Source organism: Zootoca vivipara, chromosome 1 (assembly GCF_965207765.1).
Source record: "Zootoca vivipara chromosome 1, rZooViv2.hap1.1, whole genome shotgun sequence".
NCBI classification, from domain to species: Eukaryota; Metazoa; Chordata; class Lepidosauria; order Squamata; family Lacertidae; genus Zootoca; species Zootoca vivipara.
The window spans coordinates 54,749,671-54,819,770 of record NC_142582.1 but is presented as its reverse complement, the minus strand read 5'-3'; the positions used below and the strand labels follow the sequence as shown (position 1 = coordinate 54,819,770).

The window sequence follows — 70,100 nt, the reverse complement described above, 5'->3', positions numbered from 1 at the left end:
GACTTCCGGAACCAATTGTGTACTTAAACCGAGGTACCACTGTACTTATCTGAAACACTTTTATGCTGCCTTTCTGTTTCCCAAGACTGCTCACGGAACTCAGCAGAAATAATAATTAGTGCAGCAACACATCTAAGCACGGTGTTCAACCATCATCCAAGTGGAAGAGCAGCTAACAGAGCATAAAAGTTGAGCATATAAAAAAGTCCTAGATGAACGAATGAAAGGCCTTTTTACCTGGCTCCTAAAAGTAGTTTCATGGGGCACCAGGAGAGCCTCACTGAGAGGGAGCATTCCATAAATGGGGCACTGTAGCCGAAGTGGAACCTTACTAATACTCTTTTCCAGTAGATCTGCCAGAGAATCACTGACAGACTCTTGTCTTCCTTTGTAGCTGAGTGCCATTTCCGCGGCCAGACATACCCAGAGGGGGCTGAGTTCAGCCTGGATGGCGATGACTGTACCACCTGTGTGTGCAGGGTAGGTGTTGGCCTAGGCCTCCCTCCATGCTCCTGATCTGAGAGGACTTGCTAGCCATGTCACTCACTATTAGGTGTGTTTGTTGTTTTCTGGAGTACTGGTGATTCTCAGTCATGGAGTCTCCTGACTCCTTGTAAAATCTCCCTACCTGTTAGAAAGAAGACAAAACGTTTCCCTCTGCTGCACTGACTTTACATGTCAATTCAGCTGGGAACATGGGAATCTGCCTGAGTTCGAACCTTGCTCCATCCAGCTCTATACTGCCTGCTCTGACTGACAGCGGCTCTCCAGGGCTTCAGGGAGGACCTTTTCCCAGCCCTACCTGGGGACAGCAGGAATTGAACTGGGCGCCCTCTGCTTGCAAGGGAGATGCTCTGCTACCGAGCTACAGACTTTCTTGAAGATCTTTGCACGTTTTATGTTGCCCATTGCTTAGCACAGGCCAAGGCTTGGAGTAGCTATCAGTACGACGAGTCATTTTAAACTGTCTCTGTTGCAAACCTTAGTAACACTAGGCAGGGATATTTCTGCTGATGGCCCTTGGGCCCTCTATAAGAAAGGTCTGCAGGGGCATAGTAGAAGGTGGTGGTGGGCTTTGTGAAGCCCTGGCATTGTGGGACCCGATTCCCTTGTTTTGCAAAATTCAGTAAGGAAGAGTTTGTGAACCTCCTATCTTTATCTTTGTAATTACTGTGCGTAACGTGTGCCCTCATGCCCTTCCCCAGCAAGGTGAAGTTGAGTGCTCCTTCACTCCTTGTCCCACTCTGGACTGTCCCCGAGATGATTGGCTGTTGGCCCCAGGGCAGTGCTGCTTCACCTGCCGAAAGGCTGCACCCATGACAGGTAAGGAGATCTCAACGGCTTCTGGTGAGCTAAGCATCTTTGTGCTGTACTGCCCCACCATCACACACACCTTGTTTTCCTCTCGCCGAGGTCCCCACTCTGTGCTCACAGCTGCTTCCTTCCATTGTTCCCCCTTTCTTGGCCAGGTTGCTTTGTGGATGACAATGGAGTTGAATTTCCAATTGGACAGATCTGGTCACCGGGTGATCCCTGTGAGTTATGCATCTGCCAGGTGAATGATAACCTGCTCTACTTCATTCAGTTTCAACCCCACAATCTCCTATTGCAAAAACCATGGTAGCCTTTTGCTTTTGCTGCTGCCCCCACCTTAGCTGAGGCAGGACTAGGAGAATCCAATCGACACTTGGAACAACGTGCTGTAGTTCTAACCTCAGTCTCTGTTTGCCTGTGTATGCTGGGATCCTAAGGGGTATAGTTGTGTTATTTTTGTATGTCACAAAAATTATGAAAGTTAGGCTTTGATCTCTCCTGACTGCTTAGGAGCCCAGAAGTGCCTTTTATTTATTAAATAAGTATGTTCACAGTCCATAGACAATAAGTGTCGCTGAACCCACTGACTTATATAAGCTGCCTTGTGGACCCCTTTTTTTGGGGGGGGGAGTAGTGGCAGAGAAATGTTTTAAATGAATTAACCTCCACCAGTGATCCTATGCCTTCCTTCTTGCCATCGCCTCAACCTGTGATCTCTCTGCCTGCCCTATATTCCTTAGTGCCACTTGCTGACCTGCTGTGATGTCAGAGAGGATCTAGGCAGGCAGAGGTGTTATCATGGCTTCTGTGATTACCATTTAATTAGCCAAAGTGATGTCAGAGCAGTTAGCCTACTGTGTTTCTCCAAAAATAAGACACTGTCTTATATTTATTTTTCCTCAAAAAAACACACGGTGGCTTATTTTCAGGGGATGTCTTTTTTATTATTATTAAGTATGGTACAGTTTAACTGCCTATCACTATGGCTTATTTTCGGGGTATGGCTTATTTTCGGAGTATGGCATATTTTCGGGGTATGGCTTATTTTCGGAGAAGCACGGTATTGAGTGTTAACGGGACTTCAGGCAGTGAATTCTAGGATTATAAATAACCTTTGTAGAATGTAACTGTAAAATTATTGCTTACATACCATGGACTTTCGGTGTCAAAAGCAGTTGAACAATTCTGGAACCTTTTATGAAAACTGATGCAGGGACAGAAAATATTTGTTGCTTTGAAGACAGATACCTCTAAGAAATTCAAGTCTCTTCTGGGGTGATATCGATCTATCTGCCTGCAACAGTCCAGCTGTTTGTGCTGTGGGTTTCTGTGAAGTTCTTTTCTGTTGCAGGCAGATGGCTCAGTGAGCTGTAAGAGGACAGAGTGTTTGGAGACATGTCCTCACCCAATCCGGATCCCTGGGCAGTGCTGTCCAGATTGTTCAGCAGGTAAATTCCATCTTCTCAGACAGCTATTCTCTTCTCGGGAAAATCAGAACACCAGAATCCACAGCCAGAAAACTCAACTTTTGCTGTTGTTGCTAACTTGCCTCCTTTCCCCCATATTACATTCCTTATTCTAATTGCAGAATTAATGTACACACCAGTGCAGAGAGCAACTGCATAACAGCGGGGTCAAAATGTAAGAAGTACAGCCTGTGACAAGTATCTTGTCATATACTATGCCTCTTACAGTGCATGTTCCTTTGACCCCAAATGTTTTCATATAGAAAAAGAACTGAAAACAGCAGTGCAACGATCTGGAGCGGGGGGGGGGGGTTGTATCTGAAGGCTCCTTGCTTGTTTTGGAACCCTGATTTCCCAGGCCTATTAAAAGTATGGCGAGTCACCAAAGGAAGAACATAAGACAAGTTCTGCTGGATGAGGCCAAAGACCCATCTAATCCAGCATCCTGTTCTAACAGCGGCTAACTGGATATCTGTGGGAACCCCACAAGGGTACTATGCTCCATGAATTGACTTCCATGATTTGGCCGGGAATGGGAATGCAAAGATTGTGTTCTTGTTCCCACTGACCCTCATGTGTTTACCTAACCATAAATCTAATGTCTGAAGAAGACTGCTGCTGTTTGTTGCTGTTTGGATATGGAAGGCCCCATCCACACCATGCATTTAAAGCATCACCACACCACTTTAAAAATGCATGGCTTTATGTCAAGAATCCCAGGAAATGTGGTTTGTTAAGGGTGCTGGGAGGAGTTAGAAGACACCCTATTCCCTTCACAGATCCACACTTCCCAAAGTGGTTCAATCCCAATAACTCTCAACCCTCTTAACAAACGACAACTCCCAGGATTCTTTCTGTTTAAAGCTGAATAATGGTGTTTTAATGTATAGTGTAGATGGGGCCTTGGCTGAAAAAGGGTAATTGTTAAGAGTCATGACCCACATTGTCCTATTATTTTTTTTATTAGATTTATTAGATGTATAGACCACCGTTTGTCAAAAGATCTCAGGGCAGTTCACAAGATAAAAGTATGAGATAAAAGGAGGATGTTGATGTGACCCAAGTTGACAAACTAAGCGTGTTTTTCTTTTTACTTGACTGAAGGCTGCACCTATGCAGGAAGGGTCTTTTACAACAATGAGACATTCCCCTCTGTCTTGGACCCCTGCCTAAGCTGCATTTGTTTGGTAAGTGCTCTGTTCTCCTCTCCCAGCCTATAAGGAGTGTTCTGCCCTAGTAACAGGTCCTACAGAGCAAGTTTGGGAAAACCGTGACTCTGCCAATCACTGGACTACAATTCCCATCCCCCCTGATCACTGGCTATGCCGGCTGGGGCTGATGAGATCTGCAGTCCAATAACAAGGCCACAGTGTTCCCGTGCCTGCTACAGAGCAAGCAAAAATACAGCAACAAACAGCAGCCCTCTTTGAGGCATCAGCGCTCTAAAATGCAAAGGGAGGCTTCCATAGATGCAAAAGGCTCACTGCTTCAGACTGTCGCCTTCCACAAGTCAGCAGGCAAGTGAGATGGCAACAGGAGAGGTGGAGGCAATGCTCTCACCTGCACTGCCTTTGCACACAGGTTTACTTAACTGTAAATGTAAAGCCCAAAGAAGGCTAAAGTCTTATCTGGGATTGTATAAGGCAGCTTCCCCAGAAAATTAGGCTGTGTATACACTGTATTCCTCTAAAGTGCATTTGAAGCACATTATCTACCTCAAAGAATTAAGGGCGCTGTGATTTGTTAAGGGTTGCTGGTAATTTTAACTCTGTGGGCAGAATTCTCTGAAGGAAATTGTGTTTCAAATGTGCTATGAAAGTTATAGTGTGTATGCAACCCTGGGCTGCAATCCTATACCTGCTTATCTGGGAATAAAACTCAGGAGGGCTTACTTCTGAGGAGACATTTAAAGGGCTGCACTATTAATTTGGAAGGCTGTAGTGTGTTTATGATATGGAATGTTATATGATTGAAATTGCTGTTATTGGTTTTTAAAAATGTATTGGCAGTAAAGATGCTGTCTTTATTGAAATACATATGTTATTGAAAAGCTGATATTGTGTTATTGAGATAATTGGAGATGTTCACTGCATTTGTTTTTTTTTTAAAGCAGAATCTTCCTGCTCCCCCAACCCAACTGCTGCCCAGGCAAGCAACAGGGCTCCAACACTGTATTAAGTCTTGCTGCTGCTGCTGCCACCAGTGGCAGAGGAAGGGGGGTGGGCCGCCCCGGGTGTCATCACTGAGGGGTGTGTGTGACAAAATGACAAAAATATGAGCTTTAAAAAAAAATGGGCTCAGGAAACTTTTTAGTTCAGTCAACAAACACAATGAAATGCGGGTGGCACTGGGTGCCACACCGCGGGGGCCGACACTTACCGTAGGGCCTACAGCATGCCTGAGCCACGCAGCTCTCCTGGCAGTGATGTGGTGACTTGAGCGCCTGCAGGCTCAACGCTGCCTGAAACGGCAGTGTGCAGCTTGCACCTGGCCACCGCCTCTCCTTCAGCCGCCCTACAGCTGAGGGGGAAGGCGGCGGAGAGGCTCCACGCAGCGTGCCCCAGCCCCATGAACGGCTCACCCCACCCCCGGCTGCAGGATGTGTGCGCTACACCAGGCACCCAAGCTGCTGGCTGCCACAGCCAAGAAGTTGAATTGATCTCTAAAAGGACCAGATAAACAAGTAGTAAGAAATGCATAGGGTTATATAAGATGCGCTGTATCCTGAAACAGATTGGCTGGGAGGTTTGAAATGAAAGGCAAGGCTCTCTATACTCTGCCATTTAATGCAGAATCTCTCTCTCTCTCTCTCTCTCTCTCTCTCTCTCTCTCTCTCTCTCTCTCTCTCTGTGTGTGTGTGTGTGTGTGTGTTTTATTATAGCTAGGCTCTGTGGCATGTTCTCCTGTGGACTGTGTTGTCTTTTGTACATATCCTTTCCACCCAGAAGGAGAGTGCTGTCCAGTTTGTCATGGTAAGCATTATGATCTTAGGGCTTTTCCAGATAATAATTTAAAAATTGTTGCTGTTTTTTTTTAAATGAGGGCTAGTTGTGCAATATAGTACCCCACTAAAACTGAAAATGATATATCAGTCATTAGAATGGTTTTATAGTATTCAGATCAGTAGCTGATGGTTTGTTGTCCCATTGCCTTCTAAATTGCATTTATATACGGTAAGTTAACTTGTACATTGCAACTGTGCAGCATTAAGTAGCTAGAACATTCCAGATTTTTGTGATAGTCGCGGTTTAGTGCTAGAGGAAGTAACTGTCCTACTTATGTTATGTGTGTGAATACCACCATTCTAATATGTCTGGTTTCTTGTCTCTCTAGTCAGACTAGGTGCAATGTCTCTATGGCTAAAATGATATCTGTTGTGCTGTTCTCCTTTTGTAGATTGCAATTACAAAGGGAGGAAAGTGGTGAATGGACACGTCTTTGTACCAGAAGGTGACCCCTGCATTCATTGTACTTGTCAGGTGAGTTGTGAAGCTCTTGGGGGGAGGGGGGAGCCTGGGATGGCTTGCTGCTGCACTTCCACTCCCACACTGTTCTCTTGCTCTTCCCATTGCTCTGTGTTAGTGCTATTATTGTTAGCAGGCCTGGGAATAAAGTTTGGAGGTGCTGAACTGCTGGGCTCCATTAAGGAGATCAGATGGCCTTTAGCAAGACAGCAACCTAGAAAAATAATGCATGAATGCTCTTTATCTAGAACCCCAAAGCTTGAAAGTATTGTTGTTTTACCTTCTTGGGGAAAAGGTTTCTTCCTTCCTTCCTTCCTTCCTTCCTTCCTTCCTTCCTTCCTTCCTTCCTTCCTTCCTTCCTTCCTTCCTTCCTTCCTTCCTTATTTCTTTCCCTCATGTCTCCTCCTCATTCCTATGCCAGAAGCATCCACTTACTGTTTTAAACTAACCAGTTTCCTGTGACACCTGAGCTTGGAACTGTGATTTGTTTAAACCAGAAGCTGATCCTAACATATTTTCACTAACCATTGTTTAATCAACATAACACTAATCTAAGTTATGATGTCACAGGGAATTGTGGTTAGTTTAAAGCCTTCCTCTGATATGTGAAAGGGGAGGGAACCATGCAAACAGTACTCTGCGGACCCGTCTGGAATGGATTAATCCACTTTCCATTACTTTCAATGGGAAAGTTCGCTTCAGGTTAAGTACGCTTCAGGTTAAGTATACATCAGCCTGCAGCAGAGGAGGGAAACGAAAGGATGCATGAGCACTGCATCAGTGCAGTTGAGAGACCAGCAACTTTTGACTCCTCCTCCTCTTGAGCTTTTCCAACTCAGTTGGTCATCAGAAAAAAGTTGTACTTGAGTGTGTGCATCTCCTCCTTCATCCCAATCCACTTTTTTCTGGTGTGTCTTTCTGGATTGTAAGCCTGTGGGCAGGGTTTGTATATAGTGATCTGTAAGCTGCTCTGGGAGAAGGTTTCAGTGTTGAGTGGGTTAAAACCCCTTTCAATAAATAAACAGGAAGAAGCCATGGTTTCCAATTTTTGTCTGAACCAGTTCAGCCGCTCCTCTGTTGCTTTGTGTCCCTCAGCTTGGAGAGGTGAGTTGTGAGAAGAGGCCCTGTCCAAGCACCTGTGCAGAGCCCTTTGGCCCCCCTACACATTGCTGCCCCGACTGCCATGGTAATGAAGTTCCAGGTAGGGGTGTTCATCGTACCTGCATGGGGTCTGCCATGTGATTTTGTGTTGTGATATAAATTCAGCATCGTCAAATCTCACAGCAGGGAAAATTCTTTCACATTTTGGAAACAGAAAAATAAAACTGTGTGGTCAGGTAACATTACCCACTTTAAGGAAAACTCTGCAGTTTCCTTATGCACAGGAATGCCCGCAAAAAGTGCTTTTATTTGTCTATCATGAAATTTGGTGTGCTGGTAGAGGCAGAGCTACGGGGCGGGCGGGCGGGCGGGGGGTCTAACCGGGTTTTTGGCTGTGAGTGAAGCCTCCAGAGGGGCTCCATTGAGGCTCCCTCTGTGTGTGTGTGTGTGTGTATGCAGATGCAGATGGGGTGGTGGCAAACTGGGCCTTTGACCTGGGTGAAATAAAGCCTACTTCACCTCTGGTAGAGGAAGTGAGGGATAAGGAGGAGCTAATTCCCCTAATTCCTGGCTGTCTCTTATGTTAATTCCCACCAACCCCAAATTTTTAAACATGCAAATTGGCTCAAAGCTGTCAAGTTTATTGCAATGTACTTCCAAAGGAAGCAGAGTGTTAGTTGTGCCCAGGTTTTCTCAGAATCAAGAAAACTCAGAAATTTGCCACCAGTGTATGTATGTATGTGTGTGTGTTTGCATCTCATGGTGTGGTGCAGAATGTGCATTTGTGTTTATCTGCGCCTATGGCCCTTGCAGTTCAGAATTTGTGGTCTGCAACCTTGGCCAAAAGCTGGGTTTACTGGAATGATTCAGGGCATGGGCGTACCCAGGATCAAAACTAGGGGGGGGCAAGGGGAGGGGCCAAGGCACGGAAGGGGAGGGGCCACAAAGTAGGCGGGAACAGCGAACTCGCGCTCCGCCGGGCTGTGCCCCTCCCTAGAAGCAGGGCTGGTGGGCGGAGGCGGAGCCCAGCCCAGCGGAGCGCGAGTTCAGCGTTCCCGCCCGCCGCGCCGCGCTCCCTGGTTCCCCGCCGCGCTTGGCCTTGCCTGAGGGCGCGCCGGGGAGCTGGAGGGAGGGTGCGGCGCGGTGCGGCGGGAAGGGCGAACTCGCGCTCCGCCGGGCTGTGCTCCGCCTCTGCCCACCAGCCCTGCTTCTAGAGTAGGGCAGCTGCCCTAACTTGCCGAATGGTGGGTACGCCCTTGATTCAGGGTAAGCATTGCCTCAGCCTAGTCTGTGGTTGTTTCACAACAGATGATGTGGCTTCACTGGAGAAGAGCCTAGCCAATTCTCACTTGGAAGATGGAGAATCAAAGGCAGGCTTGCAAACCTTCCAGAGGCGTTCCATGGACCCAATATCTGAGAGGAACTGCAGCCTCTGCACTCCCATTCCCACACCTGCTTCACTTGGTCCAGACGTTCATCTTGTGGCAAATAATGCAAGTGCTTGGGAGATCGTTCCAATGAGGCCAACGGCACCAGAGAATGTTGGTCTCCATTATACCAGACCAGGACCCATCAAGCTGCATTTCAATTGGCCACCAAGTGCCAAACCCCCTTCTTTTCAACTAGGCCAGTCTGTGACTCCTCAGATAAGACCAGGGTCTCCTTTGCCGCTTGTAAATAGCCCAGGAAACACCAGGCCTTCTCCTACCAGGCCAAGCTCTTTTTTCACTCTGTTGACTCATCCTCGACTCCTTTTCCTCATGACAAGGACTGCTGGGACCCCTGCACCCTCCAACGCAGTTCCTGCTTCCACTCCGCTAATGGTAGCTAACCTCACAGAGTCCATCACCACCCCCTTTCAGCCTTCAGATACCCACAGCCTTCCTCTGTCACCTCCAACAGAAACACTTTCCCCTTCATCCAGCCTCAGTCCGGACTCTCATCAGGAACTTCAAGATGGCAGACCACCACACACAACAGGTTCACCCATGGACCGGCAAACTGGGGGGAGCAGCCTTACATTGCCCCCTGGTGGTGAGAAAAACCTCAGTGGCACTGCTCCATAGCTTGAAGGAAAGACCAGGCCTGCTTTTGAACATAAGAAACGTAACCACTTTTAACCTTATAGGAGGTAGAAAAGGATCTACCCCCCCCCCCCAAAAAAAGGTTGCCACTAGTGGTGTGAACTGGCCCTGCTGCTACTTACCATTGGCAGGAGCAACTTTCTCTTTTCTTGGAGAGCAGGTCTAATTCGTAGGGGTAGTTATTCAGCCCTAGCTACTGTTGAGATGACAAGGCCTGTTTCTGCTCTTACCTAAGCAATGTCTCCTTGGCTGTAGAGCAACATGGGATAATCACCCTCCTTTTTTTGCAATATCAGTATAAAGATTCCAGCACAGCCTACTGCCCCTTCAGAAGACAAGTATATATATGGAAGGACCAAGGACTTTTTCTAATTTCACCTCTTCTGCTGTGTTGCAGTACTGGCCTGCTGCCAGCAAGGGAAGGAATCCTTTGCATAGTAAAAGTTCTCACAACAGGTCTAGCACAGGTATCCTGTTGCTGTTTTTGGACTTATACGAGAACGTCAGTCTTCAGGGATGATAATTTTAAAGGAAAGTTGGCTAGTTTCCATTTCTTGCTTTGATCCCAGATCTACTATTGTGTAAGGAGTTCTGAAATTCAGATTACAGTACACAGGAGCCAGATTTATGCAAACACCAAAAACATACGTTTTGTGGTAGCTAAATGTAAACATGTCGTGTCCCCCCCCCCCTTGATAGGTAAATTTGCATTTTGAAATTTAAATTTCAACATGAATTTCATTTTCTTTGCTGAAGCATGGCACTTGCCAGCCTCCCTGAAAGTGGTTTGGTCCTTTTGGATTTGTTTTAGGCTTTGAAGGTGTTTGCAACCAACTCGTGAAACTGGTGGCAGGACAGATGTTGTTTAACTACCTCAGAGAGGTGTCTAATAAGGATGCATCTGTACTGGACATTTGAAACCAGACTAGTTGCCGTGGCTTCCCCCTACCCCTGCCCCAAACTCCAGGGATTGTAATTTTGTGAGGTTGCTAAGAGAATTCTCTCTGGGTCCCATTATGAAACAGCACTTCTTAAAACTCAATGTTTAGGAATCCTGGATGTCAATTATTTTTGGAACATAGTTTGGTAGTTTGGAAAGTAGCTTGTAGCATGTCCAGTGTAAATCTAATCTCTGCAGTCCACTCTTCAGTCTGTATTACTGGTTCTTCTACCTCCCATCAGGCAGCTGGAGATGGATGCATTTTTAACTGAGGCTGTGCATTCTGAATTGCTGGCTTCACATTATGATGAATGTTTCCAATGTGGGGGGTGGGGGTGGGAGGCGGCAGTAGCGGGGGAATAAGAGTTTGTTTTTTAAAAACCAGCGCTTGTGTCAAATAAATTTAACCTGTGTTTCTTCAAAAGTGCTGTTTTTAGCTTTTAAAATCTAAAGCATTCAAAGTAAAGAGTTTCACATTAAGAATTTCTGCAACATATAGCATGCTGTGTCAGGTGGCCTGAGTGTGTGCTGGGAATTCCAAACTAGGGCTTTGTCATGGCTCCGGAATGATGAAGGTGGTGGATCCAGTCTCTGGCCTGCCCCGTGTGGAACTCGGCTGTTAGCACTGGAGCCCATCTCTCCTCTCTTGAATCCCAAGGAGACACTTTTTGCCACCAGATTCTGATCATTGGTCCACAGACTGCTCAGAGGATAAGGAGAGCAGATATCCCTATGGCTTGAAAACACAGGCCAGAAGGAGTCAATGGCCAGATGCAGCATACAGCAGGTGAATGAATACCTAGAACAGGCTATGACATATCTGCTAGTTGCTCCAGGACACTGATGCAACTTCTATGCTGTGCCTCAGCTGCAGGGTTATTAGCTGTGGTCCTGAAATCCACATCTAGGTCTCTCTCCAAGGTGCTGATCGTGCCTTGCCTGCCTATCTGCCTGGAACATTGGGGCCACTGACTTCCCCCTTTCTTGGGCCATCATGTGTCTTTGGTATCCCCAAGTACTAGGTCTATGTTTCATATTCTGTTAACCCATTTCAAGCGAGTGGGGGAGCATTCCCTCTGTGCAACAGAACATATCAGAAGTTCAGCGGAACGAAGTTTATAAGGAATGGACAGAGCAAGTTGCTCTGACGCGTAAAAAATAGTTGAAGTTCTCACATGGAACTGGTGTTCTCACATGGAACTGATGAACAGAAATTCAGGATAGAGTGGTATTGTGTGTTGTGTTTTAAGTTGCTCAACAGATCTAGCCAGGGAAACTAGAAAAGAGGAACACAAAAAAGGAAAACCAGCTCCACTTTCTCACTGGTAATACTTACTTAGATAGCTATGTATTCAGTCTGTGAGGAATGCAAACCAAAATTCATTTGCTTTATATTCTTTTATTCTACTGTTATTAATGTTTCAGCTTGTGGGGAGGGAGCATAGTGACTAAATTTAGTCCCAGCAAGTAAAAACAACATTGAGGGAATCATTTTGCCAATAGATGTTGTCACGTTCATGCCACAGGGGCCAAGCCGACCTGGTTGTTCGCTCTGTCAAAGACACAGTAGTACTCGCGGATGAAGACATCCCCAAGGATCCACAGCTCGCCAGACTGAGTAGGAATGCTGATGGACTCAAAGCCACTTGTGCAATAGCCATTTTGGCCCTGAAACAAGGGAAAACAAGATATGCTTAGTGTTGGCTTTTGTGTCACACTTCCCGAGTAGCTTCACTGGCATGGGAGACCCTTCACAGAGCATCTATGTTGAAGTGAGGTTGGGTGGGGACTGTCCTGTCATTGATATAAGGAGGGTTTTGTGGTTTGTGTCACTCAATGGACACCAGCTATCTCCCTAGCACACCTTCCTTTCATTCAGCCATGTGTTGCTTGAATGCTTGTGCATTTTATGGAATGTGGCATTAGGAGATTCTCTCCCCCCCCCCCACACACACATACCCTGCAGGTTCACACTATACATTTAAAGCATATCCAAGGCTCATGACTTCTCTCAAAGAATCCTGAGAACTGTAGTTCCCCCCTCACAGAGCTACAATTCCCAGTACCCTTAACAAACAACACTTCCCAGGATTCTTGGGAAGGAAGTCATGTGCTTTAAATGTGCACTGGATGCACTTCAAATGTATGGTGTGGATCTTTCCTAAGGTTTATATTATTGCATTTATATTATTACCCCTTCATTAATCTGATTCCTATCAACTTTTCATAGAATCATAGAATTGTAGAGTTGGAATGGACCCAAGGGTCATCTAGTCCAACTCCCTGCAATGCAGGAATCTCAGCTAAAGCATTCATGACAGATGGCCATCCAACCTCTGCTTAGAAACCTCCAAGGAAGGAGAGTCCACCACCTTCTGGGGAAGTCTGTTCCACTGTCAAACCGCTCTTACTATCAGAAAGTTCTTCCTGATGTTTAGTCAGAATCTCCCTTCTTGTAACTTGACTCCATTGGTTCGGGTCCTAGCCAGCAGGACTGATTTAATCAGCAGGCTGATCCCTTCGCAGAAACAATTCGAGAAAATTCCAGGTTAGATGAATCATGGCCCTTACCTGGCGGATGTAGGCACTGGCAGGCACAGGGAACTCATAACCATTTATGGTGAAAACAATGTCAGGTAGGCTGTTCATGGAACTGCAGCTGACCTGATGGGGATTAGAACAAATAAAAATGGACAAGATTAGCCATTTGGCACTGTGCCTTCAAATGTTGAGAGCAAAAGGAAAAACCAACAATTAGTCCAAGTGCAAGGGCCCAGGGAAGGACATTAGTTGATACAAATAGGACCTTCAACATAATGTTGAAGTGTGGAGTTCCTACTGTTCAGGATTCCAGTCACTCGACTTTATTCCACTCCACTCCACCCCATCCCTGATTTTCTGCTCCCACCTAAACAATTCAGTGTTCTGTGGCCTTCATTGGACTGTATCTGGAGTCCCCCCCACCCTTCAGGTTTCCTAAAGATTGTTCTATTTCTGCAAATCTTAGAGGCTCCTCAGGCCTTCCTCTGGTGCATGGGTGCTGCTGTTTTGGCTGCAAAAGCAGCAGCACGCACACCCTGAACGTTGCAAATAGAGGAAATGATTGTGACAGCTCCGGGGTGGGGTGGGGAATGCAGTATAGAAAACAAATAGCACCACTCAAATCATGAGGGCAGGGCTGGAATTGGCCCACTTGCCACTACAAGCAACCACCTTCTTGCACAGCCATCCCATGATAGTGCTAGCTGGCTGGTGTTTGGATTGAAATGACCTTTTCTTGGCAATAGTCTATTTCGGATTGAAAAGGCAATGCTCCTGCAGCAGAAAATCTTTCTTAGAGAAGCTGTTTGCATCCACCATAACAATAGCACCAAAGTAACTTTTCTTCTAAAACCCCAAGCATCTCAATTTTTTTTTTAAAAAAAACCTCAGACTCACATACAGGTATATCAATATTTATCCTGCCTTCCAGCCACTAGCAGAAGGTTCTTTGTACAATGGAGAAAGGTCACAGGAAGGCTGAAGAATAACCAACTTGCCATTCCCCCTTTCTCTCTCCATAATCTGATTTTGGCCTACCACAAATGTGAGGAACTTGTGGCCATAGCTGCCAACTTATCCCTTTTTTACAGGGATTTTCCCTTATGCTGAATAGGCTTCCTCGCGAGAAAAGGGAAAACTTGGCAGCTATGCTTGTGGCCCTCTTAATGTTGCTGGCCTACATCTCCCATCATCCCTGGCCATTGGCCATGCTGGCGGGGGCTGATAGGAGTTGGTGTTCAACAACATTTGAAGAGCCACATGTTTCCCATTGCTGGCCTACATCAGTGCTTTTTTAAAAAACAGCAACCCAGGAGTTGGAATTAGCATTGAACACACACACACACACACTGTCAAAAGCCTCCCTTCTTTCCTTACCTCACCGCTGCTTGCACCAATGTAGTACTGAATGTTAGAAATGCCTTGAGGGGGACCAGCCAAGAGAGAGGTACCAGTGTCAACAATAGCTTGGCAGCCGCCGGAACAAGCAATAGCCTGGCCATTCATGGTGATGCTGAAGAGAACACAGGCAGGTCAAATGTGACAAAGAGAAAGCAACCTTCGTCTTTTTGCCCACAAGGTGCCCGTGAGGAAATGTGGGAGAAATGCTCTCATGAGATCCACCCATTGCGTGTAAGGTACAACTTCCCATGGCTGCTCTCTCTGCCTCTTTCCTGCTCACTCTCCCTCCCTCAGCTATTCTCTGAATCTCACATGTGTCTCGGTTCATCACATCATATTCTGCACCTTCTTCTTGGTGGCCTCTGATGGAAGTGATGACTGAAGTTGTTGTTACCTGTCCAGAGTGATCTGCCAGTAAGACTCGGAAGAGAGAGGCACCCAGTAGAGGTTCCCGGAATAGTAGGATGAGTCGACACCACCAAACATCACAAAGCTTCCACTCTGGTCATTGCTGCGGAAAAACAACAGAGGACTATAAGACCCTGCCCTATATGACTATTGGGAGTGGACTATTTTCCCACCTAGCTCATTATTTTTTACTTTGACTGCTTACAGCTGCCCAGAATCTCAGGCAGAGAGTCTTTCACATTGGGTGCTTTCAGATTATCTGTTTATTGAGCGTCCATCCTCATTTGCTTGCAGGGAGATTTGATGATGTTGTACATTTAATAAGCATTCGTTCCTATTTGTTTGTGGGGAGGATAGATGGCGTTGCATCAAAGCAAGTGTTATCCACGCTTTCCCCTGCATTTCCCCATCAGTTTCCTTATTGCAAATAAGGAAATTATTCTCCTTTTAATCTTTTGGGGAAATGGGCTTGTTGCACAAGAGCTCCAAATAAGCTTTCAGTATGTGATTGAATCCCACCCCAAAATGCTGGCTGAGACTGATGGGAGTCAGAGTCCAACAACATCAGAAGGGACACAGGTTTGCCATCCATGCTGTTGTAAAGACTATGCTGTCAGAGTAAGTAAAGCGCAACAATCACTTATAAAATGTGTTACATCACCACCACCACCTACTAAAGGCATGCATAGAGAGTAAAGAAAACCATAGCATTGTAATATATTTAGTTCATTGTCCTGCGGGACCCAGGTGGCGCTGTGGGTTAAACCACAGAGCCTAGAGCTTGCTGATCAGAAGGTTGGCGGTTCGAATCCCTGCGACGGGGTGAGCTCTCATTGCTCTGTCCCAGCTCCTACTAACCTAGCAGTTTGAAAGCATGTCAAAATGCAAGTAGATAAATAGGGACTACTACAGTGGGAAGGTAAACGGCGTTTCCGTGTGCTGCTCTGGTTCGCCAGAAGCGGCTTTGTCATGCTAGCCACATGACCTGGAAGCTGTACTCCGGCTCCCACGGCCAATAATGCAAAATGAGCGCCGCAACCCCAGAGTCAGTCACGACTGGACCTAATGGTCAGGGATCCCTTTACCTTTACTAGTTCATTGTCCAGCTGAGCCCTAAGTGATGCTTGATATGGTGATGGCTAGTGGGGAATAAAGTCAGCATCCCCAATACAGTATTTTAAAGAGACTATTGCATGCAGTTTTGTGTTTAGACATGAAGCTAAATTTGGTATTTGGGTCAAATTCTGGACTTAGAATCATAGAGTTGGAAGAGACCACAAGGGCCATCCAGTCCAGTCCACTTACTATCCAGCACAAGTTTCCCTGCTGCTGAGTTTCTAGAAACAACCTACTTAGTGCTCGTGTCCACTGTCCATTAGCAATGGGCCTCTGCTGCACTTCGTTGTGGGGAGATGCTCTCAGATAGCTCATACTTACGAACTCAGGTAGACGGAAAAGAGATCCTGAGACACCAGACCCTCGCTCATCATGTTGTCAAAGACAGGAGTTGCACCAGAGGAGGCAATGCTGGGATAAGCCAGACCCAAGATTCCATCAAAGGGGGAATAATAAAGGAAAGTGCCAGGCTCGGTCTCACTCAGGCCAAAGATCTGGTTGGTGACCTCAATACTTCCCACCTATGTGGGAGGGAAGCCACAGTCAGATACATTATGAAATTAAATGAAAATATTCCACTTCCTAGCTGATGTAGTGGGCAGTACTTTTTGTTAACCATGCAACATAATGAAGGCTAGGGCTGCTACACATCTAGAATTTCCTGGACATAGTTGGAATTCATCCATCAAAAATGGCGGGCAGGCGGAAATTTCAGAAATCAGTTGAAATGTCTGGGGAAACCCAGGCATATGGCAGCCCATATTGGAAGTGTTAATTTTTTTGCGAATTTCCAAAGGGGGTGGGGTGGAGAAAGCTTTAAACCCCCCTCTCTCTCTCTTGGAGATTTTGAAATAAAAGCTCAACAATTTTTGTGTCCAGATTTTCACTTTTTGAAATACAGTATAGCAATCCTAATAAAGGCTCTTTTTTTGCTTTTCAGCTGGTGTAATCTTGAGTGTGAGCTGGAATTCCCCTTCTCCAAAGCTCAGCTCATCCACAAATTGGAAAAGTAGTGTTAGGTAAGCCACTCTCGGTCTCCTTGCCCTTAACATGAGAATCATAATACAGTAGTGGTCTGTTGCAAGGACTGCTATGATATTGGCCTGGCTTGGACCTAATGCTAAACCATAGTTTTAGTAGTACATGAGCAATCCTCCTCTGACATGGAACAAAAGAAGTACTCATTTCCATTTTTAAATTAACCATGCTGTCGTTACTTTCAGACCTGGAACTGCTGATAGCTTAAACTATGGTTTATTGAAGAAGGCCAGGATCAGAAACCATAGTTTGATCTTGGATTAGTTAAATAAGCCATTGTTTAAATTAACCACATTTTGACCTTAAACACAACAACAAGTCTGAAGCAGGCTCATTTGTGTAGCACTAAACTGATTCTGAGTTCTATTCAAATGGGACCAATGTTTGTGGAGTCCTTTGAGAACCTAGGAAAAACACTCTGGGTGGAATTCAACATTGTGCTGTGGTGAATGTCTTGCAGTTTGCCAGACGGAATTATCTCCCCTCCATCTGTTTTGGGTGTTCTCCCAAATACTCCCCCCCAGAAAAAAGGAGGGTGCACTGCTGGACAAGTTGGGGAGGAGAGGGGGGGGAGCCCCATTGCACAAGCAGAAACCCTCAGGCAGATATTGCACTGCCAGGAGTCATTAGGTAAATTCTACTCTATATAAATTTCAAAAACCTTGTACTAATTGTGCAGGGAATCTAGATAACAGGGAATCTAGCATAGCTAAGTGCAAGCTGTAAAGTATAGAATATGACTTGTAATGCAGATTCTGAAAGCTGTGCTGGCTGAGGCTGATGAGGAGCATAGCCCAAAACATCTGAAGCTTACCAAGCTGGCAAAGAGTGATGTAGAGCATTTTAGTTCTATGGTTCTCAGCAGTGCTTTTCTTCTAGAAAAAGAGGTGCCAGAACTGCATATCCTTGAGAACCCCCAGAAAAAGCACTGGTTCTCGATCAGTACTGCTCCTCTTTATCCACCTATGCCCAGTGCTTAGCTTCCAAGCTGGCTGCCCATCGTTCTTTGTCCCCTAGCACTTTACCTGGACGGTGTCATAGGCTAGGAATCCAGTCATGCTCCCGGTGCCATATGTGACGGAGAGGCTCTGGCTGGTGGCCTGGTAGGTGGAGGACTGTTGGGGGTTGAAGCGGTTGTGGTTTGCTGAAAACACAAAGGAGTTAATCCGCAATGTTGTGGCATTCAGGTTTAACATGTATACAGACGTGAGCTGCCTCAGTACTACAATGTGAAAGCTCTTTCCTCCAACCTCAGCTGAATGGGAGCTGGCTGTGGTTGTAAGGGGAAGACACCTGGCCAGTGCTTGGGGGAATTCTCCTCTCCAGCCAGTCCAGTAGATGCAGAGAGAAATATCCCCTCATGTCACTCCCCCAAATATTAGGGGTGGGGAACCTCCTGAAGAAGTAGGGGCCAAATGCAACCCTTCAGGCCTCTCTGCCTGCCCCCGAGGGCTCTTCCTTCCCCATCCCAGGTCCTGAAAAGTTGCCCATGGGAGATTGTGACCCTCGGGCTGAGAACGGTTCTTTACCCCTGCCATATGTGAAGGTAGAGCTTGTGTTGTTGTTCCAGCTCGATTCCCTTTATTGCCACCTGCCATGGGCTAGTCTAGGCAACTGTCCACTTAAGCCTAGTATGAGGGCTGCATTTTGCATGACCACCATGAATACACATTAAGGAGGTGATCACTGGGCATGGGCTGAAAGGATTACCCAGTCCATTCCCACTTCTAAAGGCTACTTACAGCAGGCTGAGCTGGAGCAGTACACAGAAGGGACCCACAAGTTGGAGGAGCCGGTGTCAAAGAGGACTGTGAACTGCTGTGGTGGAGTACCGATGTAGATGGTGCCAATGTACTCAATCTGTGGGGGGAAGAAAATGGGGTGTTATCATTACTGTTGCACCACAGAAGATTCACCTGGAGGCAGAAGTTCTTCCTGATGACCCGCTTACTGAGCATCCATTCTGATTGGTTCATTGGGAGCTCATATGACAAGGGTGGAGAACTTTTGGCCTGTGGGCCAATCTTGGTCCACCAGGAGTCCAAGTTGGCCCTCAAGGCCACTTTCTCCAAACCACAGCCACCTGCCCATCAGCTGACATCACTTGTGACATCATCTGATAGGCAGGAGGGCAGGGTTAAATTCCATGTTGGCTGTGCATACCTGTTCCCTGTTGGGAACAGGGTTTGTGCAGTCCAAGCAGCAGGGTTAAATCCTGCTCAGTTTGGCAGGAGTCCATGCAAACCACTTCAGCATTCAGGAAGGGGTTTGCATGGAAACCTCTGCTAAAATGATGCCTGTTCTAAATACATTACACCTCAGATCTAAGGGTGCTTTAGGTTTGCACAATTAAAGTGGATTAAAGTGCTCCATTGACCTAGAGCAACAAATTCACTTTTTAAAAAACCTGACTTTTGACCATTAGAAAAATGATGGGGAAAGTATGGGATGAACAAATTATTAACAGGAAGACATGTAAACACCTTTCAAGCAGATCAGGAGGAATGCTCACTGTGGTATAACTGCCCCATAAATAAACAGAGCAAATGCTCAATAAAGTCCAGGCATAGTCTAACTACCACATAAACTTTGTAGAAGCAAATCAATATGAATGCTAATAGAAAGGTGATCTGGAGAAGTTCTAAGGGTAATCTCTGGCAGTGGAACACTAAGTGCTGTGATAGGAGTGCCTCAGTGAAGGATAGAAGTGGCTGAAGAACAAACCAAGGATGCTTAGCAATGGAGATTGGTGTGGGAATTTTTGGAAGGGATCGATTGGGTTGACTGGTTACCAAGATGTAGGTCCCACTCCTGATCTTCTCCTTATCAGATTTTAATTTTATACCGAGTGAACTAATTTTGCAAGCACATATTAACCCTGGTCAGTTCCTTCTCTTTACCAAAACTCAATAAGCCAGACTAGTAATTTATTTCCAATACTTTGGCCACCTCATGAGAAGAGAAGAATCCTTGGAAAAGACCCTGATGTTGGGAAAGATTGAGGGCACTAGGAGAAGGGGACGACAGAGGACAAGATGGTTGGACAGTGTTCTCGAAGCTACGAACATGAGTTTGACCAAACTGCGGGAGGCAGTGCAAGACAGGAGTGCCTGGCGTGCTCTGGTCCATGGGGTCACGAAGAGTCGGACACGACTAAACGACTAAACAACAACAAAGTAATTTATTATTTCAGTTATAACCTATGAATAAAGAATACTTACATCCATGTAATTCTCCAAAGGCTCAGCGGCATTTGCGTTGCCTTGGCTGGGGAAATACTTTGAGCCCAAGTTGTGAGGATGTTTCTCCAGGTATTTTTCCAGCAGCCCATGTTCTTTAAGATTTTGCCTCAGGGATTTCCCTTTCTTCAGAGGGACCCTAAACAGCAAAGGATGAGAAGGGGAAAAAGAAAGAAAGATGGCAAGGTGATAGGAGAAAAAAAAATTCTAGTTATCAAAGCTTGCAAAGCAAAGTTTGTTTTAGGACTTTCAGTATTTGCAATGTAGTAGACCTTGGAGATCCTAGTCAAGAATAGCTTCACCAAGTTTTTTATAGAAAGATGGCACATCCTACCCTAAGAATGTATAGGGCTTTTGTAGCTGGCTGAATAGATACCGTAGATAATTTTTTTAATGCTTTCTTTAGTTCTTGGGGGTAGAACTGAGGCATAGCAAAGGGTTTATGGCTTGCTTGGCATCAGAGACAGAAAGTTTGCTGAAAGAGCTTGTTGAACAAAGTTTAGAGCCTGGTTAGGATATGTGGCCTTCCAGATGTTGTTGGATTCCAAAACCCATCAGTCCCAGTTAGCATGGCCAATAGTGAAGACTGATGAGAGTTGTATCTAACAAAATCTGGAGGGCTATAGGTTCACCACCCCTGATTTAAAAATAAGGCTGGATGTTTCTGAAGAAGAGTGTACCTCCTTTCCTTCAAGAAAGCTGAAATCCCAGTACTTACTTGGTCACCAAGCACTGGGAGAGTGCCACCAAGCCCAGAAGCAAAAGCAACTTCATGATGTCTCCTTTATCCCCAAGCCGTTGATGAAAATGAAATGTGGGTCCCAATGTAGAGCAACACAGCAGGGTGCTTCTTCTTATATACATGGAGCTCCAAGTCTTTCATATTGTATTTGCAACTCCGATAAGAAATGCAAACCTTCCTGATAAGATTTTTTTTATGCCCTTAAAGAAAAGGCTTACAGGAACGTTCCAAGTTCATTCATTTCCATTTGCATTAGGATCTTGACCTAAAAGGGTGCTGAAACTCATGTGACATTAAAACCCATCAGAACACATTGGCAGGTGTCAAGGGCACTTATATAATGGATTGTATTCAACCAAGTCCTACTTAGAGTAGACCGATTGATATACATGGGCCTAAGTTCACAGTGTCTATCAATTCTAATGGGCCTACTCTGAGTAGGACTTAGTTTACAAAAAAAGAAAACATTTTCTTATTATAGTACTCAGGACAATAAGCACAAATATGTTTTCTTCAAAAAAAAAAACACCCCAAAAATGTAAGGAATTGTATTTTAAATATGCTGTTTAATAATATTTTATATTGTAGCACAGCAGCATAGCTAAAGATCACCTGATAGTTGAACTCCTAGAAACTGTGGTAAATGCAGTCACTCATCTTTGTTATTCTGGGTGTGTTTGGGACAGACAGCAATAAGTTGTCACTGGGAGAATGCAACCCCTTCCCCTAAACTAGCATGTTGGTTGCATTTGCAGTAGTACTACGTGAAATCTGGTTGCATTAGTGTAATGGGAGCCAGTCTTATGATGCCATTGATATCATTAATAGTAAGGCACAAAGCTAGACCCTTTTCCTGTCCATGTGCCATTTTATGAACTTTTAAAAAAATAGGAGCCAACTTTTTTTAAAAAAAAATCTAGCCTCTCTTTCAAAGCATTTTTAAAGTACATGGGTTGTCAAAACTAACTTGAGACATTTTGCTGTAACTCTCCTGTTCCATTTACAAAAGACTAGCTATTAAATCTTACTTCAGCCCTGGTGATGGACACCTGCTGTACTTGAGGGCATTGGTCTATCTTAGTTGGTGCAGGAAAGGCCGTTTGATAAACACATCCCTAGTCATTCCTTGCTTTTAATCATCTGCTGCCTCACTCTGCCTAACAGTAGGGCCAATGCTGTGCATTATTTGAGTTGTGATGGATCTAGAGTTTTGTGCATTTGTGATGGATCTAGAGTTTTGTGCATTATTTGAGTTGTGATGGATCTAGAATACTTCTGCTACTGATACTTCTGCTACTGCATCCATTGCAGAGCAGAAAACATTTTCCCACATGAAAGCTTATACCCAGAATAAACTTAGTTGGTCTCTAAGGTGCTACTGGACATTTTTTTAAATTAAAGTTAATTTATTTTCTGAGAAATAGTGATTTCCCATAAAACAACAAATTTTTAAATGTACAATAAAAGCCATTATTCTCCAGAAAGGTAGCAAACCCAGATTTGCTGTAAGGTCATATATGAAACAGTGTTACAGGCATCTATTGAAGGTGTGACAGCACAGTTACATATACTCACGTACGGTTATGATTCTGGATGGGGTAACTGCAAGTGAAGTGCTTAGAAAAGTTAGGGTTTTTCCATCAGACACTGTCATTGCAAGCATTAGATAACAAACTTTATTTACCATTAAAGCTATTGGGGTCCTGAACTGGCAGGAACAAGCAAACCCCCAGAAAATTAAGTGGATTGCAATGTGGGATAGATGTGTATGAGTTCTCGGGCGACCTTTACTAAAGTTATTGTGCTGACTGGCCTGATACTGCCATGCTGCATATCTGCTCCTTATTTATCGTAAAAGATGAAAATGGCATTGCAAATACTGTTTATCAGCTGCCTCCTGATACTCTTGTGTAGTTTGTTAATTAATGGAATTTAATTGCTTGGGGACATTTCGCAGAAAGAGTAGATTATAGAACTCAATAAATTGGTGAAACTGATAAATAGTTTCCGTTAGTTTTAATTTCTTGACCTATAATGCCTCCAATCCTGGGCATCTCAGGTCACAAACATCAGCTGACTTGGTAAACCTGTATCTAGACTGGGGGTTGGGGAGATTCTCATGATATAACACTCCTTCATTAAAAAAAAAGAGAGTAAAGGTCCTGATCAAACAATAAACACCCGAGAAAAGGCTTGTAATGTAGGCTTCTCCCTGACACGCCAGTTTTCTATGTGTGGGAATTTAATCTTGAGAGTCCCATTTGAAATGGTGCAATCCAGGAAGAGAATTATCACTTCATCTGCTGCTTGAGAAGTAGACCTTGTAATGTTCCCTAGTAATTTTACTCTTCTTCCACTTGCTTGTCTGAAAATGCCCCTGGGTAACTATGAGCCCAGTTGACAGGGCAGGTGTTATAGCTCCTAGATAAAGAATGTGCATCAGTTAGATTTTATGGCATTGCCAAAATTGTGACAATGCTAACTTGCCCAACAAGGTCTTATATGTGTATACGGCTGATGGAAAAGGTGCCACAAGCTCTATCATGTTCAATGTAGTGTTAACCCACGTTGTTTACATGTTTATTGTTGGACAGCTGTAATCTCCCACTTCTCAGGGCATCCTCAGTGTTTGCTTGCTCTCATAGTCCCTTGGTTTGCATGGCCTGGTCATGCTTTATCTCTCCCAAATTCTTCCGTTTCATTTTAAAAACTCTAACAAGAACTGCACAATTTTGCATCTGTGAGTAGCAACTGCACTTGCTTGTAAAGGCGCATCTTTTACATTTTACATTTCTTCTCATGGTAGCTCATCCAAGGCATTTACATTATTGTGCATAAAGTGTAAACAAGAGCACAGGAACAGTCAACTTCTGAACCAGAGGATGTGAGCAAGGACATAGGAGCAGGGAAAAGAGAAATATAATAAGCTGTACCCACATACAAGGGCAAATTAGTAGGATTTCTATGGTCAATTTATTTGTGTGCTGCTTCATAAACTGAACTGGGGAAATAAGTGCATTTCCTATTCTCTGCAGTAATGATAGCTGGGGAGAAGGGAGACCCGTCTCACTTATAATCTCAGCACAGTAGATTGCGGCTTACACCTCTTCACTGAATAAAACAGAGCAGGAAAGCCTACCAGCCAACCTGAAGGTGAAGGTGAGATCCTCTTTAGTAACCATAGTGTTAAGCACACTCCAGTTCTTTGAACAGTGACAAGTTCCAGCGGTTCAGACACTCACCCAGGTTTGGCTCATTTTGAAGGAAATGATGCAGGAGGCATATATTATGGCTTTGTATACTTGTTTGCATTTATTTACAAATATTTAAACTGAGCATTGTTGTTGTTGTTGAGTCGTTTAGTTGTGTCCGACTCTTTGTGACCCCATGGACCAGAGCACGCCAGGCACTATTGTCTTCCACTGCCTCCCGCAGTAGCTTTGAGAACTAAACTGAGCATAGGTAGAGGCCAACCCAGCCAAAATGAATGTGAGGGCGATCTGGCTGCAACATCTGTCACCCCATTGATCGCCAGGGTTGATTCGGCTGATCTGGCTGGCTAGGCGGGTGTCCCCTTCCTCCCTCACCGCTCCATGTGCGTCCCTCCTGAAGCTGCGCGCTCGGTGGAAGAGGACGACCTTCCCAGATAGAAGGAGTGTACCGTTCTTCAGTCAAGGGTATACGATAGCTGCGCTCCCCTGCTAGAACCTCCAAACAAGCTCAAGGCCCAGCCAAAATCTACTTCTCCCACATCGTATCTCTTAGGGGACAGCCAGGAATCTTTTTGTTTTTGTTCACTAAAACATCAAATGAGGAGGGGCAGAGATATCACTTTCAGGTATGCTAAAGCCATTATTCCATTAGGCAGAAGGAGGCACATGCCTCAGGCAGCAGGTGTTGGTGGCAAGGAGTGGTGGTTGTTGTTTAGGCATTTAGTCGTGTCCAACTCTTCGTGACCCCATGGACCAGAGCACGCCAGGCACAGGCCAGGAGTGGAAGCAAGGTGTTTGAAGACATACCGTGGCTGTGTATGCACACCTCCCTGCTGCCTTCAGGTGCTGTGGAGAATGTATCCCATAACTGATGAACTAAGACTTGTCTGGCTTTTGAATGTGAGGAAATGCACCAGTTCAGGCAGCAAAATAGGCCAGCTGTTGAGAGAAATTAGCCACTCTATTCAGTTTCGATATCAGCACATCACCTGCCTAAGGAAGGAGATACTTGGCAGAACTACTAAGGTAATCTTCAGTAGTTATTCCGGTTCATCTCCTGGCCAAACTCCAGAATCATAGAATGTCCCTGAAGGTAGCTCAGTCTAAATTAAATTCTTTACTTGGAATGCTTTAATTTGATTTCACCAGTAAGATAAGTAAATGAATACCACATTGAGCTTCATCAAATTGTGTCACTTGGAAATAAACTCTCTTGCTTTGTTTGAAGACTGGCAGTGATAAAGTGTCCGCCATTAAATTAGCAGTGTTCACCAATGATTAAAAAAACATGCATTTTCTTTCCTATTGGAATTTGGAAGCTAGTCATTGGTTATTGCCACTCCTTTCCTTCTTGATTAGAGAGCAGCACTTTTTAGTACCCAGTATTTTTCCACTGAAGGTATATGGCTATAATCAAGTGACTTCTGAACCTTTTCTCTGTTTTTGATAAACCAAATGGATTTGAGTTCCTTAAATATTTTGCTTTACATGACCCAAGGACTTGAATCGTTTTGGCTACTGTAGAAATGTCTGTTAGCATTCTTGCTTTGTTATCACAGGTGGTGCAAGGTGGTTCCCAAACAGCTCCTGGATGTTTGTCCCAATATCTTAACAGTGGTTAATGGAAAGTGTTGCCAGCTAAATGCTAACTACAGCAGGTAATTTGAGCCACATGGAAACACTATATTCGGCATCCTGTTACGGGTATGAATATCTAGGGGGTTAACTCTTCCAATGCTAAATACCGTACATAGTGTATCCAGCACCATGCAAAAGGCAGGAAACCCAGAACCAGCTCCATGCACACTTTGAAAAGTTGGCTATGTGGACTCCATAGCCCATGCTAGTCAATAACAGGTTGGTAGACTGATAGCAGATGACCAGGATGGGCTACAGCCTTCTGCTGCACATACTTTGTGAACTAGCTGTACTGACAGAGCAGATCCACAAGCCACTTTTCTTGGCTCACTTCCATTTCTGGGGGAAATGGAACTGCAGGAAGGTAAGCTATGGGAGGGGGTGGGTGGGTTCTGCTCCCCCCACTCATGTGCTCCCTCTTTTTTTTTTGAAGAAAAATGAGCTCCACCCCCTCCACTTTGTATGTGCTCACTGACTTGGGTTTAAATAAACGGGTCTGTCATAATCACATGCAATTTGAATCAATCTCCTAAATCAGCTCCCTAGATATTCTCTATGTGGGGTACGTCTTTGCATGAACTGTGTTCTGCCATGAAACAATTCTTTGCTTTCTTACAGTGCTCAGTGTAAGATGCCTAGGATGCCTATGACCTTCTCTAGCACAAACCTGACCATGTATGGAGATCATCAGTGGCCGTGCTCAAATTCATAGGTTAAGTGGGTGACTCCCAGCGACAGACTTTTTTTGATGCGGCATTCGGTAGTCGCACCTGCCCTGTGGAATGCCCTCCTGGCAGATGTCAAAGAGCTAAACAACTATATAGTTTTTTGTAGACATGGAGGATTTTCCCACCTCACCTGTCTCTTAGCACTGGCATAGCTCTAGAGGAAGTATATCAAGAAGCAGCTGGGCAGGTTAATAAGCATTTTGTTATTTGCCTTTTGCAGCTGAAATACCAAATGGCGGAAGAAGCCATTCACATTAGTATTTTTATCTTATAAAGCTAGTAGATACATGTGTAAAAGCCTCTTAGGGGAAGTCTTATTTTAACAGCTGGTGATTTTGAAAATAAAAAAAGACTGGACGCTTGTCCCAATTACCAGCTTTTTCTGTTGTGCTGGGAAGTCATAGAAATTTTCTTTTATGGAATATAAACTAAAGGCAATTAGTTTTTGCTGTGCAAGAAACCCCAACAAAACCATGTGCTCTAGTTCTTGATGTTTCATGTATGCCCTTTGCAGGTCAAAAATTTGTATTCTACAAGGTTCAAGCCTAAGATTGTCCACTCTCCTCAACAACATGGACTAGATGTTGCATTTATGGCACACCTGCGAGCTACGCCTACTCTATTTTCAACTAAGAGCCACAAAGTTTTCCTATACCCCTGAGTTCTATCCAACATTAATCATTCTCAAGAGCAGACTCACTGAAATCAGTTGACACTATTAGTTTGCGTCCAGTAAAATTAGTGGATCTACTCTGAGTAGAAATTTGTTGGACACAACTCCCCATGCCTTATGGGTTTATAACACAGCTACTGGTAAGTCATTGTTTTTTCTAAATTCAGATCAAATCTGGTTTAGGGAAACACATCAAAACACAGTTTCCTCATAAACAACAGGATGGACATGGCTTGTGGCTAATGTTCTTCCCAAACCAGCAGTGGAGCGCACTGGATGCAGAGTAAATGCAAGTTCCTACATAGCTTGTGTGTCCATTTCTGTTGTCTCAGCTTAGGGCTTCTTTCACCTTCAGGGTTGCTGTACTAATTTATTTAGAGCTGGGGCTGGCCCTTGGCTGGCCGGTCCTTTTCTTGGCTGATGCTGGTCTTGACAGAAAGGAACTGGAGAACTTTAGGTGGACCACATCTGAGCAGGACAGTCGACATGAAATAAAGTGATGGTATGTAAAGAAAGAAAGCGTTTATTTCTAGTTATCTAAAAGAAGAATCAGTTAAAAAACAAACCAAACCAAGAGGACTACACCAAAGTTGTAGAAATAATGAACCAAGCCAACAAGTGTGTAGAAGATTTGCATTTAATAGACTGTTAAGGAGTTTCCAGTATTGCAAGATGCCTCCTAAGGCGCTTTATGGGTGCCTGCACGGAGAGAAATTTAATGCACAAGGGGATCCTTTAGGTAACAGCCCCTCCTCGCACTGGCTACCGCCAAAGCCTCCCCGAGAGAGCATATGGAAATATCCGTCGCAACTCCCTGCCACGTGGCCGGGGGGAGGAGACTTCACGTCACGACTCCGCCCGCCCACCCCGCCACGTATTACCCGCCCTTTCCTCGACCACTGGGGGGGGGGTGCGAGGGCGAATAAACTCCGCCTACTCTCGCCCCGCGACGGATGCACCAGCCCGCTGCGCGGCTTCCCCCGGCCGACAAAATGGCCGCGGCGGAGGTGCCGCGCACCGTTCTCATTGGTTCTGCCTGCGGAACATACCACCTCTGCTACTTTAGGGGGGGGGGAAATGAGCTTCAAGTTAATCCCTCCCTTCTTGGTTCGGAGTAGAATGAGCGCACAGAGTTTCCGGATCTCCACCGGAAGCCGGAAGTACTTCGGCGGCAAGGGATTCCCTCTTCTGTTCTGCTTTTCACTCCCCCACCTCCGGATCATCGCAGGTAAATCGCGACCCTTACGGGAGTTTTATCACTTAACCCTTCCTCGCGCCGTCTGGAGCTGCGTGGTCTTGCTTCATTCGAGTGGAGGGTGTGTAGGTGTGTGAGAGGAGTCCAATGTGCGGGCGGCACCTTCCCCGCCACCTGCTCCTAGTGGGCAGGATCCGACTCCTCGCCCCGTGGATCTGAGCGATGGAGGGTGGTCATCGCTTGGCTTCTGAAATGGCCAGAGAGGGAACTGAGGCTTGTGCTCTTCTGGCAGCCACGCCTTCCCTGAGAGGAGAATCTCCTCCTCCTCCTCCTCCGCTTAGGTGTTAAGGGATGGTTTGACTAGGGGCAGCTTGCTACGTGCTCAAAGATGTGTCGTCCCTTTACAGCAACACTTTCTAACTTTTTGGGGGGTAGGGGTGGGGGATACTCATGGCACTGAAAACAAATCCTAGTGTGAATCTCTGGTTCAGCTTAAAAGGGGAGGGGACCATGCTCATTTTAATATAGCAAATCGGATTGAATGATTGTGTGCCCCCCCCCTTTTGGCTGCCTCTGAGGTTGTGGTTAAAGAAGGGGAAAGCCAACTGTGGTACCAGAAATGCATGTGTATAAATACAATAAATAATATTATTAACTCTGTTATATTTTACTTTTGAACTTCTTGCTTATCAGTTACCCTACCCCCAGGTATATGTTTCCTACTGGTATTCCAGTGAACAAACAGCAACTTCCTCTGTAGCTAGTATTTTCCTTGCAAATCTCATGCTGCCTCACCTGTCATTGACAACTGAGCATCTATTGTCTTCCCACTCCTCAATGCAACATAGAAATGATTCCTGCAACTTTGATAGTGCTTGTGTCCAGTATTGGCGCAAAGCAAGGATTCGTGCTAATGCTTATTCACATTCTGGACTTACTGGAATGTTCTCTGTTTTTGCCACTTGCAGAGAACAGCTTTGTAGCTGTGACAACTCATGTGGATGGCCTGTAAAGACATGTGCAAAACATACTTTCCATTCTGCTGATGTAATTGAGTCTTGCTTGCATATGTGCATACCTTTCAAGAACTGGCATACATGGGATAAACCCTATAAACATGTGCAATGATACCCTGGAAAGATGTGGAGTATCTCTTTGGTCCAGTCTGCTAACTAACAAATGCTTCCTGGCTAGCCCCCAGAGTTCACTAAGAGACCTGCTAAATAAGTGCTCACCTCTCATCTGTCATTGAGCACATTACACATTGTACAGGCAGTTTCGTACATTACAAAGAGGGGGAAATGATCTGCTACTGAGTGTATGCTCAAGGGGGTATACACTCAATAGGACCTTAGGTGTAGATGTAAAAATTGAATATGTCTAGTGGCCCCCAGCTGCTCAAATTGTGGCACTAATCTTGGCATGAAAATAGCTTTCCCTCCCACAGACGTGCTTAATTCATTCGGTTTTGGAGGCAGGTAGGCTAACACAAGGTTGACTTGAATTCTCTTGCAGATACTGATGCAGGATCCTCAGAGCCAAACCTGTGAAATGTTTTGCTTCAACAAGAGGTAGAAGAGCTACTACCAGGTAAGTAACAGCTTATGATCCTTGCCAGTTTGTTGTTTGTGCCACCTGCTGTGTGCAAATTTTGGTTTAGAAAAGGCTAAGACTATGGGTCATATGCAGTGCTTTTGGCGAAATTCAACGGGAGCAGCATGGCATCCATTTTCTCTCCTCCCCCTGTGCTCTCTACAACTTTCCAAAGCTGATTTGGGATGTGGGGAGGCGGAGGGGATAGGAGAAGAAGCTTCATTGTGCTCACAGGAGTATGTTGTGTTGTTGGAACCTGCATTGGATGCCACCCCCCCTAGCATTGAACAGAATATTTGGAAAATAAGGACCAGTGGGAAAAGAGGGGGGTTGTTTTGTTGCTGGTACATGGGTAGAAGTGCCAGATGGATTCTGCCAGTGAGCACCGCTGCATCCTCACTGCCATCATGCCTCACCCCCATTCCATCCCCAAAAGTGTTTTTTTTTTAATAGTTTTTATTATTTAAAATCAACAAAGCAGCAAATACACACTTACATATAAAAAGGAATAATAAGGTGGGGAGAATAATAGGGGAGGGGCGAGAGAATCAACGATACAATAAAGAAGATCAAAAAAGAAAAAAGAAGGGGAAAAAAAGAAAAAGAAAAAAGAGGGCAAAAGAAACCCTTATTCTTCCAATATTTCGTCAAAACTTATCCTCACAGGTTTACAGAACAAATAAGAATACAAAACAAATACACTCATCACATCTACATACAGATACTTCCTGTCCCTTTTGTTGCACACTTTTCTATATCTTATGTTTCACAGGCTTATATTAATGATATCTCTTTTTCCTCCTCCTTATTATTCTAATCCTTTCTGTTTCTCTCAAGCATCATTCAATGTCCATGAGTAGAGAGCTATTTGGGTAATATGTTTTAAGATAATTCTTATACACTCTCCACTCTTTCGCTGTCTTTTGTACGGGTATATCTCTCATTGAATCTGTCAACCATGCCATCCTGATATAGTTTAACATTTGTGTTTGCCAGTCTATTACTGTGGGCAGCGTCTCGCTCTTCCAATTTTTAGCTACCAAGATTCTAGCAGCGGTCACAGCGTATAGGCATAAAGATCTTATTTCCTTATTTATTTCTGATGGTAGGATATTTAAAAGAAACATTTCAGGCATTTTTTTAAATGTTATTTTAAACATTTTCTTTAGTTCTTCGTATATCTTGTTCCAGTATTCTTTTATATTTTTGCAGGACCACCACATGTGGTAGTATGTGCCATCTTCTTTCTTGCACCTCCAGCACCTCGGATTCATACCCCCATACATTTTAGCCAGCTTACATGGTGTTAAATGCCAACGGTATATCATTTTCATACAATTTTCTCTTAGGTTGAAACATGCTGTAAATTTTAGATCTTTATCCCACAATCTCTCCCACTGATCCATGTTGATGTTATAACCCAAGTCTTGGGCCCATTTAATCATTGGGGTTTTAGTTTGCTCCTCGATCGTCTCCCATTCTAAAAGATAGTCGTACAATAGGGAAATTTTCTTCTTCCTTATTTTTGTTATTATCTTTTCAAATCTTGACATTTCTGTTGCTAACCCTGTCTCTCTATCTACGATTAGTTTCTGATTCAGTTCAAAATATTGTAGCCAGCTCGTTAATTGATTTTTAATTTCTTCATACTTTCTCAGTACTGGTTTCCCTTCTGTTGTCTCTAGTACTGTTCTGTATGTGGGCCAGTTGTTACTCATATTTCTCCTTTTAACCGCAATGGCCTCTGTGGGAGAGGTCCAGAGTGATATTTTGGGCTCCAATATCCCTTTGTACCTAATCCACAGCCTAAAGAGGGATTTCCTTATCACATGATTAAGGAACCCTTTGTGTACTTTTATTTTCCCGTAGATCAGGTATGCGTGCCAACCGAATCGCCTATCGTGGCCTTCTAGATCTAATATGTCTGTTCTTTCTAGTTTTATCCATTCTCCTAGCCACACTAATCCCACCGCTGCGTGGTATATTTCGAGGTCGGGTAGCGCAAATCCACCTCTTGATTTTTTATCAATTAATGATAAATGCTTTATTCTGGGCTTTTTGCCGCACCAGACGAATCTTACAATTTCCCTCCTCCATTCCTTAAAGCACTTAGATCCTCCTAAGATTGGGATCGTCTGAAATAGGAACATTAATTTGGGCAGAACATTCATTTTGACAGCTGATACGCGCCCCCAAAGGGATAGATGTAACTTGTTCCAGGCCTCCATATTTCTTTTAATTTCTTTCCATACTTTTTGATAATTATCCTCAAACAAATTTAGGTTATTATTTGAAATCCAAATTCCCAAATATTTCCACTTATTTTTTATTTCCAATCCAGTTTCCCAAAAGTGTGTTTGTATGTGTTGGAAGCTGCCCAGAGTGGCTGGGGCAACCGAGCCAGATGGACGGCGTATTGCTGCCAGGCTTGCACTGACAAGGCATTCCATCAAAGTGTGATATTGAATTCCATCCCTTGACTTTAACGAGAGTAGATGTGGTGGGACAGCAAGGGGAAGAAACTATGTTTGAAGGATCTGATGAACTGTTGAAACGTCAGGTGTTAATCTGGAGCCATAGGACTACTGAGTTTGGTTAATCCTAGAATCGGCCACAATGGGCACATGCAATGGGAAACTGTGGCAGTGTGACTGAGTAATCTTTGTAGGGTTGACTGGGTGGAATTACAGTGTTTGTATAAGGTTACATTGCAGTGTAGTCGAAACAAAATTCTAAGTATGTTTGGTACTTGGCCAATAAATGATTCCTAAATTATTATTCCTAATACATCTTGGCTGACAAGATGATGAGAAAAGCACCACTTGGCAGTCAGCAGATGATGAAGGCCCAACATGACTGCTAGAGGTGCTGAGATAGCATTACTCAAGACACATATTATGTTTTCCCTTGGAAAACACTGGGTATAGAAAGGAAATGGAAAAAGTTGTTCCTACCTCTGATCAGTACAAAAAACAAAGAGTAAGGTAGACTTACTCACTTAACTGAGGAAGGAAAAGAACCACCAGATCCTTTGATATTAATAGACACTGGTAGCTATGAACTGTTGAGAAACTTGAAATGAGTTTAAATAATTTAATTTCACTCTTAATTTGACGGTGTGGAGTGACTATAGGTTGACTGGGTGGAATTCAACTTCACTCTCATCCAGCTGTTCCATCTGTGCAAGCATTGCAGTTTGCTAAGTGGAACAATCCTCCCCTTGCACAGTTTTGGGGTTCTCCCAACCAGGGCGGAGAGTAGAGGAAAGCCAGAAGTCTTTGCATCCGGGCTTCCTTCTATGGGGCTGTTTAGATGAATTCAGCTGCCTAGAGTTTTTGCGTTGAGTGACTAATAAATCAAATTAACAACAACAAGATAATGTGAAGTAAGTGTATAAAGTATTTGAGATTATAATTGCTTTATTGTTTCTTTATTCCCTGCCTTTGTATTGGGTATTGTGCCTCCACTTAATTTGTTTCTATTGCAATCTGGAGTTGGTTGCTCCCCTTCCTGATTTGGCTTTACTTAACAGGGAGTGATTACAAATCCTCATTTTCAAAAGAGATCATTTTTGTATACCCCTTATGTACCCAGTTGGCTGCTGTGCTCCACAGGAGAGGGTCTCCCGCACATATTGTCTCATCAGCAAGTCCATTCTTTATAATATTCTTTAGAGTAGTGGGAGCTGGCCTTTGGAGCTCACTTCTGTTAAATATAAGACAATTGTCTTTTTGGTGCCTTCTGAAGACCTTTTCTTTTTTGACCAGCTTTTAAATGTAGATCTTCATCCAACTCTGTATCTGTGCTGGATGTGAAATTGTTTTTAGATATGCAAGTTGCCTTGGGATATAATCTTGGTTTTGTTGTTGATGTTTTTTGTACTGTGAAATCACTTTGAGATATTTTATGGGAAGTGAATTATAAACAAAATCAAATAAATACTTTTAAGCAGATCAGAGCAGTATCTGAACCAGACCTTGTGCCAAAAATTGTGCACTGACTGTTGCTAAATGAGCAGGAAGTATGGAGAGAGAGCTTGCCTAATTCCTCATTGTTCCAAAACAAAGGCGAGCCGTTTTAGACTAGATATTCAGACAAAGGGAGAGTGAGCTACAGGACTATTGTGAGTTTCTCAGATACAAATTACATAATATTATATATACAAATAGTTTATGTTATATATACTGTATTCTGAATGGGTGGTTTCTTATGCTTGATGTTTCCTAATTTTGTATGCTTTCACACATAGAACTTTTCAGTTATTGGGCTGCCTGAGTGTAAAAAGGTAAAGGTAAAGGACCCCTGACAGCTAAGTCCAGTCGCAGACGACTAGGGTTGCGGCACTCATCTCGCTTTACAGGCCGAGGGAGCCAGCGTTTGTCTGCAGACAGTTTTTCCAGGTCATGTGGCCAGCATGACTGAGCTGCTTCTGGTGAAACCAGAGCAGCGCATGGAAACGCCATTTACCTTCCCGCCAGAGCAGTACCTATTTATCTACTTGCATTTTTGGTGTGCTTTTGAACTGCTAGGTTGGCAGGAGCTGGGACCGAGCAATGGAGCTCACCCCGTCGTGGGGATTCAAACCGCCGACCTTCTGATCAGCAAGCCCAAGAGGCTCAGTGGTTTACCTGGCACCTAAAGTGATGCAGGGACATTGCAGATTCCCATGCAGATCCTGCTACTTCAAACAGTGGGCTGGGGATTAGCAAGACGAGGATGGATTACAGAGTTTAAAAACAGGGTTATTGTGCAAAGGAACACACTATGTACAAAATGACAATGTATAACTGGCACGTGCATGCAGAAAGTGCAACATGCATAGGGACTTTCCTGCTCTACTAAATCTGGAAGAAAAATATCATGTGTTATTGGGCTAACACTCACATGTGGCAAGTATAGTCTTAAATCCAACATGCCAAAATGAAGGAGGGAGGAATGTGATGTGCCACTATGCATTGGTTCTGCCTTATGTGGAAATAGAGCTTCTATGGTTTTTCTCATTCCAACTTATGAGAAAAAACTAAAGGCTGTGAAACTTGGGGTCAAAACAGTGAAAAGGTGGACAGAGGAAGCAAAGCTTAAGCTTCAGGCCTGCTTTGATTGCACTGATTGGAGCACCTTTGAAATGGCCTCAAATAACCTGGATGAATTTACAGACACTGTGACATCATATATTAGTTTCTGTGAAGACTTATGCGTGCCTACTAAAGCCTTGCGCATATACAATAATAATAAACCCTGGTTTACAGGAAAACTAAAGCAACTCCGATATGCTAAAGAGGAGGCTCATAGGAAAGGAGATAGAATTTTGTACAACCAAGCTAGGAATGCACTGACCAAGGAAATTAAAGTGGCAAAACGAATTTATGGTGAAAAACCGCAGACTCAATTCTCAAACAGAGACTCGGCTACTTTTTGGAAGAATTTACAGAATATTACTGGGTATAAGAGAAAATCTTCTTCTGCTCCAGAGAGTCAAAAATTGGCAAATGACCTGAATCAGTTTTATAGCAGGTTCAAAAGTCAAGCATTATCAACTAGTGCCATTCAGTTGGAGCCAGAGGTATCAATAACCACCTCGACCTGTTCTGAAACCACCCCGCTGGTAATCTGGGAAAAACATGTATGGAGCCTTTTACAGAAACAGAAGGCCAGAAAAGCTCCAGGTGCAGATGGTGTGATCCTCTTTGCTTGAAAGTGTGTGCGGCACAATTGGCTCCAATTCACACACACATTGTCACAGTGGCCGGAGTGGACTACTTCAGAGTAACGACGCTACGCAGCTCTGCATTTTATTCTTTTATTGGTGCTGCGTATTTACAGTGCTCAAGTCATTGCTATTTACACGGAGCGATGTTGTCAGTCGGTTTCAGAACCTCCTAATGGCTTTTGGCGCGTCTTTCTCCAACACAAAAGCTTTGGCAGACCCATCCTCTTGCCCCTCCTCTTCCTGCGTAATTCTGGAGTTGGGGGGATGGGTCTTCCCCCCTTACTTGCCCCTTCCTGTCCCACCTGGGACCCTGGCTCCTCTACCTTGCCTGAGCCTCGGACACGACTTCCTGCTTCCCCACTGGAATCGGAACTCTCCCTGCTTTCCCCTTTGCTCGGGGACGGGCTTGAACTCAGGAGGGGAGGGACTTCGCGATATCCCCTGTCCCTCACATCCACCCCCCTCCCAAGCTCTCCTTCACCCCTCCCCAGGCCCCCCCCATGTGTCGGTGACGACTGGAAGCCTAAAAACTCGGTGCTCTCCGAGCCCGTTGGTGTGAACACCTCCCCCCAGTCCTGCGAGCCCCCCCCTTCCGCCTGGGAGGACGGGAATCCCAAAAAGTCCGTGGCGTCAGAGCTGGTGGGGGTAAAAATGTTTTGCCAATCTGCTCCTTCCTCTGACTGGGTGGATCTTGGCGACACCCATACCTCATCCTCTGGTTCCTCAAACTCCGCTTCCCAGCGCCATGGTGAGCTGTTCTCCCGTGCCTCCTCCTCCCCCTCCCTTTCCATGTGCCAGGGCTTGGGTCTGTGGGGAAAGAGGGCGTGAAATTCTTCCACCAAGAATTCCTCCTGTATCTGAGTGGCGGGAACCCATTCATTCTGGGACGGTGGAGCATCCTCCCATGCCATGAGGTACTCCAGGCCCCCCACCCCCCACCTTGAATCCAGGATGGCCGTGGCCTCATTGAGTTGCTCCCTGCTTTCCCTCTCCCCCCCTCCCTCGGGGGTTTGTTCGCTGTCTCTGAGCCTGCTGCTTTCCCTGTACGGCGACAGCAGCGATCTATGAAACACTGGATGCACCCTCATGTCCTCTGGCAGTGCCAGCCTGTATGCCACCGGGTTGACCTGTTGCGTGACCGTGAAGGGGCCCAGCCATTTGGGTGCCAGCTTTTTGCACCTCCCTCTGGTGGGAAGGCCCTCCGAGGACAACCACACCTTGTCCCCCACCCTGATGACCTCCCCTTGTCGCCTGTGGCGATCTGCCCCCTTTTTGTACGCTTCCTTGGCCCTCTCCAAGTGTTCTCTGAGCTGCTGGTGCACCGTCTCCAGTTCCTCTGCCCAATCCTCAGCCTGTGGGCCCTCCTCCTCCTCCTCCCTCTCCCTCTCTGGGAAAGATCTGAGGTCGCGCCCGTAATTGGCCTTAAAGGGCGACACCCCTGTGGAGACGTGCACTGCATTGTTGTAGGCAAATTCTGCTAGTGGCAAGCGATCCACCCAGTCCGTTTGCCGCTGGCTGACGTAGCATCTCAGGTACTGCTGCAGAATGGCGTTGACCCTCTCCGCTTGTCCGTTGGTCTGCGGGTGTCTAGCCGTCGACAAGCTGACCTCCACCTGCAGGAGGTTCATGAGCCGCCGCCAGAACCTGGAAACAAATTGGCGGCCACGATCCGAAATAACCCTTAAAGGTAATCCATGCAGTCTGAAAATGTGATCAACAAACAGTTTGGCTGTCTCTTCTGCCGAGACTGCCCTGGCACACGGTATAAAGTGACACATTTTGGACATGAGGTCCACCACCACCAACACTGCAGTCTTACCCCTGGACGAAGGCAGATCTGTGATGAAGTCCATGGACACCACTTCCCACGGCCTGTGTGGTGTGGCTAAGGGCTCCAGCAACCCTGGTGGCGCTGCTCTGACCACCTTCGCCCGCTGGCAGGTGGTACAGCCCCTTACATAGTCTCGAACATCTTCCCTCACCCCTGGCCACCAGAAGTGTCTCATGACTAGGTGAGTGGTCTTGTCCCTTCCAAAATGCCCCGCTGTAGGGTTGTCGTGCATCTGCTTGAGGACCGTACGTCGAAGCTGGGTGGTGGGTAGGTACAGCGCACCCTTGTAGAAAAGCAGCCCTCTGCGTTCTGCAAAGTCTTTTGCCTGCTCCCTCCCCCCTCTCAGTTCTCTGAAGATGCGGTTGGCAAATTCATCCGCTGCCGTCAGTGCTGTGAGTTCTGCCTCGCTCACCACTGCTGCTCCGCAGGACCATGCCGACGGGGGGAAAATGTGCCTTGGGGCTGGTGGCGCCTCCTCCTCCATGTACTCTGGCTTGCGGGAGAGGGCATCCGCCCTGACATTCTGCTCTCCTGGGATGTAGTGTATGGAGAAGTTGAAGTTCGAGAAGAACTCCGCCCACCGTATCTGCCGCTGGTTGAGCACCCTGGCAGTTCTCCAGAACTCCAGGTTCTTGTGGTCTGTGCACACCTGGATGGGGTGCTTGGCGCCCACCAGGAAGTGTCTCCAGTGCTGGAACGCCGCGTGGATCGCAAGAAGTTCCCGATCAAAAACTGTGTAGTTTCGCTCGGGCTGGGTCAACTTCCTGGAGAAGAAGGCACAGGGTCTCCACTCTCTGTTGGCGTCCAGTTGCAACAAAATGGCGCCCACAGCCTTATCAGAAGCATCTGTTTCAATGCGTAGGGGCGCGTCCTGAACCACGTGGAACAGGTTCTGGTCTGAGGCGAACACCCTCTTGAGGCTTTCGAACGCTGCTTGCGCCTCTGGTGTCCACCTGAACTTCTGCTTGCCTCTCAGGCAGTCAGTGATGGGAGCCGTAACTCGAGAGAAGTTCTTGATGAACTTCCTGTAGAAGTTGGCAAAGCCTAGTAGGCGTTGGGCATCTTTGCGCGTCCTGGGGCTGTGCCAGTCCAGGATGGTCTGCACCTTGTCCTCGTCCATTGCCAGCCCCTTGTCTGACAGCTTGTAGCCCAGGAAGTCCACCTCCTTGGTGTGAAACTTGCACTTCTCCAGCTTCACATACAGGTGGTTCTCCTTCAGGCGCTGTAACACCTCCCTGACGTCCTTCACGTGCTGCACTGGGTCGTTGGAGTAAATAAGGATGTCATCCAGAAAGACCAAGCATTTCCTGAAGAGTAGGGACCCCAGGACGTGGTGCATGAAGGCCTGGAAGCATGCTGAGCCCCCTTGCAACCCGAAGGGCATCACCAGATATTCAAAAGAGCCCAGAGGCGTGAACATCGTGGTTTTCCACTCATCGCCTTCCCGGATCCTGATCAAGTTGTACGCCCCCCTCAGGTCTAGCTTGGTGAAAATCTTGCCTCTGCGTGCCGCTGTCAGGAGATCATCCACTCTGGGCATGGGGAAAGCCACTGGCTCTGTCACCGAATTCAGCCGTCTAAAATCCACCACAAGACGGCGCTGTTGCGTGTCTTTCTTGTCCACCCAGAAGACCGGGCTGCCCCCTGCTGCCTTGCTTTCTCTGATGAACCCCCGCTTGAGGTTCTTGTCGATAAAAGCGCGCAGATCCTCCAGTTCCTGGTCTGACATGGCGTACAGCTTGGCTGGGGGTATAGTTGCCCCAGGCACCAGGTTGATCTGGCAGTCAAAAGGCCTGTGTGGGGGCAGGTGGTCGGACTCCGCTTCACTGAAGACCTCCTGCAGGTCCCAGTATGGTTTGGGTATCGCCTCACCCCCTTTGACGTGCATGGTGGCCACCGTGGCTATCGGAGGCCCCTCCCCTGGTTGGTGCTGCATGCAATGTTCCAGGCAAAAGTCCGATCCAAAAGTGATGCATCTCTGATGCCAACTTATGGAGGGGTCGTGGCGCGCCAGCCAGCTCATGCCCAAAACGATTGGGGGGTCTGAGATGGTGGTGACGTTGAATGCCAGTGTCTCTGAGTGCCTTCCAACCGTCATTCTCATGGGGGGGGTTTGATGAGTGATGGCCCCTCCCAGCAGCTCTCTGCCGTCAATGGTTGCCACGTGCAGAGGAAAATCCAGCTGCAGAAGCTGGATCTGGTGCTCTTCTGCAAAGTTTCTCGAGAAGAAGTTGGCTGAGGCACCACTGTCAATTAGGGCGAGGACCGTCAATGGATAGCCATTTGGGAGCGTGAGCGTCACTTCTAGAACCACTCCTGCTCTGGGAGGGGTGGGCTGGCTCTGCTCCTCTCTGTGCGGGTGGGTGGGCTGGGGCTGTTGTCTGCTGACTGTGCCTGGCTGCCGCCCCTTGTCTCCTGCAGCCAGGCTTTCCCGTTTCCCTGCTGTGGTGCTGCGTCAGTGGGGGAGGGCACAACCGTTCCCGCCTTTCCTTGCCACTCCCTGCGATGTGGGCAGTCTCTGACGAGATGCTGGGGGGAGTTGCAGAGAAAGCAATTCCCACCCCTTCCCTCCTTGCGTCTTGGCGCCGCTGGGGTTTGAAAAGCCCGCGCGCGCGCGCTATCAATCTGCATGGGTTCCTGGTCCTGACTGGCCCCAGGCGTGGCTTGAAAGGGTTGTTGAGGGAGTGGCTTCTCCTGCGACCGTGGGAACCAAGCCCGCTTTGCGCGCGTTGCTTGCTTGTCGCTCCATCTGGATTCCTGCCTCACCCCCACCGCCAGAGCCGCTTTGCTCAGTTGATCCATATTACTGGGCTTTGGACCTCTCGAGAGCTCATCCTTCACCTCCTCATGCAACCCCAAGTAAAACGCCGCTTGCATTGGGGCAGACTCCAGATCCCACCCCAATCTGTGCACCAGCATGGTGAATTTCGCCCAATACGCGCGAACTGTCATATTTCCTTGGCGTAAATTATGAAGTTCCTCCTTAGTCTGGTCCATATGACTATCGGACGAATACATCGTTTTCAAACCTTCTAGAAATAGTTTGACATTCTTCATGCAAGGATTCCTTGTTGCAATTAACGGTCTTAGCCACTCCCTGGCCGCCCCTGTAAGGTGCTCCACAATAAACGCTACTCTGTGCTCATCATCAGGGAACTCATCGTGGTGCAGCTCAAGAGCATACACAATCTCAGTCTCAAAGCCCTGAAACTCCTTCGGGTCTCCATTGAACTTGCTTACTAGGGTCCCGGCTCTCCTTCCTGGCAGCACTTGGACTTGGGGTGCCCCTCCCGCCTTGTTTTTCTCTGCATCCAGCTTGTTTTGGAGGTCTACCGCCACCGCCCTTAAATGCTGCTCTTTTTCCTGGAGCTCTCTCACCTGTTCCGCAAGTTGTAGCCGGTCGTCCTGGACCTTCTTAGTCTCCTCTTTAGCTGCCTTCAATTCTCCCTGCGCCTGCAGCGACAGCTGTTGCAGTTCTAGCTGGGCTTGCTCAGCGATCTGCCGCCACTTCTCCGCCTCTGACACGCTCATCCCGGCAACTCCAAAGTAGCCCAAAAAGGATTAGGAGGTTGCTGTCACAGTGGCCGGAGTGGACTACTTCAGAGTAACGACGCTACGCAGCTCTGCATTTTATTCTTTTATTGGTGCTGCGTATTTACAGTGCTCAAGTCATTGCTATTTACACGGAGCGATGTTGTCAGTCGGTTTCAGAACCTCCTAATGGCTTTTGGCGCGTCTTTCTCCAACACAAAAGCTTTGGCAGACCCATCCTCTTGCCCCTCCTCTTCCTGCGTAATTCTGGAGTTGGGGGGATGGGTCTTCCCCCCTTACTTGCCCCTTCCTGTCCCACCTGGGACCCTGGCTCCTCTACCTTGCCTGAGCCTCGGACACGACTTCCTGCTTCCCCACTGGAATCGGAACTCTCCCTGCTTTCCCCTTTGCTCGGGGACGGGCTTGAACTCAGGAGGGGAGGGACTTCGCGATATCCCCTGTCCCTCACACACATGTTTAATCGTTCTTTGGAGTTGTGTAGAGTCCCTTCATGCTTTAAACATTCCATCATCATTCCTGTACCTAAGAAACCTTCCATCAGTGTGATGAACGATTATAGACCGGTTGCTTTAACATCTGGGGTAATGGAAGTATTTGAGAGACTAGTGCTGGCCTACTTGAAAAACATTACTGATCCCTTGCTGGATCCTTTGCAATTTGCTTATCGAGCTAGTAGGTCAGTAGATGACACAATCAACATGGCATTGCACTACATCCTGCAACACCTGGATTCCTTGCAGACCTAGGTGCGAGTTCTGTTTGTGGACTTTAGCTCAGCTTTTAATACTATTGCCCCATCTAAATTGTTTTCTAAATTACTTCATCTTAATTTACCTGCCCCTGTTTGCCGATGGATATACAGCTTTTTAACGGACAGGAGGCAGCAGGTGAGGTTGGGGGAAATTATATCGAACAACAATACCATCAATACAGGTGCTTCCCAGGGGTGTGTCCTTTCCCTACTGCTTTTCTCTCTATACACAAATGACTGTAGCTCAACTGATCCATCAGTTAAGATCTTGAAATTTGCTGATGACACAACAGTTATTGGGCTTATCCAGGAGGAAGATGAATCTACATATAGGCGGGAAGTAGACCATCTTGTTTCGTGGTGCACCAGAAATAATTTGGTACTAAATGCCCAAAAGACAGTTGAAATGGTAATTGATTTCAGAAGGCACTCTTCTGTCCTGCCGCCAATTTCCATCCTTGGTAACATGGTTGCAGTAGTAGAGTCCTTTAAGTTCCTGGGTTCTATAATTTCTCAAAAGTTAAATTGGTCAAGCAACATCAATAGTATTATTAAAAAGGTCCACCAGAGGTTGTATTTTCTGCATCAACTAAGGAAATTTAATTTGCCCCAGGAAGTGTTCCAATTTTACAGAAGCATCATTGAACCTGTTCTCTGTAATTCTATTACTGCTTGGTGCGGTACAGCCTCCAAGATAGACAAGAAAAGGCTCCAATGAGCTGTAAGAAGTGCAGAAAGGGTAATTGGTGCTAGCTTGCCTACAATAGAGTCAATCTATGCTACCAGAGTTAAGAAGAGAGCAGAGAGAATGGCAGCAGATCCTTTACATCCCTGCCATCATCTGCTAGATTTACTCCCATCTGGACGTCGCTACAGGTCTTCATATACAAAATCGGCTAGGCACAGGAACAGGTTTTTCCCTTGTGCCATTAAATTGTTAAATTTGTAGGTGTGTAGCTGAAGGGGAGGTCAATTATGGGTGGGTTTCTTTGCTTATTTGTAATGTGAGTGGAACAGTGTGTGTATGTTTACATTGCAATGTAGCCGAAACAAATTCCAAGTATGTTGGAAAATGTACTTGGCCAATAATAAATTATTATTATTATTATTATTATTATTTATTATAAACTAACAATGAAAATGATAGTCACCCTGCAGTCATATAAACAGTAATAAGGGTAAAGACCTTTATTATCAACACATGTAAGGATTGGAACGCCTAGCATGGGATATAAAACCTGCTAATCACTTGTGCTTTCTCTTTTGACTATTAGTATAGGAGGTATTAATAAGCCTCCTAAATGATGATGGCATTCAGAGACAAGACTGTGGATGAGCTGAAGGAGCTTCAGGACAATTCAGAGGAGATTGAACGCTTGGCATTGGAGTCTAATGAGGTTAGAATATTTTAGAATGCATCAGAAGAACTGGACTGGAATGGGGGGAACTTAAGGGGAGCCACCTTTCCCTAACAATGGCCTGTCTTTATCAGGTTCAGGATGTCCAGTTGGAAAGGGAGATGGCTTTGGCCACAAATCGCAGTCTGGCAGAGCGGAACCTGAAGTTTCAGGAACCCCTCGAAACAGGGCGTGCAAACCTCTCGGACAAATATCACGAACTGCAGAAGCTGGTCGAACAATGCCAGGAGCAAAAGGCAAAACTGGGTAACGTTTCAGATCTCCTCAGCCCCGGGTGGGGGATCAGTAGGCTACCCCCCCCCCCCCGAACCAGATTTACTTCTTGTGATTCCTCTTCTGTGTTCGGATGTATGCAGGTGAACCCTAGGGTTAGCCACTCCTGATCTGGAAATGGCTCCTGTTTCTTGACACCTGTCCGTTGCAAATGTGGATGGTCATCAAGGAGGGAGGGTCATTTATGAGAAAATATTTTGGTTCCCTCTTTTCTGAGCCTTCTAGCAGCCTGAACAGACTGATGGTGTGCACCATAGTTTCAATGCAATTTGTGCCTGGATAACCATAGAAAGCTATGTGCTTGCATATAGGCAACAGAGACCTCTGTTCTTCTTGATCTCCCCAACCTCCCTCTCTCAGCTGTGGCTGGATTGTTGTGTGGTGGCAGCTCTGAAAGCAATGGGAGCTGTGCCTTCAGAGGTGACACTCTTCACGTATATCTGCTTCTGCAGAGCCAGGAACTGACATTGTCACTGAGATGGAGGGAAGGAGACATGCTTGTTTTGCATGGCATTTTTAACCACCCTTCTTTATTCTTTCCCCATCCCACCAGAGAAATTCTCAGCAGCGATGCAACCTGGCACCCTGTTAAATCTTCTGGAGGTAGAAGGGCAGAAAATCGAAGAAGAATCTGAGGTTAGCCTATGATTTAAACTCAAGAGGAAACAAGACTCATGCCTGATACTGTTTGTTAATACTGATGATCTATTCTGAGCTTACCTCTCTCCATGCTGACCCTCGTACACCCAGACTGTCAGCCAGGACTGTGTCACCTCTCCTTTCTCACATCCAAAATTCAAGTCAGCATAAGAATCATCTTGTAATGTAGTTCATGTGTTTTGTTTTACTGAGCTTGTTTGGGTGGCCAGTCAGCAGCATGGGCCCAATAAACCACACAAGCGTCAAGAGTTTATGGCACTCCAGTGCGGTGGCAAGGAACCTGACTGTGGCTTAGGGTCCGACATGCCCTTGTGTTTGGCTCTCTCTCGGTATTTTACCTTCCTCCTTCCCAGGATGGTAGACTAGGTGCAAAACTGAGCCAAGGAACTGAGGGCTACAAATGCACTTGAGGGACACTATTTCATAGGTGGACTTGTGGGAACCTGGTCACCATTGTTCTGGAGCAATGGACAGGTTGCCTGAGAGGATCCAGTTTCTCTCTCGCCACGCCCACCCCCTGCCCAGTCTGTTTCACTGTGAGTAGTCATTGGGAGATGGAAGGTACATGCTGCGATGAAGAACGCAGCAGAGAACCTTGTTCCTTACTACAAATGAAAGCCCTGGTTCAATTGTCTTTTTACATTGCAGATGATGGCTGAAAAGTTCCTGGAGGGCGAAGTGCCTCTGGAGACATTCCTGGAGCAGTTTTCCTCCATGAGGAAGTTGTCCCATCTACGGCGGGTGAAAGTGGAGAAGCTTCAGGAAGTGTTGAGGAAGTCTCAGTCTTCCCAAGAGCCAGCCAGAAGCTCTGCGTTCAACCACCAGCATCCTTCCCCGATGCCTTCTGGGCCTGCAAACCAGCAGCCGCAGAATAGCCTGGCTGGGGGACTGCCCTATCCTTTACCTTACAGTCTCTCCCCTTGCATGCCCACCGGCCCTTCAGCTCATGGAGCTCTCCAGCCAGCTTCTTTTGCAGGAGCACCTGTTATGGTGGGACATGTCGCCTCCTCTCAGCCAAGTAGCCAAGCCCCATATCCAAATAGATCACCTTCTGGTCCTGGGTACCCACCTGTCTCTTCTAGCAGTTCATTACCCCAGCCTCAGGTAGGAGACCCATCTGCATCCTCTGGGTACTCTTGGTCTCCCTCCAGAGCACCCCCTTCTGGACCAGGATACCCTCAGCTTCCTGTTAGGGCTCCATCTACAGGACCAGGATACCCCCAGTCTCCATTTTTTCCACCAGCGGGAAGGCCCCAGTGCCCTTATCCTACCCAGCCTTCAGTGCCTAACTACCCCATCCCTTCCCAGCCTCCATATCCCACAGGTCCAAGCCCACCGTTTGGGTATCCACCACATCCACCCCTGCCCCCTCAGGGCCCTTCTTGGCCAGGATACTAGTCCCTGTTCCCAGGCAGTATACTTTTTCATAGCAGCCTGATGAATTGATTTTTGCTAGCTGCTGAAGCCCAAGATGAAAACTTGGGTGCATCCTCTTGAGAGACATACTTCCGTAAGCATTATATTGATGGCATGTGTGGTTTGATGCTGTAAGAGTCGGAAAGGAACGGCTGTGTGGGATGGTTCCATTTCCTGAGTATCAGCAGGCAATGACTGTTGGCAGCATTCAGTGGCCAGCTGTACTGACTAAGCAGTCCGTCCAAGCCATAGTATAAAATACAAATCTAGGCCCAGACACTTAGCTGACGTATACTGGCATTGTTCCAAGTAAGCCGCTTACTGGCCGCAGCTTGGATCTGGTCCTGTGCGTGTGTGTGTCGTTTTCTACTTTACTACATTAGAGTATCTATAATACATAAATAAAATGGATTCTGCTCACTTTATATTTTCCACGAAACTCATGATGGAGAAATCAGGTCAGCATTTCTGATGTGAAGAGCATGTTTTCCAGAAGAGGAATGAATGAATGATTTCTTCTGGCACCAAGAAAATGTACTATTTACTAGACAGTAGGTAGAAAGCACAGCCCAGCTAACACAAATGGAGAATGAAAAGCTCCCTCACCTAGCCTCAGCTGCAGTCAAGTGTCCATCAGTCGGTCTGAGGTGGCTGTTCCCATAGAGGTTAGCTAGTTTGCATGTTCCTTTCCTCCAGTGTGTTTTTATTATGGCTTATTTGTCTTTATCCTCCCTTCTGAGGGTAAACAGTGGATGTATTAGTTGTACTAATAATTAGTATGTGGAAGGTGTGAGCTAGCAGATCTTGGAACGGTTCGTTGAACAATAAGACAGCAAGTTTGACTTTTATAGAAAGTCAAATCGCTCTGTGTTTTTATACGTGGGAATAATGGACAAAATGTTATTGTTCCTCTTTCCATTGTTGATTGTAGTTTGCTTCACTGAAGCATGTAGGCCTCTTTGGCTGCCCTTTTTCTTCAGTAACCTCTTGGTGTAAGAGAGGACTTTGATAATGAAAGCCTCTCCCTCTTTGTTTGTTGTCCCACTTCAGCTGACAAGAAGAAACACTGGCTACCAAGTGAGGAAACCAAGGGGATCTAATGTAGATCAAAATAGCTTTGCTAAGCACTTTATCCTTTTGCTTGCCCGTAATTTATTTTTTAAAAATAGACTACTAATAGATATGACCCGGTAGAATGTGCCTGGAATTTGATGGAAGCAATTCCATATCTGTGATTAATTATGGTAATAAAACTTGGATGAATTGCACAGAAGCTTATGATTATGACTTTTGGAAATGGAGTTGTGGTGATTGATATCTGATATTGATGCCTCTTTTTTGCTTGCTAAACATCTTCCCTTCGACTTCTAGTTTGTGTCAATAAGGCCTTTCACCTTTCATCTCACAGAGTCATATGTTTCCTTGTCGTATCTGAATGTTCCTCGTGTCTGTGCCCTACTTAAGAGATCCATTTGTGCATCTTTCTTCCCCATGGACTAATAAACTTTGCCCTTCTCAGCCTCCTTCAACACCATGTTTCCTCTGTCTTGTCCATTGCAATTTCTACCATCCATTTGCCCTTTCCTTATTGATGTATTTAGTGTTGTTCTGTTTCGGTATACTGTAATTAACCTCTCCTGTGGAAGGCAATGACTTTTTAACTCTCAGCTCCCCAACTTTGAACTATTAGCTTTATCATCTATACTAGGTTAGACTCTAACCTAACACTAGATCAGAGGTGATATACCTTCTTTGCTCCAAGGGGTGCATGGGCCACATGACAAAAGCGAGTATAGCCACCCCATACTCTCATACACACTCTCGCATGGATGAGTGCATGTCGACACATACAAGACAAGTGTGATGGGCCTTACCTTTGCCTGCATGCACATAGTTTTGCATCACAAATTAATACATTTTATGTAGGAGGAGGAGATCTTGGCAGTACTTGCAGAGAATACATTCTGAAAATAGCTGTCCTATGTGCACTAAAATTAGGTCCTGGAGGACTGCATGTGAAAAATTCTGTTTGTAGATAAATATGGACAGTACTCTGAAAACTGACTATAGAAAGTAGAATTGACCAGGGCTCTTAAGATGGTTCTTAAAGAGTCCAAAAGCCAAAGTAAGCACATTTCTTCCATTTTTCTGCTTTGTAAATAAAACTGTTTTCTTTTTCTTTTGTAATCCCATACAAATCAATGGAGTGGTTAAATTGTCTAGGACAGAACAGGTTTTTTGTCTAGTCAATTTCATTCCGAAGGGAAACCACTTTTTTGTTTTTAACTGCATTTCTAGTCTCAACTTTCTACCTTGGAACTTACAATCGTATGGTCTTTGCCTTTGTCTTTACAACAACCCTGTCAGGTAGGTCAGCTGGAGGTAACACAATGAGCATCACGGCTGAGTGCAGATATGAACAAATCTCTCTCTACTAATTCAACACACTAACCACGACACCATGTGTGTAATTACATGTATGGTAATCTTTTAACCTACTAACATCATTTTTAAAATTCCAGAAGTACCTTTATAAAAAAAGTTCTTTGGATCAGGAAGGGGGAGTATTATTATTTAGGCACAGAGCATGGCAACCTCCTAAATTATACTGAAGTTCCACAATTATTTATAGGTTTTTACTGTGAGGATCATCGTAAGGGGTAACTGCGCACTTCACAAAGAATTTCACTGGCAGCTTTCAAACTGCTGTCTCACTTTGCAACTGAAAACTATGAAATGGCTTCTGCATCATTTAAATGTCTAAAAAGTCTTTGAAATGTATGGAAGCTTGTATCAATGGGTATTGCATTGAACGGGACGAGAGGCAACTTTGTACAATATGCCAACCAGCCTTTAGTCTCTGAACTGTGGCCCACCACTTAACTGTCATTGTGCCCAGTCTCAAATACAAAATACATTAAGCTCCTGCCAGTTTGCATGTCTGGGGTGTCCCCTCCTGCTTTTATTATACTTCCAGATATTAAACATGAATATACACAATTTACAAATTCCAGATGCACTCACGTGCAAAACAAAGAGTTGACATTAAAAACCCACAGCTATACTTGCCCAATTATGACAAATCTATAAACATATAATCTAGTTTAGTCAATAAGACATTAGCTACTAGGGTAAACTGTTGTGCTTGGAAATATTCTTTAAAAAGCAGTCCTAGTTTGTTCAATAACGACAGCTTTCCCTTGTTTTGGTTTTGGTTTTAATTCATACTTTCCTGTCTTAACTCTGAATGGTTACCCAGCCAATTGCACAACATTGTCAGAAATCTTGCCCAGCTAGCGCTTGCGAGGGACCTTAGCATTTTTTGAGACAGTCCTAATTTTTGCAGTGATCGCCATTGAGAGATCTAGGTACAATCTAGCAACATTCACCAACCTTGTGTCCTCTAGCACAGGCTGGGGCTGATGGGAATCGTCCTAAACAACTGCAGGGTGCAGTATAAGGTTGGCAAAGACTGTACTACAGCTGAAGTCCAAAGGTCATTTTTATAGCCCCTCAAACAGAGAGAACCTAACATAATTCCACTATGAGGTTTGAATATAGAACAACAGTGGATGATTTGAGGTAGAGATCCTAATTCCTCTCAGTGCATTGAAAAGGAAATCCAGTGGCTTTGCTATTCCATCTCTATGAAGGTAGAGAAGGTATATATGGTTGCAAGGAGGATGCTGATGGTATTTCACACTGATTTGTGTGGGTGGAAAGCTTTTTCCAGTTTTGCTGACCCCAGCCTTCCCTTGTATTGGATTCCATCTGTATCTGCAGGGGAGATCATGAATCCCACAAAATTAATATTTCATTTCATTCAGTATTTTAAGAAGTGACAATGCAATTACTGAAGTTTGTAGGATTATATCCTACAGGTTTTGCCTGACTCACAGCTAAAGCGCCTGTCTAAACTCTCATTGTTTGCACACACAGCAAAAATCAGTTTTAATTTATGCTACAGGCCTGCCCTATTTCTGGTGTTTTCTTTCAACCTAAGGATCTGCAAACACGAACAAAAAACAAATAATCAGAGATCAGCTTGGGCGTGAAAGTTTCTTGAAATAGCCATGCATACCTTTCCGATTTTACAGCCGTTGTGCAGAACATAAGTCGTAATCACTGTCAGAAGAGTTGTCTGGGGGGTTGGAGGATCTGTTGCTTGCCCCTTCCAGAGCTGTACAAAAAGAAAAATAGAAAAATACTGTAATGTTTCAAAGGGAATTGCATATTCCAGGGAAATACTAAAATAACAGAGACTAAAGTAGCAGCAGGATATGCCGTAATGCTTTTAGTATTTCAAGGATCTCCCTTTGCATTAGTGTGGTACAAACTCAATAACTGTCTTCATCCAATCACCTTACATTTACCGTATTTTTTGCTCCATAAGAGGCACCTGACCATAGGGCACACCTACTTTTTGGAGGAGGAAAACAAGACAAAAATATTTTGCTTTCTTGAATTGTCCTAGGCATAGCAGCCAACACCTAGAGGCCTAGATGCCTTTGCCCCCCCATTAAATATTTGAGGAAGTCATCCCCCCCCATGTTGATGGGCATTGTCATCCATATAGTGTGCATGCACTTTGTCTTGAGGTCAATTGCAGCGGTTCTCAACTTGTGGGTCCCCAGATGTTGATGAACTACAACTCCCATCATCCCTGAGCTCTGGCTTTGCTAGCTAGAGGTGATGGGAGTTGTAGTTCAGCAACATCTGGGGACTCACAGGTTGAGAAAGGCTGAGACGGTATGTGAGGTGGGGCTCACCTGCCCCCCCCCAAATATTTTATTCAAGTTGGAAGAGGGAGGGAGGGAAGGAAGGCGAGAGAGAAAGAGAGAGAAGGAAGGAAGGGGTGTGTGTGTGAGAGAGAGAGGGGGGGGGAAGGAAGGCTCTGGCTCTGGCTTTCGCTCCATAGGATGCACGGACTTTCCCCTTTCCTTTTTGGGAGGGGAAAAGTGCGTCTTATGGAGCGAAAAATACGGTGTATGTTGCATTTCCTTAATAGAGGTCAAGATCTTAACAACAATTAATTCCAACAATTCATCAGCTTGCACCCCAGTATACCAGTGCATGCTATTGTTATATTTTTTCTAGATAACTGCCTACAATTATGTGGATTGCTTCCTAATACCGGTGGTGAGTGGCTGGTGTTTCCTCTTTATTTTCTGGAGATGTTTTCTTAACAGGGCACTTACCTGCATGGTAAGAGTCTAAAGTCAACACCGAGGGGGGGTGGGGGGCGGGAGGAGAGGGGAGAAGAAAGGTTTTCGGCAGTTTGAATTTGGGGGTAGACACAGTTTTTAGCTGGAGCTGGTTAAAAAAAAATACTGAGGCACACTTGTGGTGCAGATCCTCTCTGGGAATCTGATGCAGAATTAGTGATTGCGCTGAAAGAGCCCTTCTGCTGCCACTATGGTCTCTCTCACTCTCTGTGTACACACACACACACACACACACACACACACACACACACACACACACACGGATAGAATCATATTTGAGGAGGCCTTGTAGGCCACCTAGCTAAACATTCAGCTCATTGCAGGAAACCCAGAGCTAGAGCATCCCCAACAGAAGGCTGTCCAATCTGTGCTTGAATACCTCTGGTAAGGGAGAGCCTATTATCCCTGCAGATAATTGGCTCAATTGTGAAACTTCTTACTTTAAAGAAGATGTAATATTCCCTCCTGTGGATTAAGCCCAACAGATCAGGTTCTGCCCTCTGGGGCAGCAGAGAACAAGATACTGCAAAGGCATCGTATGTCTCCTGCATTCTCGTTGGAAGGAAACAAAACCTTGCAGCGCTGTCAGTGAATTTCTAATTGCTTGGAGAATTGGGGAGTGTTTAAGACTGTTACCTAAGGGCCAGAAAAGACTAAAAACCCTCCTCTTTCGGAAAATATTTTGAATGCCAAGAGAATGGTTTTAATACTGTCTTCTTGTGTTTTCATTGCTCACTGATAATGGGCTTTGATCCAGAGAATGGCATGGAGTGTTCCATGAGTGCAACAGGGCTTTCTTGACCCTTTCTGCTACAGCCACTCATTCTCCCCTGAAAAGCCACACTTAATTGGTTGGAGGTCTCTCCAGCACAGGATGTGTTTGCTACAACAGGCTACTTCTGGGGTGGGAGAAATTGTTGGAAATTGATGCTCCTGCTGCCTGCGTAAGTGGGAGTGCTTTCCATTTGCTTATGCAGATATTTGTATTCAAACCATTGGATCGCCTTGGATCAATATAATATACAATTCGCCTTGAGCAATGTAATAAACAATAAAATATGAAGAAGGGTATTGGGGAAACAGGTCCAGGATGAAGAGACTTTTCCAAGAATATGTGCCAATGGTTGTGCAAAAGGAATGGATGCAGTGCCAAACCATGTGATGATGTGTGTGAATGCAGCCTATGCAGCTAAGACTGGAGTAACATAAAGCCTCAAGGTCAGGCACAGAACTAAAAATTATCATCAGTCATAATACTCTATTGGTTCGGACGGCACATGACACTCACATTTCCCAGCATCAACAATATGAATGGTATGTAAACTCATTCAATTTAATACCAAGAATGCCAGCCTGGGCTGCAGTAGGACTGGTATCCTTTGGAACACAGTGGATTTTTAAAGAAAGGTCATGTGATACACACTATAGGACTTTAAAACCCCACCTATTGTATGTTACCTGCATAGGGTGAGAGAGAAAGGTTTTTCTTCAGGGCTGGATACTCATTTTCTTCCTGAACCTCTTGGCTTTCAGGACGTAGCTGGAACGTGACAGAACTGCTGCGATGGAATGAAACTAAATAAAAGCATAATGTGGAATCACTTTCTATCCAGAAAATATCCTAACTTTCAGTTAAATATACATCTCATTGTTTAATGAAAGGAACATAATGAATATATTGGCTTCCTAGCTTTTGGTTTGCTGCAACAAAGAAGCTATTTCTTGCCTCTAGAGGGAGTAAACGATCTTACTGTGATCTCTGAAAGATGATAACATGTACTGTAATCATCAAAAATCTAATAGCATATATGTATGGAAGTTCAGTTTTCTGCTATGATGTTTCAGACATAAATGTGGAACAATGGAACAGTGATTATTAGATTGGGTCTCTGACCCTAACAGTCCAAGGGGTAAAGAATAAGTGGAGTGTTTATTACAGTATGATAACATCGCTTCTGTATCTCTGTAATATCATGCTATAATAAAACTCCACATTTGGCTGTACATAGTAGGAAATGGAAACCCAGATTACACATAACAGTGGTACCTCTACTTACGAATTTAATGCGTGTACATCATACTTGCTAGGTAGCAAATGATAGTCTGTTACTGAGTCAAGTAACACCAGGTTGGTCTGTCTGAAACCAAACTGGCCAGAGTTGCAAGTTAGGCATGCCTGTTAAAACAGTTTATAATGCGAATGTAAAACCTGAAACACCTGGGATGCATGTTCAATAACTCTGTCTATTCCATATTAACATTACACAACCTCAAAAGAGGTTCACATGGATTTATTCATGTCTTGCATGTGTCTTGGGTTGAGAGGTAGCTGGATTTGTTCTTATCCACCACCTTGTTGATTTCATGCTGTTTATGTTTCTCCTATGCTCATGGCATAGATATTATATTGCTATTGTTTTAGCTTATTTTGATTGCATTTTGTATTTTATGGATTTTAATTTTTGTAAAACACCATGGAGACTTGCTTGAAGGACAGAATAAAAATGCCATACATGCGTACATACATACCATTTTGATTCATTCCATTTGGGCCAATCCACTGGTGCTCTCTGTTTTTTGAATCTGCAGTGGGGTAGAGGGAAGGGACGTTTGATAGGTCATTAAGCAAGATAGAGCATAGGCAAAAATAAATACTCTGTGCCAAACTGCATGGCTCTAAAAATGATGTAGTTAAGGCACATTAGCTGTTATGGCCTATATACTAGGAGTGTGGAACCTCCAGACCTTGGGACTCTCACTAGGACATGCTCCCTCTGCTGCTCTTCTGAATGTTTTTGCCTGGCTGAAATATGCCACTGAACTGTGATAATGCCTCTTGCTTTCCTAGACAGAGGATGGAGAAAAGTGGGTATGTGTACTGTAAACACTAAGGTAAGGGTGGGCAAATCTGCCTACTTCAGTTCTTACAAGTTTCTCACTTTCCCAATATTAAATTCAGCGCTCCACATTTCTGCAACAATTTGAGAGTTTTTTTTTTAAATGCTCATGAATTTTTTTTAGAACTTTAGTGTGAGTTTCTCCTACCGGTAGCATCTCAGTCCATCAGTGAGTAGCCTTAAGTAAGCCACTCCCTTATGGCCTCAGCGCCCCCCCCCCATATGCTTCAGTGCTAAAAGTCACATGGTCATGTTAGCACCAGACCCTGAGGGCTCCCCTATGATGGTATGAATAGGTCCTTAGACTGGGAGCATTGTTCTACAAAACAGAAGAGCTTCTAGTTTGCCACAACAAAAGAATGCCACTTACATTTCTTCAACAGCTTTTTATAGGTTGGGGAAACACAGAAAAACAGGAGGGCAGCTGTGAGGACAAGACCCAGCAGGATTCCCAAGACGGTCTCAGCATTGGACACCCTGGGCTTGGAAACTTGGTCTGGAGACAGAAGTTGAGATTACATATTATTTCATCCCTAGAGGAAGCTCGCCCTCAGATAAATGTTAGTGCCTCTGACACTTAACAGCAAAACCGGCTGCTCCCTTCCATTCACCGGATTGTGCTCATCTTTTTATCTCATCGTCCGTACTAAACCTGCAAATCTATCTTCCAAAATTCATTCCTACTATGCTACAGAAAACTCATACATAGGCTGTGTCTACACCACATGATTAAAGCACAGCCCCTTGTCTCAAGAATCCTGGGAACTGTAGTTTGTTAATGATGCTGGGAATTGCAGCTCTGTAAATTCCCAGGATTCTTTTTGTGTGCGAGGGCCTGTGTGTGTGTGCGTGTGTGCAGGCTAAGTCAAGCTTCAGCTTTCAACCTTCACTGCAAACAGCATTCAAATACTATTTACCAACCTCGGTGTTCACGATAGCAACAGAGTTGTAAAGAAAATGACTGGTATACTTCAAATCTTACTTTCGGAGAGCCCAGGAAATTACAAGCCATTCCACATTTAATCAATCAACCAACCACATGAAATAAGGCGGCAAAATGTGGTAGTGGAATTCTGGACTGCACCCATTCAGACTACAGTGGGGGCTGGGGCCATATTTGAGAATGTCCCCCTATGTAAAAACATGTAAAAAGTTAATAAACAGATATTAAACTAATGCATCATAGCAAAAGGCTTAGCCCTGGTGTTCAAGTTTACTATATTTATTTTATCTCATTAAAAAAATATTCATATACCACTTGATTACATTAAAACCATTATGTGATTTATTTACCCCCCCCCAAAAAAATGGATGGAGCTTATTATTATTAATTGTAAAATGAGGGAATTTGGTATTCTAAAAAAATACTATCCTATACCTGCAGTCTGATCGAATCCAGAATTCTACAACTTCAGCTGATTACAGTTGTGTATCAAATGTATACAACCGCCTCTCACCCCGCAATGCTAAGATGGAATTCCATATAATCCAAATGAGGAAAGCAGAGCATAGGTGTGCTCTTCTAGTCAGCCTTGCCCACCTGAACATTTAACCAAGGTTATCAAGCACCCTTGTGTCTTGTCGAGACAGCCCAAGCTAAGGTTCCTTTGCTCACACTGCACCGTCGACCAGTGGGCAGGCAACGGATTCCTCCACGCCAGGTCCTTAAGTCCTACTGAAGCTTCACACTTTGCTCCTTGGCAATCCCTGGGTGCTAACCCATCCCACCAGCTTTGCAAAGCCAGGCAAACCATTTCCCAGCGACCTCCAAACTTCAGCTCCGTAGTCCCAGAGCATAAAGAGGTCCCATCTTCTAGCCTTATCCTTGGAGCAACTGTAAGAGAAAGACAGCAGGGAAGTGAGTGTAAGGCACTGTCAAAGTTGTGTGGCAGTACAGTGGTCAACAGCATGAGCTGCAAGTGTCTGGCTTGGATGTGAATTTTATCCCTGAACTCAGTGGTGCCTGGTGCCATTGGGACTGCTAGGGTAGAAGGCAGGGAGGTCAACCGCAGGCGAAGCCAGAGCCAGTGACAGGCAGAGTCCATTCTAGTTTTGTCCCCATCCATCTCCCTGCTAAGACTTAAAGAGGAGGAAGCTGACAGGCAGTATAAGACTTACTTCACCGTTGGCTGTATTGCTTTAGTTGCCCGAAATAAGACCCAGAAGGATGTCTCCAAACAGGGTGGATGGGTAAGGAAAATGGCATATAACCCCCTGCATGGCATCATCTCTGATGATGCCCATGGTAGGGGAAACATGATTTCACATACTTTCACGGGCTCTACTAGCTTTACAAGAAAGATCTTGCGATCAGGTCATGGTTGATAAGCGATAACTAGGAAAGCGATACGAAATAACAGTCAGCATGATGGTAACTTTATATAAGCAGATAGCAAGGCTACAGTTGGGGTGTTGAATAAAGGACATTGCAAAAGTGCAGCAAAAGACAACCAAAATGATGAATGGTGGGAGCATTCACCTTACAAGAGGGAGCTAAAGTGTCACTGCTTTCGCGTTTGGAGGGGGAAATTACACAGGCTGCAAACTTTTATATACGGTACATTTAGCTGGAACAAAGCCGCATTGAAAGTGGGATTGTCTCATGAGTAGACATGTATACGATAATGACAATGAGAACATTTAGGATATTGATATTATAAGTATGCATAACGGGGAGAAATTGGACGGAGAAGGGTTTTTCTTAAGATACTCAAACTTTGGGTCATCCAATTAAACTGACTGGCAGCTAGTTCAGGACAGATAAAAGAAAGCAGTCCTTCACACAACACATCATTAATGTATGGAATCTACCGCTACAGAATACGGCTATGCTATCTAGTTTAGATGGTTTTAAAGGGGATTAAACAAAGGCATGGAAGAGAGGCCTATTGACAATTATTAGATGGGAAAACAAATTTTTAAAATCACAATTATGATTTCTGTAGCTTTGATCACTTGCAGCAGAATCAATAAAGAGTTGGGGGATTTGTGCTTCTTAGTTTTCTTACCAGTGGGTTTTAAGGAGGTCACGAAAGGTGCTGTTGTTGGCTGTGATACTGTTGAGGTTTCCATGGGATCTGAAATGATCAATGCAACCAAAGGGATGAGCTCAACCCAAAGAAGAAAAAGAGCTATAGCTTTTAAGAGGGGTCGCACAGGGGGAACCGGGGAGTGAGTTTATCAGTATTGCTATAGGCAAGAGCCAAGAGCAGCCTTCTATAGATAGGTTTCCCCTTTGGTTCAAACTGAACCACACATGAAAACGTGCAGAGTGAGTTTTTCAGAGCTTGTCCCAGCACGGAAAAAAGGTGAAACTTGTAATCAGGTCTTGGTAACTGTTGGCAGGCAACTTGATGGCTCCTGATCTCCCTTGTTATATCAGACTTGGACTGGACAGCCCTCAAGTGGATAATGTTTTTAAATAGAGGGCTGTCCCCTGACAGCCTTTCAGAGCAGAGGACCTTCCTCTCTAGAGCAGTGTTTCTCAACCTTTTTTGGGCCAAGGCACACTTGTTCCATGAACACACTTGTTCCAGGCACGTGACAATGCAAATCGCCCTTCTCGTTGCCGCACATCGCGGCACACCAGCCAGCATCTCACGGCACACTAGTGTGTCGCGGAACAGCGGTTGAGAAACGCTGCTCTAGAGTACCCCCCCCCCGTATGTAAATTGTACTGTGGTAAGTCATGTTAATATTTAGAGGCAGATCCACCTGCTTTCTAGGGGGAGTTAATATTTAGAGGTAGATGCACCTGCCTTCTAGGGGGAAGAAGAACTATTGCTGTTGTTTAGGCTGCCACACAACCAGACATTACCAGGAGTTCAAAGGCAGAAATGACGTCTGGGAGGATTTTTTTGAAATGCAGTGCTTTGTCCTGGATCTTAGGCGAGTCAATCGAAAATCGTGTTTTGGGTTTTGTCTAAAAAAAGCTCAACAACTTTCAGGGTGTCCTGGTTTTTTACTTTTAGAAATATGGCAACCCTACTGTTGTTAAGATGGCTGACTGCATTTAGTGGCTTTAGGCCTCAAATGTGTCTCTATCGTAAGTTTACATTCAGTTGAAGGTTTGTCTGCTCTTAGCGGAAGCCAGAGAACACCTCTGAATCTCTAGTACAATGCGAAGTCGCTTCCAAAACACCCCTGCTACTCTTCTATGTCACACTTGTTTTGCCCAAAGAGAGAATGCAAGCAGGAAGGAGTGTTTTAACTACCTTGACAAACCAAGGCCAAATGGGAAGTGCAGTTGGATTCTTGCAGGGCGCAGTCCTTCAGGGCTGTCTCATTTCCCTGGCAGCCCAACACGAGCATCTCTTGCTTCTGCGGTTCTTTGGCAAACGGTTGCAGCAGTCCAAAGGGAAAACCGCAGCCTAGCTGTTTACAGGCAAGGTCTGCATTCTGCTGTGTCCAACCTGTGCTACAAATGCTCTTCCATTTGCCTGCGAGATAAATCTCCAACAACCCAGAACACTTGGAGCTGGTACCGCTGAGCCTCACAGTCCGTTCTGTTGGGGAAACACTAAGATACTGAAGACATCCAGGCAAAACCATCGAACATAGCATCACCCCCTGCACCTTCTCCCTCCTCTTGGGGCAGCCGATCAATTTTGCTTCCACACAGCAGTTTATTGTGGGCTCATACGAGCAAGTTTAGCACAGCAACAACATCTTCATCAAAATGCTATCTTGTCCTGTATTATTTCCCTGTGATCCAGTTTTACCACTTCCATGGAAAAAACACAATTTTAGAAAAAACGTACCAGTGGAAACGGTAAATCCAGATTAAATTGTGGTGATGGGAAAGTATAGGATGGCATTATGATGAAGATGCCATGTGGATGTGGTCCAAAACTAGAATGCATACCTTGCCTTTGACACCTGAAAAATATACGCTTGTATTCAATGTGGCACTGTGTCATTCATTGTATAAGTGGAACAGTTTCCGCGTATCCAACAGGACTTCCCCCCTCTTGCTTGCCCCTGTTCACCTTCCTAAGTCTGTTATGGGGTTTCTCCTAACCCTCTGGAGCAGATTTGGGAACAGTTCAGGGCACACACTGGGGGAGGGGGGAAAGTCCTGTGCAAGATGAAATACCTATTCTTTTGATAGTAAATTGTTTTAACTGTTATCCGTATTTACATTGTTGTAATGCGCCCTGGGACATTATGGTGAACAGCAGATAAGAAACCTAATTCTGATGAAGATGATGATGATGATGATGATAATAGCAAAAATAACAATAACAATCAGCAGCACTGAGCCCACAATACACTGCCACGTTGAAGACGAAAGACTTGTGTCTCATGATCATGGCTTAACTCTCCCACACTGAAATAGATGTGATTTAAATGTGCTTAATTATGGATGCCTCATGCCCTTTCTTATTAAAAAACATGGAAATTAAATGTCAATTGGGACATGGCACAGCATAAGGCAGAAACTGACCTAGCTATGCACCATCTTTACAGGTATAAATCATGAAAGTGGAATCCATGTGGTGAAGCGGAATCCTATGCATGTCGACTCACGAATGCATTTCACTCTTCGATGGGACTTGCTCCCAGGCAAATACGTATGTGGCTGTAATGCAGTTAAAGCAAATCACTGACCCCACTGATTGAATAAGTATACTGACCTCCAGGGGTTTCACTTTGTCCATCATCACAAGTGACCACTGCAAATAAAGGAACATAGTAAAAAAACACACCAACCAACCATAAAGTGGGGCAGAAGCCCATAAGCTGTGTGTGAGTGGATGGGAGAATTTCTAGATTCATCGCCCATCCATACGCCCACACCACATGGCATATGGCTCTTGAGAATCTTTCTACAGCTTTTTCGGGACGTGCTGAAGGAACTGAAATGAGAAAGGGCCCCTAGAAAAGCCCCTGCCCCAACACACACACATGCATTGAACACCACAAGGTTCTTGGGATTTGGGGGGAAAAGGCATCCCCCCACTTGTGCGTGACTGACTTGCACACGACCACATCTACACAAGCAATGGGAAATAAATAATCCCATTCTTAACCTGAAATGGCAGAAGAGAGCTGGAAATTCCTCATAACTCATGAGGAGACCCTTCCCAGAGCCCGAAGAGGACGTCAGTGAGCCAAAAGTCCAGAAAAAGAAGAGACTCCAAGGGTTCCAAAATGGCAGCCAGGAGCTCTCGCTGCTACCACGCTATGCTATTGGGTGGGAAGCTTATGTACTGCAGTGGGCTCCTATCACACATTCTGCTTACGTGCATGGAGGCCCGGAACGTAACCCCCACGTAGGTGGGGAGTTGCCTGTACATAGCGACACATCCATCAGTTAAGTATGTCAGCGTCTGCTATATTTATATGTTACCCAATAGTATTGTACCTAGCTCACCCTAAAGCCGTTCCAGCCCTGATGCTCACTACAATAAACCTCTTAACACCAACTATATGTTGCCAGTCTGCAAACGCAAATAAGGAAGGGGGTAGAACCATATGCCCCCTGTGAGTCTGCTGGTCCCCCTTGGCTGGGTTTTGATATGTGAGGGGGTAAAGCCATTTTCAGCATCTGTGCAGATGCGAGTCCCTGCGCCACACTGTGCTGGTTTAGCCCATGGGCCTTAGGTTGCTGACCCCTGATGTAATACGACCAGGGCTTTTTTCAGCTGGAACTCACTGGAACTCAGTTCTGGTACCTCTGAGGTGGACACCATTGCCATTCTAAGAGAATGAGGGAGGTGAGTTCCGGCACCTCTTTTTCTCGAAAAACAGCACTGAATAGGACTATTTCTACACACCACTTTCTTGAGCATAATATCAATATCTGAGTATTGTAAATATGGAAGAAATAGATGCCTGAAATGCAACGACAGCAATAGCAGCAGCTACACATTTTGACAAACGTAGTTTTTACATGCGCATTGCAGACTTGATGAAAGCCACTTTAAGCATAATGTGTAAATATGCCCTGAGCCTATGAAGCAGATGAACTGTGCTTGAAAACCATAAAACCCACTGGGAAAGCCTGTCCACAGGCTCCTTTGACATTAATGAGAAAAGTGCAAAAGAACAAATTTATGTTGTTCCTATTCATTCCAAAGGAACGTGTGCAGGAGATATTCCTTACAGATGCAAATTAGGCCCTTTGTCTCCTTCTGATTACCACACCAATTACCATCTTTTCTTACTGTTCTCAGAAGAACAATTTGATTAAGCGGAATTTGGATGTACATCGAGAGTAGTGAATAATAATTAAAGATACGGGTTAAGGGCTCAAGTTAGATTTCTGCTGAGCTCAGTGGAGCTGTCCCGTTTTGTACCAAGGGAATTTTCTCTCCCCGTTAGACCTGACAATTAAGCATGCAACATAATTAGACCTCCACCTACTTTAAACCACCTTGCTTCTCCCCCTCCATTTATAAAAACACAAATCCATGTAACCATTTCAGCAAAGACTGTGCTCTCATGAAGGAAGAACGTACCCAATATGTTTTACATTTTCACATCTGTAGGTGCATGCAACAAACATGTTTGCAAGGTTTAACTCTAGCTCCCTGGCAATTGTGAATGTGCTGGCATGGCTTTGCAGCTCCATGTACCAAGCAGCCCTCTTACTGGACCCCAGCCAGGTCCTGAACCTCACTGCCTCCCGCATCTACCATCAAGTGTCTATTCTGAATGGGCAATGATCTCGGCACTATCCAGGCTTTGATTACTGCATTGTTTTAAACAGCCAGTTGCATGGAAGCTCACTGCATGAATGTGATTTGTGCATGTGTGTGTGTGCGCATGTGTTGTGTAGTTAGCTGCCACAGGGAAGCTTCAGCAGCATCAGGATCATGGAGGGTAGGGCGAGGAAGCTTAACCCTTTCTCTCACTGCTGTGGTCCTTGACAAAATTTGCCTCTCTGAAGCTGCTATTTGCATTTCAAGGGACGCTCCAGTTAGCATCATTGGAGGCCTTCCTTGAAATGCAAACAACACCTTAGGAGTGGCAATTTTGGATAGAGAGAGTCAGACTTTCTCTCTCCAGCCTCTAGGGATAAGAGGCTGCTCAACTTTCCTATCAGCTGCTATTTGTAGAACAAACAAGGTGCACATTAATTACATTAAAAAATCAAGGCCATCTCCTGTTTAGCCTTCAGGCATCCCAGCTTGCCTATTTCGCCTCAGCCGATATCCACATTACTTTTTACTAGGGAAGAGCAAAACTGTTAATTTCAGTTTCTGGAACTTTCCCATTTTTCCCCAATCTCAAATTCAGTTCTACATATTTCCCCATCAATTTACATTGACGTCTGCATGAAAATTCACGAGAAATCATGCCCATTTCTTCCAGCATACACATTTTCACATTAAACTTTGCCTAATATACACACTTTTACAAAGCAGTTTCCTCTAATACAATGCATTTTTATGGTTATTTCCCCTTTTATCCACACTTCAACATAGTTCTATGCATTTGTATACACATTACTTGGCTGCGCAGCTGAATTGCAAAATTCAGAGAAGCGCAAATTTTGAAGGATGGCGAAGGTTTGGTTAGCATATGGTTGCAATAATAATAATAATAATAATAATAATAATAATAATAATAATAATAATAATATATTTATACCCCGCCCATCTGGCAGGGTTTCCCCGGCTGCTCTGGGCGGCTTCCAACAGAAATATTAGAATACACTAATTTCTTAAACATTAAAAGCTTCCCTAAACAGGGCTGCCTTCAGATGTCCTCTAAAAGTCTGGTAGTTATTCTTCTTTTTGATGTCTGGTGGGAGGGCGTTCCACAGGGTGGGTGCCACTACTGAGAAGGCCCTCTGCCTGGTTCCCTGTAACTTGTCTTCTTGCAACAAGGGAACCGCCAGAAGGCCCTTGGCGCTGGACCTCAAATTTGGTAGATTCACCTCTAAATGTGAACTGTATTGAATTTATCTCACATTCCTAATTGTTCATTATGCATTTATTCTCTGACCACACCCGCACTGAAGCAACTCAGAGTGACAGCATGAAACAATCCTGACAGGATCATTTGAGTTAGCCTGAAAGAATGACAGCAGCTACTGAAGTGAAATTCACAGCAGAGATCCAAGTTCCTGATGGATCATTTAACTTCGTTTTTAATTTTCAAAGCAGCCACACGAGCCTCCAATTTTTTATCACAGCAGCGGTTTAACCCTTTCTGTGCCTCAAACTAAATGCCTCCTCCCTCAGAGCTGCTGTTAACTGGGGTGTGTGGGGATATAGGTACCTAATGGTAGCATTTGGATCAGGGAGCCAACATGGATGAAAGTGTTAAACGTATCTTCCACTCCCTCTCCTGCCTTAAAATTAAAAAAATAAACTAGAAGATCTAATATGGAACCCCCTGGACATCACTTCAGTTTTGTCTCAGAGTGGGAATCTGAACATACCTTCCCTCCACCCAAATCTAATTATATTAACCCCTGTACTGAGTAGTGCCGCATCACACTTTTATAAGACGACCCATTTTTGGCGGGCACACCAATGCCGTAATATTGCTACGCCCAGCAAATTTGTAATGTCTGGATAATATTCAAATATGTGTGCCTGCTTGGAGCCCTTGATAGGTCCAGGGCTCTCTTGAAAACAAGGATGAGAGAGATGGAAATGAATGACTGGTTCAGGTTGGGTTGAGGGAGTCAACATGGACTTAAACTGGGCACACTAGGATTACAGCTAGGAACCATACACACTGATTTCAGTGTATCTGGTCCTCGAATTAATATTTATGGCAGCTGTTCTACACGCACTTACCCAGAAACCCTGTTACTTCTGAGCAGATACCCAAAAGTTTGTTCTTTGAGTGGATATGCATTGCGGTGGGCTAAATTTTTTTAAAAACCAGAGCTTTCCTCCCCAAAAAACCATAGTAACAACCAGAAGCTTTCTTGTTAGGCATTTTAGGCCAAGACCTACTGAAAGAGAAGAGGATGCTGTTTACGAACGCTACTACAGCGGCGAGAGTCTTGATGGCACAAAATGTGAAGACTGGAGAAGTACCAACTAAAGAACAATGGCAAGAAAAACTGATGAACTATGCAGAAATGGCAAAATTGACGGACAGACTTCGGGAAAAAGGCAACAGTGACTTTGAAAGAGAATGGGAACCATTTATAACATACCTGCAGAAACAAAGGAAGACTGTTGATGGCAGGATTTAAATAAACACTCACACCTTTATCAACAAAAATATGTAGAAAATAAAGAAATAATATTTTGTTTGTTTGTTTAGAAACAGCAGTATGTAATAGGTGAAAAATAAATCAGAAGTGGAAGTTGGGGGAAGCCCAGGAGGGGTGGGAAGAGGGAATGTAATATGAATGTTATGGATATGCGATGTTTGTAATAATTGAAAAAGAAAATTGAATACTTTTTTTAAAAAAAGAAAAAGAAAAGTTTTACAAACCTTTGCTCTTTATTCTTTGTTATATTCAGCCAGCTTGGACTTTTATAAGGAAAGACAAGACCCGCAAACATTTGGGAAATGAAATAAATAAAGTGATGCATTTTCAGAGTGCCACGCGCACCTTTGAGGCGGGGATGGGGGACGTACATCTTTCCTGTTTACTTTTAGTATTTATTTGTTTACAGCTATATCCAACAGCGCCAGAAGTGCTAACTGTTTTTTTCTTTTTTAATAAACAAACAACATAAAAATGAAAGGAACTTTATCAAAACATGCTTGGAAAAAAACTAGATTTAAGTCATAATGCTTAACTCCCATTTACTTTTAATCATCACATATCGGGGCCGGCCCACCTATGTGGCAAGATGAGGTGGCCACCTCGGGCGGCAAGATCCAGAGGGGCAGCTGATCCAAGGAATGCATCATTGGCTGCCACTGCTGCGGTGGCAGCAACAGCTGTGGCGTGCTCCTTGGAGGCCGAATGTGCCACCTCCTTGGCAGCCCCCCTCTCAATGCCACCTCTACAGCAGCATCTTGGCAAATTGCTGATCTCCTCCCACCCATGTTCCTGATGTAGATATTTTTTTACCCCGCTTGTTCCTGATGTGGATCTTCACTCAGCTGTTCTTCCCTGGTCAGGGATGGGCAGTGAGAACGCCATTTTGTGGTTCACCTCAAGGGGCCAAAATGTATTGGGCAGGCCCTGTCACATATAGGACAGGACACTTTCAACGTGCAAAACTTTAAACATTCCTTATGACATTTGCCATCTTTTTTTACCACTGTGTGAGGGTGATAATTTTCATTCTCCTTTTACATTTGGAGAGCTGAGGCTGAGACAAAGCGACTTGTCCAGAGCTGGTCAGGGACCCAAGAACAAGCAGCAAAGTTAATCCATCTCCCGGGGTCAAATGCCAACATGCTGTGTCCTGAATCATTCTGAATTACCCATGCAGAGTCCCCCACAGGGCCCTGAAATAATTGTCCATTGTGTGAACACCCTCTTAATTGCTGTAAACAACAAGGGCACAATACTCTGATGTCCACTGTCACTTGAAAACAAAAGCCAGACTCGTATCTCTTAAATAAATGTGATTTCTCATATTAGGCAACATTATTGCCTGAAACCCCCCAGAATGGTCCCTTAACACAAGCTCAGTCATCCCTGGAGACTCTTGGGTTATTATGACTATTATTATTAAATTTATTACCTGTCCTTCTCTGGCATGTCCCAGGGCAGGCTGCAACAATTTAAAATTCAGAACTAAAAACAATTAAAGCAAATTACAGTTGATTCCCAGTTAATCATTAGATGTTTTGCCTGATTGCAATTAGGGTCCTCTCCAAACTGTCACTGTTTTATGGGAGCGTTTCAATCATGTATCAGCAAATTTAGGTTTTTGCAGTTAAAGTAGACTGAAGTGCTCTGGTGCTACAACCCCATACCTTCCAACATTTCTCTGATGAAAACAGGGACGTCCTAATCAATAACAATAACAATGACAATTTTATTTATACCCCGTCCGTCTGACTGGGTTGCCCCAGCCACTCTGAACGGCTTCCAACATATATAAAACAAACAACACATTAAAAAAAACTTCCTTATACAGGGCTGCCTTTAGATGTCTTCTAAAAGTTGTACAGTTACTTATCTCCTCGGCTCGGAGGTCACATAATTCCATACCCTCCAATGAAACTAGGAACGTCCTATCATACCCTCCAACATGTCTCCAATGAAAATAGGGACATCTTTAGGAAAAGGGGGACATTTCAGGGTCAAATCAGAAACTGGGACAGCTTCTGTAAATCCGGGACTGTCCCAGGAAAATAGGGACACTTGGAGGCTCTGCAAACCCACTTTTTAAAACAGACTTTTCACGGTAAGGATATTGTGTGACAATGCACAAGGAAGCCTGGGATAACAATCGAGTGGCGGGAAGTCACGTAACCTCCGAGAAAACCACTCAGAATGAATGCTCAGTAAACAGCAATGATTTCTGTAAACAGCAAGCTTTCTGCAAGCAAATGAAGCTAAATGCTCAATAAATAACACATCTGGAGGCACCACAGAACACAAACCTCAAAACGTATATTTATCTAGAGAAAGCTCCACTGGGAATTTTTTATTATAATCTTCCGCTATTAATGCCCTGGCATGGGTGACATCTATCATTATCATCAGATAATGATTTTCAGGTTTAATAGATATATATTCTATGCACCACATGTTACAAGGGATACTGTGGGACAGGGACCGCTAGCCTGGTAGTGTGAAATAAACATTATGTAAAGTAAAGTAAATGTACTAAACTAGGCCACAGTAATGCAGAATTAAAGCACTGTTGGTATGCTCTGCACAATTTAGAATCTGCAAGCATCCATATACTCTCCCCACTGCCATCTCTCCCATTTTAAACAATTTGAGGTGAACTGATTTTGTCCCCCGAACTTGATTTTCCAGTGACAGCCTACGATCAGCCTTCCATCTATCTTCAGCATCCAGGTAATAGTTCTTTATTACATCGATCCATCTATCTATATCTTTACTCGTAGCTAGAAGAACTGACATTGTATTGCACTAAAATAAAGCAAAAATCTTCTGCTATCATGGACAGTCCCCCTTGATAATATAAAGTTCACTATCTCTAGTTAAATGAAAACATAACAAGGGTAGACAGATAAAAAGAGCTTTGATCGTGTCCAGGCACAATGGAGAAGGGAGCAGAAGGAAGGTTTGGAGTTCAGAATGAACCGCTTGCTGGTCCAAATGATGAGCAATAGTTCCACCAGCAGACTTCGACCCAAGCTGCTAATTCAGATGTAGCAATGCTTAGTGCCCCCTGTCCCCACAATCACAGTGGAAGTGCATTTGCAGCACTCATACAGGACTGTGTGTGCAAGGGTTTCCTTCCACACATTAACCTCACTTGCTAAAGTGGAGAGACTTCTGCTCTTATTTAGGATCCTGGGCTTGGTTTGAAATGCTTTTCTTTTCTCCTAGAAAACAGGTTGGTTTGCATCTGAGCACATTTTGCCCTCAAATACATAAGATATGGCGTTTATTTCCTTTTTTTTAATCTATGAAGTTATTGCTCTGACCCAACAGAGGAGGCAGTTGAGACAATCAGTGCTAAGAAATATTAAATCAGGGGTCAGCAAACTTTTTCAGCCCGGGGGGGGGGGCAGTCCACTGCCCACTATATTTTGGAAGAAAAAATATATGAATGAATTCCTATGCCCCACAAATAACCCAGAGATGCATTTTAAATAAAAGCATACATTCTACTCATGTAAAAACACGCTGACTCCTGGACCATCCATGGGCCGGATCTAAAAGGTGATTGGGCCGGCCCCGGCCCCAGGCCATAGTTTGCCTACCCATGTATTAAATAATATATAGAGGGTGCATCATCTCAGTTCTGCAGGATCAAAGCTACTGCCACTAACAGCAGTTCTAGACCTTGCTGCAGGGTTGTAGCAAAATGCAATAACAAAAAGAAAGCACCATTAAGACTTGTCTGAAAAAGCCTGGAAGAAAAGGTATGAAGAGCATGAGACTCCTAATCTCAGGGTTGTGAGTTCAAGCCCTATGTTGAGCAAAAGATTCCTACATTGCAGGGGGTTGGACTAGATGACCCTCGTGGTCCCATCCAATTCTAAGATTCTAAGTAGCCGCATTAAAACAAGTGGTGATGAGCACTGAGAGCAAGCAAGAACGAGCAATATCAGTTTTAAAAGTTGGTGTGGATTTGGCCCCGGGTCTAAATTGGTATCGTGAAAATGAGATGTAATCGAGCTGAGAATCTCTCTGACTGCTGATAAAGAGTTCATAAAAGCAGAGATATCTTTGGGGTGAGTTACACTGGTCCATCATGCCCTTATATTGAAGTCTCTTGCAGCAGCTGCTTAGATAATACAGGTGAAACTCGGAAAATTGGAATATCGTCGAAAAGTGCATTTATTTCAGTAATGCAACTTATTATTATTTCTTTTTCTTTTAATTTTTACAAATGCTTTCTTCTGGAAATTCCACAGTAATAAAACAAATAGTTACAACAATACAAAAATAAACATCGCTATTACATTTCATTAATTACATTCCATTTATAATTGACCCGCCTAACGACAAATAATTACAATTACAACAAATAAAGGCTTGACGACTGGGCGTATAAGACGATCCCCAACTTTTCCACTTAAAATATAGAGTCTGGGATATACTCGCTGTATAAAAAATACGACCCGGCATATAAGACGACCCCCGACTTTTGAGAAGTTTTTCTTGGGTTAAAAAGTAGTCTTATACGCAGGAATATACAGTATCTCATATATTGGTTTCACCTTTTAAGTTGCATTACTGAAATAAATGCACTTTTCGATGATATTCTAATTTTCCGAGTTTCACCTGTAAGCAGTTTATATAACATCAATTAAGAAAATACATTTTGACAGTGAAAATAGACAAAAGAATAAGTAGCAAGTCGGTCTCCAAAATTTGTTCAACGTGCAGGTAATGCACCTCAACTACAGCAACCTAAAAGCCCAAATGGAAAGTCTTCAATAATCTTCCATAAACTGTGAGGGGATTTGCCAGGTACTCTTCTCTAGGGAGCGAGTGTCAAAGAAAGCAACCCCCCCCACCCCTGGACAGAGAAAGCCCGCCGACCGTCCATCTGCCCTTGACCATAATTACATGAACGAAGGAACACATGATAGAGAAAGCTCTGGATATCACAGTGCATGGGGGAGAACATATGGGAGAATGTTCCTTCAGATAATCTGGGCCTAGGCCAATATTAGCATTGGCATCCACTGGCCCTCTTTACCCAGCCAGCCCGTTTGTTGACAGATGCTCTGTTGATCAGGGACAGCTGAATGCCCCTCCAAGGGTTGTGACATTTCTGAATGCACTCCAGAATCAAGAGAGCTCCATCAGAGCTCTTATAATTTCTACAGGACTTTCCCCAAAAGGCTCAAAATGCTTCACGTGCGCTAACTCAAAAATCCTGTATTATCATCATTTATAAAGATTCTGGGGAGGTCGGGGGGGGGGGATTGTGGTTGTTTAAAGCCAACCAGTGAGTTTACAACTCTGCTGAGTTTTGAACCACTCCTTCCATGGAATAGCCTTTGATAGCACTACTCACCCCACATCCCCACCAATGTCACTGGGACAAAGGCTAGAAGAGGATTGAATTTCATCGGCACGTTCCTCCTCATCCGACAATATACAGCCAGCACTTTCGTGTTCCTGCCCTGATGCTTCTCTGCTACCTGCTCTAGGCAAAGGGAGGGGTTGGGGAGGAAGGCAGTGTACTTTCTCACCGTCCTGATGTGGTTTTTCTGCGTCATGTCTAAGTTGCTTGAACTGTGCATTCTGTACCAGTCTTCTCTCTTTATCCTTCAGAGTCCTAGAGCTGCTCCCCAGCCTCCCCAGACCTGGCCACAAAAAATACAACAACAATAATAGTAATAATAATAATCCCCATTTGCTTCCGCATAGAGATGGGTGATCTGTCAATTCCAGTTTCTCTCGGTTTCTCATTTTCCCAGCATTACATCTCCACATTTCTGTATCCATTTGCAATATTTTTTAAAATTCCCCTAAGATACACTTTCTTTGCATGCAGTTTTGCCTGAAATACACTTACTTTCTTCTTCTTCTTTTGCAAACAATCTCCCCTAATGTAATGTGTGTGTGTGTATTCACTAACATTAATTTGTATGCCTACTTCCCCTTAACACTGTATGACCATTTTTGTACACATTATTTGGTTGAAGAACTGCATCACATAATTGGGAGAAGTGTGCCTTTTGAAAGACAACTGTGTTTCAGTTTGCGTATTACTTTGGAAAGTGAAGATTAGGCCATTTGCATTAGAAGTTGAAATGGGTAATATTTCTCGCCACCTCTGCTTCCACAGCAGGCACTGGAACCCATGGAGGGAGTCTCTCAAAGTACAGTGGTAACTCAGGTTACAGATGCTTCAGGTTACAGACTCCACTAACCCAGAAATAGTACCTCAGGTTAAGAACTTTGCTTCAGGAAGAGAACAGAAATCGC

At 44.7% G+C, this 70,100-nt stretch overlaps 4 protein-coding genes across 8 annotated transcripts in view; 2 read left to right on the top strand and 2 right to left on the bottom strand.

Moving 5' to 3' along the window:
- The window catches only part of VWCE (von Willebrand factor C and EGF domains), a 28,803-nt gene extending 17,944 nt beyond the window's left edge, over nt 1-10,859 (top strand). The window contains exons 12-20 of the mRNA XM_035123917.3: nt 395-480; nt 1,206-1,323; nt 1,470-1,555; nt 2,666-2,762; nt 3,885-3,967; nt 5,662-5,752; nt 6,177-6,259; nt 7,340-7,445; nt 8,654-10,859. Of these exons, the coding sequence (XP_034979808.3) occupies nt 395-480; nt 1,206-1,323; nt 1,470-1,555; nt 2,666-2,762; nt 3,885-3,967; nt 5,662-5,752; nt 6,177-6,259; nt 7,340-7,445; nt 8,654-9,411 (1,508 nt within the window). The 3' untranslated portion in view covers nt 9,412-10,859. The remainder of the gene's footprint in view (nt 1-394; nt 481-1,205; nt 1,324-1,469; nt 1,556-2,665; nt 2,763-3,884; nt 3,968-5,661; nt 5,753-6,176; nt 6,260-7,339; nt 7,446-8,653) is intronic.
- Nucleotides 10,860-11,759: 900 nt separating this feature from the next.
- Nucleotides 11,760-21,307, bottom strand: LOC118089968 (pepsin A). Its single transcript, XM_035125235.3, has 9 exons — nt 20,831-21,307; nt 20,095-20,251; nt 18,616-18,733; nt 17,899-18,017; nt 16,157-16,356; nt 14,706-14,822; nt 14,288-14,423; nt 12,941-13,033; nt 11,760-12,037 (listed from the first exon to the last, which is right to left on the bottom strand). The coding sequence occupies exons 1-9, from the start codon at nt 20,974-20,976 to the stop codon at nt 11,885-11,887; spliced, it is 1,239 nt and encodes a 412-aa protein (XP_034981126.2). The 5' UTR covers nt 20,977-21,307; the 3' UTR covers nt 11,760-11,884.
- A 6,434-nt stretch (nt 21,308-27,741) lies between these two features.
- VPS37C (VPS37C subunit of ESCRT-I) lies at nt 27,742-47,033 on the top strand. Of its 3 annotated transcripts, none has more exons than XM_088664772.1 (6): nt 27,742-28,333; nt 29,816-29,890; nt 43,017-43,134; nt 43,230-43,401; nt 43,982-44,064; nt 44,737-47,033. In XM_088664772.1, exons 3-6 carry the CDS (start codon nt 43,039-43,041, stop codon nt 45,484-45,486), a joined length of 1,101 nt encoding a protein of 366 aa, XP_088520898.1. In that variant the 5' UTR covers nt 27,742-28,333; nt 29,816-29,890; nt 43,017-43,038; the 3' UTR covers nt 45,487-47,033. The 3 variants fall into 3 exon arrangements, with proteins under 3 accessions (XP_088520898.1, XP_034979831.1, XP_088520891.1); XM_035123940.3 differs by having other exon boundaries at nt 43,012-43,134; XM_088664765.1 differs by lacking the exons at nt 27,742-28,333; nt 29,816-29,890 and adding an exon at nt 32,221-33,278 and having other exon boundaries at nt 43,012-43,134.
- A 1,403-nt stretch (nt 47,034-48,436) lies between these two features.
- Nucleotides 48,437-69,403, bottom strand: CD5 (CD5 molecule). 3 transcript variants are annotated; one of them, XM_035123930.3, is made up of 10 exons: nt 69,184-69,403; nt 59,263-59,301; nt 57,841-58,131; nt 56,635-56,703; nt 55,167-55,460; nt 53,997-54,122; nt 53,259-53,312; nt 52,188-52,304; nt 49,586-49,684; nt 48,437-49,281 (listed from the first exon to the last, which is right to left on the bottom strand). In XM_035123930.3, exons 1-9 carry the CDS (start codon nt 69,386-69,388, stop codon nt 49,596-49,598), a joined length of 1,284 nt encoding a protein of 427 aa, XP_034979821.2. In that variant the 5' UTR covers nt 69,389-69,403; the 3' UTR covers nt 48,437-49,281; nt 49,586-49,595. The 3 variants fall into 3 exon arrangements, with proteins under 3 accessions (XP_034979821.2, XP_088520884.1, XP_088520881.1); XM_088664758.1 differs by having other exon boundaries at nt 55,242-55,460; XM_088664755.1 differs by lacking the exon at nt 59,263-59,301.
- Between the last annotated feature and the right edge of the window lie 697 nt (nt 69,404-70,100).

Coding starts and splice junctions, on each gene's coding strand:
- LOC118089968 (XM_035125235.3), bottom strand. CDS start 20,976: ATGTATATAAGAAGAAGCACCCTGCTGTGTTGCTCTACATTGGGACCC. Junction 18,018..18,615: donor CTGCTCCAGCTCAGCCTGCT/GTAAGTAGCCTT, acceptor TTGTGTTTTCAG/CAAACCACAACCGCTTCAAC. Junction 16,357..17,898: donor TAGCCTATGACACCGTCCAG/GTAAAGTGCTAG, acceptor CCTCCCACATAG/GTGGGAAGTATTGAGGTCAC.
- VPS37C (XM_088664772.1), top strand. CDS start 43,039: ATGATGATGGCATTCAGAGACAAGACTGTGGATGAGCTGAAGGAGCTT. Junction 43,135..43,229: donor TGGCATTGGAGTCTAATGAG/GTTAGAATATTT, acceptor TGTCTTTATCAG/GTTCAGGATGTCCAGTTGGA. Junction 43,402..43,981: donor GGAGCAAAAGGCAAAACTGG/GTAACGTTTCAG, acceptor CCATCCCACCAG/AGAAATTCTCAGCAGCGATG.
- CD5 (XM_035123930.3), bottom strand. CDS start 69,388: ATGACGCAGAAAAACCACATCAGGACGGTGAGAAAGTACACTGCCTTC. Junction 59,302..69,183: donor GACATTGGTGGGGATGTGGG/GTGAGTAGTGCT, acceptor CTTTATTTGCAG/TGGTCACTTGTGATGATGGA. Junction 49,685..52,187: donor TTCTCTCTCACCCTATGCAG/GTAACATACAAT, acceptor CTTTTTGTACAG/CTCTGGAAGGGGCAAGCAAC.